The 72,089-nt window shown below is 38.0% G+C and overlaps 1 pseudogene; it reads left to right on the top strand.

Annotated features, from left to right (window-relative positions):
• Positions 1-14,955: 14,955 nt before the first annotated feature.
• On the top strand, positions 14,956-15,759 carry LOC149189936 (carbon catabolite repressor protein 4 homolog 2 pseudogene; annotated as a pseudogene).
• Positions 15,760-72,089: the final 56,330 nt, after the last annotated feature.

The following is a 72,089-nucleotide window of genomic DNA, read 5'->3' on the forward strand; positions in this document are numbered from 1 at the left end:
ATGTCAGGGTTGAGGGGTCAAATCCCTAACTCCTCATCGGGTTGTTGTGATACGAATAATATATAATCAAAAAAATTAAAAATAATGTCAACGAGTCCAACCTTCCCGCCGCTCATTGGTTCCACATCTATCCACATTACAATATATATAATATATCGCTTGTGGTCCATTCCCAAAGCCTTATCCTTGCGTTAGTTATAATATGGGGGCCTCCAGACTTAGCGAGGCGCGGAAAGCATTGGTAGAGCTGCTAGATATGGAGGGCTCTACCACACCCACCACCTTTTTTTAATATATAACAACCATTACAAAATAATTGAAGCTAGTTCCAAGATTTATAACGTGAACCAAACAATGGTGTAATGGTGAATGAGTGGATTTGGTGTTGAGAGGTCTTCGCCTCGAATCCATCCGAGGATGGTCAGATCCATAACAATAATTTTGATGAATAAAAATAAGTTGTGTGTCGCCCATTGATAGGGATGCATGATGGCCTCTTAATGGGTCCATTCTTGGAACCACAAGTTGGAACTTTTACTGTTCAAACCCTTCTTGCTGGAACCATGATTTGAGCACTCTGACTTTGACTTTTGACCCACTTAGACCAAAACTTTGACTTTGAATAACTTCTGCATACACACTCAGTTTTCGCGTGTTCAAGTTGTGTTGGATTCATTTTTTCGAGCTCTATGCAGTGGACCCTTTTTTTTTCGAATTTGAAGAATTTGAATTTTTGGCCTTTTTAGATCCCATTTGGATCAATTGTCTTTCAATATTATTCTCGTATTTTAATGTATACGAAGAAAATCTCTACAATGTTTGAAGTGTAAATGAATTGTATTATTGTGTGTGAAACATAGGTTGATTCTGCAACATGAATGGAAAGGTTTCTTGTATATATCCCAGCTCAAATGACACTGTTTGACATTAGAAAACCAAAAAATGAAAACCCTACATAACCAAAAATTGATATTGAAAAGAAGAAAATCATTAGTACAATCCATTGTTTATGTAAGAACAGATGGGAAAGTGTTGTTAGTTCGGTGGATTGAGATTGTAAGAGAGGACTCAGTTCGATGATTCTCTTCATATTCTTGTAAGGAAGTGGAACAATTCATATCGCCCGCCCCCATGACACTAGCGCCCGTGTGCCAGAAGAATAGAGAGATATGCCTTTTCTTTGATTTATGTGAAAGTTTTGAAGGTTATACCCATTAATTTAGATATTTTTCCATAGAGTGAACAAATTTATAGTCATGGAGACACTCATGTTCCATTCCCAACCATATTGAAAAAATGTACTGAATTTTATAAATTAAGTTTCGTATGTGTATATCTATATACATCTTGTTAATGGAGCAAAGATGTTTTTTCAGACCTCATTTCAGTGATATGTAAAAATACTTGAGATTTTTAGCTAACATATTGGGAAAATCTTCCATACGACTTCATTTCATCATGACTTGATGATGTGCTTAACTTCTTTGGAATTTAATCATCTCTACACAATGATTCACCAAGAGACCAGTTGTCCTTCACCTTTATTAAACTAGCAATTGCCCCTAAAGGTGCAACGATACACTAAATAAATAGAAGATTTGGGAAGATCATCTTGAAAAACTAAATCACTAAATATGAAAACTATTATATAAAGATCATATCGATCTCCATATAGTTTAAAAAAAAAATGTTAAAAGTTTTTATTACATTTAAAAGTAAGATGACATGGTATACTTTGATAGTTGTCACCATTTTTTTCTATTCTTTAGTTTTATTTACATAGCTTGATAACATGATAGTTTGATTGGAAAAATGATTTTCAAGCATATACATTGAGTTTTCATCTAGAGCCATTCTTTTTTAGGGTTGATTTAATGCTTCGATGTTGCTTCCTCAACTTCAATCAGCCTAGGTAATTTCATCTCCATGACTTTCATTTTAGGAAAGGTTATGCTTATCATTTTGAATATGGATTTAAAATTGGTTGTTGTTGATTCATTAGATACCTTTATTTTGTGGTTCTTCTCTTAATAAGATTTTCAAATTATGTTTTAATAAGATTTTCGAATTTCCATAACAAAATTACTTTATATAATTAAATTTCAACTTTTCAAGCCAACAAATTTAATAATCATTTTCCTTATTAATGTAAAATTCAAACTTAGCATTTAATTTTCTCTAGTAACATATAAAAACACTCAAATAATTAAAATTAAAAAATTATACCCTATTATAATCAATCTAATTTAAATTAAACAATAACGTAACCTCCATAATGAAATCTAATGAAAACTTCAAATGATTTCCCTTACCCCTATTCCTTCTCCAAACAACTTTGTTATAATTGCAAAGAGCAAGATATACGTGGACTTCCAGCTTGTCTTTGTACTTTATGTTTGTTACTCAACTCTACTTAAAAATCTTGTGATTTAATTCTTCTCTTGAGATGACCGAGCAGTGGTCTCATTGGGATGTTATCCCTGCCACCCAGTTTCAAATTCCACAAGGGGACATTATGACTCGTCATAGTAAGACTGGAATGATAGATGTCTTCGATGGTATTCGTAGGTCTCAGTCCTTGGTTGGTCTATCATAGTTTCTAGTATGGCTAGTTTGTGGGTTGTTGGATATACGTTTGATCCTAAAGGTTGCCCAAATTAATCCAAAAAATTATTGATTCAACATGGTTAAAAAAGAAAATAAATTCAAAAACTTTACAATCTACTTCAACGACTTTATAATCTTCCATAAGAAATTCTTATTGGGATATCGTTGGTTTAAAAAGTTTAAATTTAATTATATATAGGAATCTTGTTATAGAAATTTAAAAATATTATTAATAAATTATGGTTTAAGAGAAGAACCACAAAGAAAAGGTATCTAATGAATCAACAACAACCAATTTACATCCATATTTAAAATGATAGGAAAATCCTTTTCTAAAATGAATGTCATGGAGATGAAATTACCTAGGTTGATTGAAGTTGAGGAAGCAATGTCAAAGCATAAAAAAAACCCTTAAAATGAATGGCTCTAGCTAAAAACTCAATGTGTATGCTTGAAAATCAATTTTCTAAGTAAATTAGCATGTTCCCAAGCTATGTAAATAAAACTAAAGAATAGAGAAAATCAACGACAACTATCAAAGTATACCATATCATCTTACTTTTAAATGTACTAAAAGGCTTTCAACGTTTTTTTAAAATCAAGATGGCGATTGATATCAATCTTTATATATGAGTTTTCATATTTGGTGATTTAGTTTTTCATGATGATCTTCCAAAATCTTCTATTCCTTTGGTGTACCTTTGCACCTTTAGGGGAAATTTCTAGTTAATAATTTTTTTTATTAAAAGGTAATTGATTGATTGGAATTTTGCAGAAGTATTCATTTTCGAACTCTACCAACATGATGCCCATTAGTTTTTGAGAGTACCATTCAGACATCTTGTTTTCTAACTTGACTTAGGGAACCCACCGAATCTAACCTATTTGCACAAGATCATTGGCCCACTCGTTCCTATTGACAAATGTTTTCTAAATTACGTCGAATAAAGTTGACTAAAAGGTAGTTAAGCCTAATAAGGAGGTTACAAATTCACTAAATCTTGTGACTTATGCTTCTCAATTGCCAATCAAAATGTTTTTATTTTTATTGTTATGCTCTTGACCTATGAGAAATTCTAGAATACCAAATATGCGAAGAAATACAACCCAGAACACAGAATAAAACGACAAAAACAACAAGTATTTTATTATTCAGAGATAAAAGCAATGTTCACTTGCCTCTTCGAGGGGGAAACCTCCAGCAGAGTAGAGATCGATTACAAAATAATACTCGATGATATTTCCCTTCTAACTATGACTATTTATAGCTAAAGTACCTTCAAGAACCTAACAAATAGTGGTCCCTTGCATAACATGGGTTAACCACTTTATTTATTAATTATGGCCCATTGGCAGCTAATTGTGATCCCTTTCTTAAATGCGGGTCAACCACTTACAATTATTAATACAGGCTTTATTGACTCTTTAACTAACTATGACTATGACTCGACCCTATTGGGCTTATTACATAAATAAAGGGGTTAGGGTTGGACCCTAACATGCCCTCCCCCATCAAAAGCGGCCTTGTCTTGAACGCAGGAGCTGTGGAAACTACTAAAGAATAGTGGTTGATTCCTAGGTTGCATCTTATAGAGAGGTGTCTTTCCACTTGACAAGGACTTCCTTGATCGTATGGTCGCGTAGATGTCTTTCACGAGTATCGAGGACCTATTTAGGATGGAGCTAGAGTGAACCTTCCTCATCCAATTCGGGTAGACAGGTTTGAATTATGCAATTGTTCCCCACCACTTTCTTGAGGCATGATAGATGGAAGACTGGATGGATTTTTGAAGTTGATGGCAAGGCCAGCTTGTAGGCTACTGCTCCAATGCGGTGAATTATTTGTTAAGGTTCGTAGATTTTGGGAGCTAATTTCTGGAAACCGTTTTCTTTGAGAGATGTTTTCTTCTATGGTTGCAGCCACAATAATACCTTATCCCCTTCTTGAAATGTGTGCTTTGAATGATGTTGGTCTGCTTGTTGCTTCATTCGATTTTGAGCTTGATGGAGATTATCTTTGAGATAAGCTAGCATGGCAGCATAATTTTGTAGGATTTGATCAATTGCTTGCACCTTAGAGCATCCAGGGATATAAGAAATAGGTGAAGTTGGGAGTTGGCCATACACTGCATTGTATGGATTCATCTTGGTGGCTTCATGATAGTTAGTATTATATCACCATTCAACTAAAGGTAGCCATTCTACCCATTGATGCTGCTTTTTTGAAGTGAAGCACCTTAGGTATGTCTCCAAACATTTGTTGACTACTTCAGTTTGACCATTAGTTTGGGGATGATAGGCATTACTCAGTTGGAGTTGGGTGCTTTGTAACTTGAAATGTTCTTACCAAAATTTTCTTGTGAAAGTTGGGTCACGGTCAGACACAATGGAAGTTGGCATGCCATGCAGTTTGAAGATCTGGTCCATCAAAGCTTGAGCCACCAAAGTGGGGGTAAATGGGTGGGGTAGAGCACAAAAATGACCATATTTAGAAAGTGTGTACACAACCACCATGATGACTGATTTGTTTCTCGACTTTGGGAGACCATTAATGAAATTTATAGAAACATCTGTCCAGACAGAGGCAGGGATTAGCAATGGTTGTAAGGTTCCTCGTAACTTGATTGTTTCTCCTTTGAGTGTGTTGACACACATTGCATTCAGCTACAAAGGTAAGAATGCCATTTTTCATTCCCGTCCAAAAGAAATATCTACGAGTGTGAGCATAAGTCTTCTGAAAGCATGCATGCTCGACAGTGGGAGATGAGTGCAACTATGCCAAAATGCGAGTTTTGAGGGTGGATGTCAGAGATATCACTACTCGATCCTTGTAGCGAAGAATCTCATCCTTCCAAGAGTAGCCAACTGAGGAATTAGGATCTGCTCTCAAGTTATTATTGAGTTGGGAGAGAGAGGGGTGTGAAAACCATTCCTTGCGGGCTTCTTCAATCCAATCTGGTGCAGGAAGGGAGATTGATAGCAAGGTGATTTCATCCTAACATTGGCCCGATAAAGCATCCACTACTACATTGTCACACCCTTTCTTGTAAATTATCTCATAATCATATCCCAACATTTTGGCTAGCCATTTATTTTGCTATGGTGATGACAAACGTTGCTCCAAAAAATATTTGAGGCTTTGATGGTCTGTGCGGATTTGGAAATGTTGTCCCAAGAAGTATGGTCAACACGTATCCTGCATGTAAGATGGCCATCAACTCTTTCTCATAGGTATATTTTCACAGATGTTTCCCACTCATTCATTGGCTGGTGAAAGCCAAGGGTCGACCTTCCGACATTAAGACAACACCAATACAAGTACCCGAAGCATCACATTCAATCACAAAAGATTTGGTGAAGTCGGGTAGTGCCAATACTAGAGTGGAACAAATGGCCTATTTGAGAGCCACAAACGCCTGTTGTGCTGCATCAGTCTAGAGGAATGATATTTTCTTGAGAAGGTTAGTGAGGGATCTAGCAACATGGCCATAATTGTAGAGAAATTTGTGATAGTAGACAGTGAGACCCAAGAATCCCCTCAAACTCTTCAAGGTTTTTGGTTGGGGCCAATATTACATTACCTGTATATTTTTGGGATCAACCCTAACCCCTTCATGATCCACAAGAACACTTGGACAATTTGACAAATAATTTGTGATTCCAGAGCAGTTGCAAGATCAAGTCTACATGATGAAGATGCTTTTCCCAGGTTAGGCTGTAGATGAGAATTTCATCAAAGGAAATGAGGGAAATTTTTTGAAGATATGGTTTCAGCAGCTGATTCATGAGGCTTTGAAAGGTGGATGGAGCATTACAGAGACCAAATGGCATGACCAAGGATTCATAATGGCCTTCATGAGTGCAGAAAACAGTCTTGGGAATGTCTAGTTCTTTCATGAATATTTGGTGATAGCCAGAGCGAAGATCTAACTTGGTAAAGAATTGAGCACCATGTAGTTCATCAAGAAGATTATCAACAATTGGGATACAGAATTTGTCTTTGACAGTGAGCTTGTTGAGGGCCCAAAAGTCTAGACACATGCGCCATTCACCGTATTTCTTTAGCACCATGACCACTCGTGATGAATAAGGATTGATGCTAGGAGGAACAATACCTGCTTTAAGGAGTTCCTTGATTATTTTTTCAATTTCATTCTTTTGGGCGAAAGGATATTGATATGGGTGCACAATAGGCTGTTGGGGCCTTGGGACCAAAGTGATGCTATGATCATGTTCCCCTCTAGAGGTTGGAAGCTCTTTAGGTTTGTCAAGTACCTACTGGTGGTAGTTTAAGACCTATTGCATCTCAGGATGAATATGAAGAGGAGTGGATTCTATGGCCTGGATGGCACTAAACTGGGCGATGACTCCATGATAGCCTTTTTTCAACAACTTTTCCATTCGAAACGAGCTGATGATAGAAGGCGCACCTACCTATATTCCATGGAGTGTATGAATGTGGTCATTCTACTTGAAGCTCATATATAACTCCTGGAAATCCATTGTGATTGGGGCTAGTGTGTGAAGCCATTCAGCACCCAAGACAATGTCACAACCACCCATGTTAATTGAAAACATGTGGGTCTTTAGGTGGTAGACTCCCATCTGAAGTTTAATATTTTCGCATTGGCCTTCACATTCCATTGTACCCGCATCACCAATAAGGACCTAGAAATTAGAGCCTGCCCTTACAAAACAATGAACAGCTTTGGTGACTCGCTTATAGATAAATTTATGAGTGCTACCACTATCAATCAGTACTACTACAAGGCAATGCTTAAGAAAGCCTCTGATTTTGAGAGTTAGGGGCGAAGAAACACCTGCCAAAGCATGTAGTGAGATAACTGGTTCATCTGGAGTAGCTGTGAGATAATTTTCCTACTGCATCTCCTCAACTTCATCGTCTGGCCCCCCAAGGGGTGGGGCTTCCCCAGATGAGTTGTGACCAGTAGCATTAATTTGAAATATTTTTGGCTCCTTGCACTTATGCCTCTGTGAGTATTTTTCATCAATGTAGTACCACAATCCTTGTTTTCTTCTTTCCACCATTTCTGCTGGATACACCTTTTGAACCTTAAGTGTTTGCGTAGGGCCCTAAGCCTGGGTGGAACTCCCCTTGGCTATGAAATTTAGATGAGTAGACTGGGCAGCTAAGGCAATTTCTACCTCGACAACCTTTTTGCAATTGTCTAACCATGTAGGAGGGTGGTGCATTCAGACATGTGCTTGGATGGCTTCTTAGAGACCATTAATGAAACATTCCAAGTAGAATTAATCTCCTAGACCTTCCGTTTTAAAGGCCAATGTCTGAAAGTCTGCAATGTAGTCTTTTATTGTGCTGGTCTGTCAAAGCTTAGTGAGACAACCCAAAAAATTAGATTCTCTATCAAAGTGGTCACAAAGGGCTTTTGAGAACACGTGCCACATTCTGTTCCCGGGATAACATTTCCGATGCGACTGCCACCATTGCTAAATTTCTTGGTCCAAGTAAAGGGCTCCCACACGTAGTTTAGTTTGATCATCATAGATATCATTCAAGGTGAAATATTGTTCCATTTGTGCTACCCATACTTCTGGATTAGAGCCATCAAATATATACATGTCCATCTTGGTTAGCTGAGGGTTAGAATGTTGGTGATTTCCATGGAAGTGAATATGATGGCTAGATTCTCCTTCGAGGTGTTCATCAATACTAGGCACCTCCGAATGATACCTGTCATTCTCTTTGGTGAATTGTTCAAGCATTTTTGAAATACTATTCAGTTGTTCCTTGAACGAATCCAATGTTGTTTCAATTTTCTCGATATTCTCATTGGCCATGACTTGAGCTCTAGTTTCTACCATGCATAGATTATGGCTACTAAAATTCACTCCAAAAAAAATTGGGACCGCCAGAAAATTGAGGTTGACCAGTAAATGGTACCACTGTGATCAACTCGTTGTCCTAAATATTATGGGCTAAGTCTCTTGTAAGCGTCCCAGGGAGGACCCAAAAGAAGGCCATGATGAAGACCATTGTTGGAAACTACATCCAGAAATGAGACCAAAGAACTTGAACAACAAGGGGAAATAAAAGACTGCTACAACAACTCAACAAGATTTAGAATCTAATGTAGGTGATGAGACCAAAATCACAATCATTGGAATGAAAGGTAAAGCTTCTATTGCAAGCGAAATTTCTTTTAGTAAGCCTATTGAGTCTCAAAATGATAAAAAAAAGAATTGATATTTTCCATATTAGAATCATTCCAAAACATACCAAAGTTGATACCTTGTTTGATAGTGGATCTCAAGTTAACCTTATTTCTAAAGCTATTGTCAAGAAACTAAACTTAGAAACTATACCTCATCCTAAACCTTACCCTTTGGGTTGGGTATGTGACAATGCCAAATTGCAAGTGACAAGAAAATGTAAACTTAAATTTTCCATCACTGCAAACTTTATTGATGAGGTAGAGCTTGATGTTGTACCATTATACATATGTGGAATTGTTTTAGGGAGTCCATCCTTGTATGACCGAAAATCCATATTCTATCGTCATGAGAACAAATATCATCTTTTTAAATATGGAATTGAGTATATCATTAGAGCACATCGAAATAAGATGAACTTGTCTCTTGTAAGTGTTGGTCAAATGAAATGGCTTGTAAATGCTAGTAAGAATTTTGTATTATTGATGCTCAAATCCAAAGATACTATTGAATCTTAAGCTTTCCAAGGATCTGATGCAAAACTCAAGTATGATTTGGCTGAAATTGTTAACACATATGATAAGATGTTTTAGGAACCTGAAGGGTTGCTTCTTATAAGAGGAATCCAACATGAGATTCAATTGAAGTAGGATGCACCTTTTCTAAACATTGGCACGTACAAAATGTTAGTTTTGGAGAATGCAGAAATCAAGAAGCAAATTCAAGAGCTACTTGAAAAAAGGGTCATTATACCAAGTACATATCCTTGTGGGTCTCCTATTGTCTTGGTTCCAAAGAAGGATGGTACATGGTGCATGTATGTGAATTTTAGAGCTTCGAAGAAAATCACATTAAAGAATTGCTATCCTCTTCCTCATATTTATGATTTTCTAGACCAATTAAAGGGGTTGCTTATTTCACTAAGTTATATTTGAGAAGCGATTATCATCAGATCAGGATTGTTGAAGGTGATATTTGGAAGACTGCTTTCAAGAAAAGGCAAAGTTTGTTTGAATGGTTAGTTATGCCATTTGGGCATTGTAATTCACATAGCACATTCATGAGAGTTATGAATGATGTGTTGAGACCATTCCTTGATGATTTTGTCATAGTCTACTTAGATGATATTCTGATTTTCAGTAAGACTCGTGAAGAGTATGTTAAGAAAGTTTTAAATGCCTTAAAGAAAGAGAAATTATATTAGAATATATCTAAGTGTGAATTTGGGAAAACCCCTTTAGTTTATTTGGGTCATATTGTTGGAGGGAGTGAATTGAAGATTTATCCCTCAAAAGCTGAGGTCATTGTGAATTGGCCTAAACCCAATAATGTGACAGAGGTTAGGAGTGTTTTCGGAGCAGCCCAATATTGGAGAAAGTTTATTGCTAATTTCTCATCTATTGCAGCTCCATTACATGCTTTGATAAGTGTGAAACATGTCTTTTAGTGGGGAGGAAAGTAGTAGAATGCCTTCAATACATTGAAAGAGAAAATCAACACAACACTGATTCTTGCACTTCTAGATCTTAAGCAGCCATTTGAGATTCAAACTGACGCAAGTGATTATGCCATTGGAGGAGTTTTGATGCAACATGGTAAGCTTATTTGTTATATTTCTGAAACATTTACTGATGCAGTAATTAACTATCCAACTTATGATAAAGGGTTGTATGCTTTGGTACAAAGAGTGAAGAAATGGAAGCATTATTTTATGGGTAAAGAAATGATTATTCATAGTGACCATCAACCTTTGAAATATTTACAATCGAAAACCAAGCTACAACAAGATAGACATTCCAGGTGGATGGGATTTATACAACAATTCCATTTGGTAATCAGGCACAAGAAAGGTATGTACAACAAAGTTGTTGATATGTTTTCAAGGCCTATTGTCAATGCATCTATCTTTATTAAGAATAACTCAATCATGCATGAAAGTTATATTGAACAATAAGCTCAAGATGATGATTTTAAAAATGTTTATGCAACTTTAATTGAAGGCCATCTCATTGAAGAGTTGGATTATCATGTTCATAGCAAGTTGTTGTATCATCTTTGCAAGTTGTGTATTCCATAGGGTGAACGATTCAACATCATAAGGGAAGCTCATAATTCTCTTATTGTTGGCCACTTTGGTGTGGGAAAAACAGTCTCACAATTACAGAGGTATTGTTATTAGTCTCGTAATCCTAGTAATAGAAAGTTGGGTTTGTATACTCTACTTATTATTCCTTCTCATCCTTGGGAAAGTATTTCTATGGATTTTGTAGGAGGACTACTAATGTCAAAGAAAGGTCATGATTATATTTATGTTGTTGTGGATAGTCTCAACAAAATGTGTGTGGTTATTCCATGTAAGAAATAGGTTTCAGTTGAATAAACCACAAATATATTCTTCCAAAATGTATGGGTACACTTTGGGCTGCCTAATTCTATTATTTATGATCAAGATTCTCGATTTGTCAGGAAATTTTGGTCAAGTTTATGGGAACTCATCGACACCAAGTTGAACAAGAGCATAACATTTCATCCACAAACTGATGGCCAGACACAAGTGGTGAATAAAACAATAGTACATCTGCTCTATGGATATTGTAGCAAGCATCCTAAGCTTTGGGATGAACACTTACATTAATTCCAACATGCCTACAACATAGCCTAGCATTCATGAACTTGAACATCTCCATTCGAAGCATGTTTGGGATATTTACCAAAATCTCCCATAGATTTTATCTTTGGTAAAGATGTTGTGGTGGATGGACACAATGATATAGATAAGGCCAAGCACTTCATTGAATAGATTTAGTTGGTGCATTAGATGACACGAGAAAAGTTGGAGAAGAGTCAAGCCAAGTACAAGGCGAGACATGATAAGCATCGTGTTGACCACAACTTCCAGGTGGGAGATCAATTTTGGCTTTAATTAATTAAATTATTTGTTTATTTAATCAATTATTATTTGTTATTAATTATGGAGAGGGTTATGTTCAAAATTGGTGTCCAATCACCTTTGTGGTCAGCCAATGCCTATATAGGCACACTGCCACGAAGGATTGTAATCATGATTCAAATATTTTATTCATTAATACCAAAATTATTACACATTTATTTTTCTTATGCCTCAAGTCTGCTGCTATAGTATCCATGTGGCTTTCCCAACAAGTGAAGGCGTGACCCTCTAATTTCAACCACACAAATGAAATGTTTTATTCTTCATAAGCATGATGGACACTGAAATAAACTTCTTATTACTTCTTATTACTACAACCAATGATTTAGTTTCATAGAATCGATCTTGCATTGGTATAACTTGATATCGACCTTTGTTTCCATTTTGAATATGGGCTATGAATTATTCACAATATTTGAATTAGACTGATCTTTTTTGGGTCCTTTCTTTGGCTTGTTCTCTGTTTCTTCCCAGTCTCTTGATCTCCCCTTTGATTTGTCCTCTACATTAGAACCCTCGTAATCTCCAAATATCCCGAGCTTATTGCTCAAGGTTGACATGAGGAGATTCATATTACAACTTATATATGTAACTAGTACTTCGAGCTGCAAAAACCTTTCCTTTGTAGGATAACAAGGGTCATTTATAGATTCATCAACTATGATTATGTTTTTATGACTTTTGGCCTAGCTAATATAGATCCCCTACAAATATCCATAATATACCGACATGATTTGTAAATTTTCGTTTACATTCCATTGGATAGTTCATCACAATAGATTTGATAAAACTATAAAAATCTGAAATTTACACTCTTAGGGTTTTATTTGTGTTACAAATTTGGATTTGTACAGTATTGTTAATTGCATATGCATAAAAAATTAAAATTAAGTAGAAAATAGAGAATAATGAAATAAAACTCACAAACCATGGTTTGACAGAAGATATGACCTAGGAAACCCTTTAGGGAGAAAACCCAACTAGAAGGTGAGGTTGCTTTGCTCTCTTCCTCTGAATAGAAAATGGCTACCAGTACAAGGAAATATAGTTTGTGGCCCATGGGATACTATAGTACATATATCATCTTTGTGTGTTTTATATCATATCCATCTCATTTGTTTTTTTCTCTTATATGGAGATAATACACTCGAAAGAATGGAACCCCTTTTCGTCGTAGTGGCTCGATTATAACACAACCCAAGAGCCTACTAGTGGTTAGGTTTGGCTACCTCAAATGTTAACCAGAGTTACAATATGGATTCTTCTAGAGCCTTCTTCACCATAATCATGTGGCTTGCCCATTTTCCATGAATAATGGGGGCTAATGTGGCATCCTCTCAAGTTATGGTGGTGAAAACAAGAAGGTCAACTTCTAATCGACATAACTTTTGCATACAGACTCTGGTTGATGAGGTTCTTGCACTGTTGGAAAGGTATTTGTATGTACAATATGAAAATATTGTTTCATGCTAAAGCAACAAAGTTTTACCCCCAAAAAACATTGTTTGATGCCTCTAAATTCTCCTGAGAGGTTTAAGACCCTAATTTTCCAAATTGGGCCTCACCACTATAAATGGTCCCATGAGCTTATTCCTCTATTTCTTCCACTTTGAAAGCATTGAGATGGATGAAAAAAAATATAGTGATCCAATCTAGATCATGGACGAAGAAGTGTCATGGAGTTGGAGGCCTAAGGTACTCGCACCGCCTTGCAGGGCAACCAATGCATGTTGAAGGTGAAAATTCAAATCCCACACACATCCCTAAAACAAAATAGTGGCATCTTCCTCGTTGTGGAGGAGGTTACCTAGGATATTGCAGATAGCCCATGCATTGTCTCCAGTGACGTGCATTGTCTGGGATTCTAGGTATGCTACTATGCACAATAACAATGGGGGATACTCTTGTTGAATTGCTCTATTCCCTAACTATATGAGGGGGGAAGAGGCAACCTACCTCTGCTTCTATTACCCCTGAGAGTTCTACCATGTTCCTTTACCTGGTAGCTACAAAGGAGTACTGTGACAAATTATTTTGATTTTTATTACCTCTCATTGTTAACAACCATCGCTTTTGCCAGTTGATACCCCTATTTGTGGTGCCCTTAACATTCTTTGTGCGTGAGCCATAATTTCCAACAAGATAACGAGTGTACAATGGCGTGAACGACCATAAATTCTTGTTTGAGAGGAGGGTGCCATTGTAGCATATGTTGGAGTGATAGACAGGCGAGGGGGCAATCCCAAGGCAATGTCATTCCCTTGGATTAAATACATCAAGTGGGTCAACCATTGAGGTTATAAATGTTTTCCTCTGCCACGTGACACCCAAATCAAGGGTTATTTTTTTAATGGTTAATATCGAAAAATAAAATGAATTTACATTAATATATTTCATTTTAATGCATTTTTATTTGATTTATTATGTCGATAGGTATGTGTGTTTTGCAATAGGACTTCCAAAATTTTAATTTAATTACTAATAATTATTAGGTGGATAGTAGGGATTTAACTTCCATAAAATGTTCTAGAACATTCATATATCGAAGGTCAAAATTTATTTCAATATATCATTTCAATTAAATTGATTAATTAAAAGAAAATAGTCATATAAAATATGTGTCATATGAACATGAAACATGTTTTTTTGAGAATGTGGTATTAGTATACCATGCTATTGGCCATGATATTTTAACAAATCCTATTTACAAGCTAAGAATCTCCATGATAAACTCGATTGTTGAAAATCCATTTAATTTAAATAGATAATAAGAATTTAACGTGTATAGAATATTCTAAAATATTTAGTAATAATTACAAATAAAAAATTGTTAGATTCTTTTCACTTTTTTTAATTAAATTTATTAATCATATGGGAATTATGGGAATTTTGAGAAGAAATAAGGATTCTAAACCCGTCGACCTCAAAACTCCCATGTGATTGGTTTAAAAAACCCTATATTCCGAAATTAAAATAAATGTCATATAAATAAATGTTATATGAAAGGTGAGGTCGCAATGCTGGCTTGGCTTGGCTTGTCCAGGACGTCTCAGGACGTCTGATCCTGATCCGCAGGCAAAGGCACTAGAAAAGTGATTCGCAAACACCAAGAGACCAGGATTCGGCCAGGAGAAGAGTAGTAACAGGTTCAGGGTTCGAGTCTTCGAGTCTTGTGATTGGAAGAAGAAGAAGCGGGGTCAGGAAGAATGTTGAGCGTGCGCCGACTACACCTGCACCTTCCCTACGAGATTCCCATCGTGGGTTGCGAGCTTACGCCTTCTGTCCTCTCTCGTCGTCCAGATAACGCCATTACAAGCGATGATGTTTCTGAATCTGAATCGGCACCTGTAGATGGCTACTACCTCAGATTCAGATGGTATCGTATTATTCAGAGTGACAAAAAGGTTGCAGTATGCAGTGTCCATCCATCAGAGCTAGCCACTATACAGTGCCTGGAATGTGTGAAGGCTAAGATACCTGTTTCAAGAAGCTTTCATTGTTCACCAAAGTGCTATTCAGATTCATGGGGTCATCACCGTGCATTGCATGCACGAGCGGCCAGTGCAGTGCATGAGAATGGAACTGAGGACGATGAATTATTTGGGGGATTAGGCAGCACAAGGGGTCTGGTTGGTTCAACTTCAAGTTCAGGAATTCACAATGCATCTCTAAGCAATGGTTCTGCCTTGTTAAACCCCCCTAATGTTTCTGAAAGGGGTGGCGATGAGACATGGTATGAAGTTGGACGTTCAAAAACATATACACCAACAGCTGATGATGTGGGCTATGCTCTGAAGCTGGAATGTGTGGCAGTTGATGCAGCCACGGGAATACCAGTAGGTCCAGCCAGCACACTCTGCACTTCCCTAGTTATCCCAGCCCCTTCCCCCACTCCTCGACGCATGATTCCAGTCAATGCAGTTAATGGAATTGCAAATCTTGAGCTGGAAGGACGCGCTGCAGCTTCTGGCAGAATTCCGATGCAGGCCCAGGGCTCGCCGCTAGCATAACAATGCGAGCGATGATGGTCCATTGCCTTGCCAAGTCTTCATGAACACGGTCAATGCTATCTAAGGTTAGCATTGGATACCCAGTTACCTAGTTTATTTTTAATATTCTTTCTGAATTGTTTAGGGAATATTTCTATGCTCTTCTTGTTTATGTTTATGTTAGGTCTGTGCTGGACATCCACATTGTGTAGGGTTTGATGATATAAGAAGTTTATTTTTAGTGTTCAACGTTTCGGGCATTGAATTTGATCGCCATGAGTTCGTACAATTGTATTTATAATGGGTTTCAATTAATGGTTTGGTCTTATATTCGATGAAGCTTTTACCAAGCCAAATCATACCAATTTCCATGGCTAATTCATGCTAAAATTACTGTGTTTTGGTTGCTACTTCCCTAGCGAAATCGTGCCTTTGTCAACGACATTTAGTGGCCCTTCGGCCCTTCAATACAACGATTTGATGGTTGCCTTACCAACTAAAATTGTGCTCCCTTTTGTTGTGACTTGGTTGGTAAATTCCTAGCAAAATCATGGATCCAATCCTAGTGAATTAGTCCTCTTTTAATACTGCATTTTGGTGACCAAAACACCAAAAAAAAATAGCCAATGATGAGGAGAAATAGGGATTTAAAGATACAAATTAGCATGCTTGCTAGTTCCTAAAGAATATCCCAATAACTCCAGTGGATATAAAGAGGAAATTCTCAGTAGGAAAAGAAGATGAAAATCTATTAAAATTAAATGATCATATATGTTGCATATCTTTGCCACCAAGGAAGTTGACACAATAAATTTATATTTGTCTCACGAAGAAGCATGAACCTGCAAAGTTGCAAGACTAAAATATTTTTTAAAACGTATATATGGAAATTTGTTCATCTCTTTATTGGATGCGTTGTACATTTGATATTCATATGTTTTCTTCGTGGGCGCACTTCTTCTCTCTTGGCACGCACTTAGTGTTTGATTTTTTGGTGACATGTTTGGTTTTTTCAACACCTGGATATTTTCTTGTTGGCACTCTCTTTCTGCTGGCTGAGATTAGAAAAGTGGAATGAAGAAAAGCAAAAGTGGAATTGGGTGGGGGTGGTTCCGTGGTGGTGATATTCACCCATTCATAATATACACTTAGTTGACTTGAAACCCAAATAAACCATAGGACAATTTCATATTTCTGGCACATTTCTGATCCTCTTAGATTAGCCATTTTCTTTGCTATTTTCGAACTTAGTTTTTACTTGTGTCTCTTCTAGCTATCTACAAATCATTGCAAAAAATACTACCATTCAATGGCCCCTCAAACAACAGATTTGATGAACCTTGCAATGTAACTAAGTTGGCAGTCAGAATCATGATTGGCCTCTAGAAAATTCGCTTTCAACCAGTGAATTCAATACCAAAACTAAGGATTGTAAGAAGATCCATTCTTAAGGTCTCTCCACTAGTGAATGACTAATTAATTAGAAATATAGAATACCTGCTTCTATTTGGCAATAAAACATATTCGTAGGGGACCTTTGATATGACCAATGAGGAAGTTTAATCTAGTTCCCATCGACAATATCACAATCATAAAACGAAGTGCAAATAGAACATTGCTTGCCCATCCATTCACTCTTCCATCTAATTTCTATGAACATATATGCCTCACATTCATTACAGAACCCTCTCATTGTTACTACTACATTTGAATGACTTTTGTTGGTGCAATTAAAAACATTGTGCGATAGATGTAGCAAAAGTTGATAATGCTCCTATTATACTACTAACACTAAGGTATGCCATGGATAATCTTTGAGTAATACAACCCTATAATATCTTGAATACAACTAGACTATGATGCCAAGGATACAGTGAAAAAACCTTTGGGCCATATACCAATTGTTATGTAAATAAGAACACCCAATAAATCTGGTGGATTTTTGGAAAAGCTCACAAATTTTAACTGTGTCATTTTTCCAAGAAAATGTTACAACATCCCCAATCGAATAAATCATTTATGGGAGTTTAAACACCCTAAGTAGCTAGAAGCTTCCATCTTTGATCTGCTTCTCCAATCCACGAATGCCTTGATAAGAATTTTTTCTAGGGCTTCATCTTCCTCAACTTCTTTGGGGAAACTCTATGTCCCACTCCTTATTTCTCACACAATGAATATATATTGCATCACCAATTCCCTACATGTAGAAGCTTCTTTCAATGGTGCATGTAGAATTGCTGCCAAAGGACACGCTAGATATGTGTTCAACAAAATAGCAGAAAATTATTCATTGGAATGTATGTAGAGGATATTTAGTAGAGATAATGAGGAAGATGAACACTTCATTATGGCCGTCTCCTTAAGAATGTGGAGGTCGAAGTTGCATTGTCTTTTGATTTGGAAACGTTTTCAAGCCATTACATTCTCATAATAAATACCATCCAGAGGAATACTACACATTCAAAATCGTTATATCCATCCACTCATCCTCCATAGCTTATATCTTTATGGGGAAAAGAAAAGATGATACCTCCCAGAAACGAAATCAAGAGCTGTTCCAGCCTTGTACATTAAGGGAAACTACTCGATCTTCAACATTGTTGCCAAATACAACAAAATTATTACACTCACCATCATCGACAACAACTTCATGACTTCCCACAATCGCATTCAATTTGAAGAAACATAGTTGAATATCTAGAAGAGGTGCATTAAATCATCAAAGTGGGTGTAAAAATGGTTCCATTATGACATAAATTAAATTGTGTAATTTGTAGGGATTCAAAACTAATTTCCAATTAGCATGAGGCCTTATTATGAATGTAAGACTAGAACTTTTCAAGTATAAATTTCTATGAGAAAGCAGTGATTGCCATTGAGGGTACAAATAGATCTACCAGGAAACTTGACTAGAAATCACTATTAGAACATTGCACACATGAGTGTTGTGCATAAGAAAATTGTTAAGTATCTTAACAACACGGTTACAGATAACATAGACAGGTAATGAATAGATCATCCAAATAAGATATTTCCCTTGATATCATGCAAACTGCATATCCATATTCTACCATTGTAGAAACAAGTGTTCAAATTTTCTTTCTTTTCTAAAAATGTAGAGAATGTTACCTCATTTTTAAGAGTTGAGTCATATTTTGTAAATGCCAGACCTGGGATTGATAACACTGCAGAGAACTCTGTTGAAAGTAATAGTCACAAATGTATCAATGACATTCCTTTCTTCTGCCTACAAAGATGAGCACCCCAAAGGCGCATCTTTGTTGGGTTGAAGGTCCCTCACCAATTCGAAGAATATACGGCTCTCTAATGTTATTTCTAAAATGAAACCCGAGAAAACAATGTTCTGAAACCACGGGGCATTTATTATTAGCTCCATATTTGCCAAAATTTTAATTTTCCGTCTTACAAATGATCTGAAGCTAAGTTGTCTTCTCTGAGCATAGATGCAATTGAAAAATTTGCAAATGATGAGGAGAATTAGGGATTTAAAAATATAAATTTGCATGCCCCCTAGTTCCTAAGGAATATCCCAATAACTCCAGCACATATAAAGAGAATTATCTCGAGGAAAAGAAAAGGAAAAGAAAAGGAAAATCTGTTAAATTAAATGATCAAATATGTTGCATAAATCTGCCACCAACAACGTTGAAACAATACATTTAAATTGGTCTCACGAAGAAGCATGGACCTACCAAGTTCTAACACTAAAATAATTTTTAAAACGTATATATGGAAATGTGTTCATCTCTTTATTGGATGCATTTTGCATTTGATATTCATAAGTTCTCTTCGTGGGCGCACTTCTTCTTTCTTGGCACATACTTAGTGTTTGATTCTTGGTGACATGCTTGGTTTTTTCAACACCTGTATATTTGCTTGTTGGCACTCTCGGTTTGCTCGCCAATATTCGAAAAGTGGAATGACAAAAACCGAAAGTGGAATTATTGGAGGTGGTTCCTTGGCAGTGAGCTTCACCAATGCACAATATACACCTAGTTGACTTGAAACCCAAATAAACCATGCACCAAATTGACTTGAAAAAAATTTCATATTTGTGGGAAATTTCTGATCCTCTTAAATTAGCCATTTTCTTGGCTATTTTCAAACATAGTTTTTACTTGTGTCTCTTCTAGTTTTCTCTACAAATCACCACTACCATTTAATGGTCCCTCAAAAAACAGATTCAATGGACCCTTTACCAAGTGAAATCATACCAATTTCCACTAGTAATTTGTGCTAAAATTTACTGTGTTTTGGTTGCTACTTCCCGAGCAAAATCATGCCTCTATCAATGACATTTCGTGGCCCTTCAATGCAATGATTTGATGGTTGCCTTACCAACTAAAAATGTGCTCCCTTTTGTTGCGACTTGGTTGGTAAATTCTCACCAAAATCATGAATCCAATCCTAGTGAATTCATCCATGGGTTATGGTGCAGATCTAGATGTGAATGAAGGAGGAACCTTAGCGCAAAGAGAAGGATAAGTTCTATTGATGGATCATAATCTTTAAGTTTGAATGATAGTATCTTTGTATGATTTTGATCTGTTATATGTGGCACTTGCTTGATCTATAAAACTGATAATCTGGGTTAATTAGAATATTTGAAAGAGCGAATTATCCTTTATAGATCTGTACGTAGGTCCAGTGAAGCGAAGGCGCGTACATACGCCGGTTCAGTGAAGGAAAATAGCGTATACGCAGGTTGTTCCATACGCAGAAGCATATGCACGCAGGTTTCAGGCTATTAAAATAGCGTATATATTTTGAGTTGTGATCTTGCTACTTCTGTTTATTGCTGCAGTGTTTTGGGTTCAGTTTTGGTGTGTGGTTACCGTGATCTGGGTATAGTTGTCAGAGAAGTGTTTATTTTGATTCAGTTTTGATTGGTGAAAAGGTGATTGGTTGATGCAAAAACTCTTGATGTTTGATTGATGCTAATTGTGGATCCAGTCTGAAAATTCATGAAACGTGGTCCTTGAAAGAAAGAGAAGGTTGTAGCCTTCTGTAGGCCAGCACCTATGTACTAGTATCTTGGCTAGTACAAGAGCTAAGGGGGTTGTAGCTCCCTTCCAGGAGAAGTTGGAAAACGAGAGAGGGTTGTAGCTCTCTGCAGGTTGCAACCTGCGTACTGGTAAAGGACTGCACCAGTACAATTGTAAAAATAAGTTTCTAATTAAAGAGAAGATAGAGACGAATTGCAGTAGGTGGTTTTCACCCACTTTGGGTTTCCACCTTATATCTTGTGTTCTTGTGTGCGATTGTCTTTCTGCTCTGTTTTACTGTTTCTGGTTACTGGTTATTTGATTCTCAAACACAAATTAATAATCATCAGAAAGATAAAGTCATTTAAAAGTTTGCATTGTATATGCGGGTTTCCTTCTGCATAGTTGCGTATATACGCGGGTTTAATTAACTGGAGTAGCGTATATCATTTGTTTTTGAAAAAAGGAATATTTGACTTGATAATACTGATTCACCCCCCCTCTCAGTATTATTTCCAACATTTCCTGTGTCTTCCCTCCTTGAATCCCATTTAAGAACTTTGTCACTAATGTAGAAATATTCAGCCTTGGTTCTCTTATCAAAAATATTTTTAATCTCTTCCTACACAGCTTGAGACCTGACATAGACCTCTTCTCTAGTTTGTTGTAGATGAATAGTTTGGTTGATTCTTCTTTGGATACTATTTGGTTCAACCTGTAATTCTTGAAGTATCTTCATTACTGGTACTCCCAAAGAGGATGGAAAGACAAGTACCAATTGATTTCTTAGTAGTCAATCTGTCTACCCATATGGCATTGACTAGCTTTTTATTCCAAGTTTTCTTATTGTCATCTAGTAACTTCCTGATGATGTTTACTAGGCTTTTGTTTGAGGATTCTGCTAGTCCATTACCTCGAGGGTAATAGGTTGTGGAATGGCCAAGGGTGATATGGAATTTATTGCAAAAATCTATCATTCTTTTGGATTTAAAGGTTGCTGCATTATCAGTAATGAGCGTAGTTGGACATCCAAATCTTGATAAAATATTGGTTTCAAGGAAGGTTATGATAACAGTATCTGTGGCTTGCCTTGAAGGTATGGCCTCTGTCCATTTTGTGAAGTAGTCTGTGGCTGTGAGGATCCATTTGTGATGGGCAGAGGAGGGTGGGTGAATTTCACCAATGAAGTCTAAACCCCATTGTTGAAAAGGTATTTATGCAATGATTGGCTTGAGGGGTGAAGATAAGAGTTTTTTCTTCCCCTAAAAAATTTGACATTTGTGACAGGAGGTCACATATTTTTTGACATCAACAAACAAGGTAGGCTAGTAGAAACCAGCTCTAAGGATTTTGTCTATAGTGGTCTTCCAGTAAAGGTGTCCTCCATAGTCACCTACATGAAATACTTCCAAAACATTGTCAGACTCTTCTTTTAATAAGCAATTGAGAAGAATACCTTCATGATCTCTCCAAAACAGAGCATTGTCTAATATACAAAATTTCAAGGATTTCATCTTCAAAAACCTCCTTTTAGTCCTAGATAATTCAGGAGGAGCTTGTAAATTTAGTAAAACATAAATAATATCAGCATACCAAGGTGATTCAATAAAATCTTGGCTGATTAGTAGAGTCGCCATCTCCTCTTCATTATCTATTGCTGCAATAAAGTTTATATCCAAGGCCTGACAATTTGATTCAGCCATGAGTTTGGCTAAACCTTGGCCCTTGATTAAGTTAGTAGGTTTAATTTCTATATCATACTCTAAATAGTAGCAATCCACTTTCCTCTCTTTCCATAAGGACCATCCCAAGTTAGGATGTCTTTAACTACTGAATTAGGAACGTAGGCTACTATATGAGAATATAAGATGTATACCATAAAATCCTTAATGGGTTTGACTAAAGCCAAGGCTTGTTTTTCCATTATGTTATATTTCAAAGGAGGCACCTCTCAGGGCTTTGCTGAAGAAACAAATGGGATGTTCATAGCCCTGGTCATTTTTCTGCAATAGAACTGCAGCAATTGTATGCTCAAAAGCAAAGGAAAACAAGATGAAATCTTTGTCAAATTTAGGACTGATTAACACAGGTGTTTTAGTCAAGGCTAGTTTAATGTCTTCAAAGGATTTTTTAGCCTCGACAGTCCATTTTATGGTGGAGTCCTTTTTCAACATGTTGTTTAGTGATCTAATTAACTCTGCCAAATTACATATAAATCTTCTAAGAAAATTAATTTTTCCTAAGAAAGCTTGTAATCGTCTAATGTTCCTGGGGTGCTTTATTTGCAGGATGGCTTCTATTATCGTAGGGTTTGTTCTTATACCATCTTTTGAAATTATGTGACCTAACAACTTTCCTTCTTCTAACCCAAACAAGGACTTTTTTGGGTTTAAGGAGATTCAAAATTTCCTACATTTAATAAAAACTTGCCCTAGATGATCCAAATGTTGATTGTCAGATTTTGAAAATACAGTAATATCATCTAAATATATCACAAAGAAATCATGAATTTCTTTTGCAAAGGCTATATCCATAGCCCTCTGGAAGATAGCTTCTGCATTCATTAGCCCAAAAGGCATTTTCACATACATAAATGTGCCCCAAGGAGTAGTAAAGGTAGTTTTTGGTTGGTCATCTAGATGAACCAAGATTTGACTGTAACTAGAAAACCCATCCAACAATGAGATTCTGGTTGATCCAACTACTCTCTGTAAAATGTGGTCCATTTTGGGGAGAGGGTAATTGTCTTTTAGTGACACTTTGTTGAGATTTCTAAGATCCACATAGAGTCTGATCTCACCAGTTTTATTTCTAGTTGGCACCAAGTTTGAGACCCAATCAGAAAATCTGATTGGTGCAATTATTTTAGCATCATACATCCTCTAAATTTCTTTTTCAATTGCAGGTAATAAGATAGGGTTAATACTTCTAAGTTTTTGTTTGAAAGGCTTTTGATTTTCTTTAATAGGAATTGTGTGATGGATGATGTTGGTGTCATAGGATTTAAGGTCCTCATAACTCCAAGCAAAGACATCTTGAAATTCTTTCAACAACTCAATGTATTTTACTTTTTCAGTTGGGGGTAATGATTTTGAAAGTTTGATCAGTTTAGGATTTTCATCGGTGCCTATATTACATTCAGGTTCCATTTTAGGTTTCCTAGGAATATCATTTGAATCAAATAAATCTTCCAGAGGGGTTAATCCCTTTGGTAAGAAGTTATCTTTGAGATTAATTACTTCGGTTTCTTCACTAGTTATTTCATCAATCTCCATTTTCTCTAAGTTATCTACGTCTGATTTTGTAAATCTAGTTGGGTTGAGTCTATCTATTCCATCACCTTCTATCTCATTTATTTCTATCTCACCCTTAGTGTCAGGATCTATTGATTTATCAATATCTATATTGTTATTTATAAACACTTAACAATGTAAACTTTGAAACGGGAACTATAAACTCAAAACGGGAAATCTGGCCCAAAAACCCCAAAAAAACATCAAAAACAGTGCTAAAAACGAAAAGTGTGTATACTGGAACGATGTTTTTTTTTTAGGTGCCAATTTTGAACGTGTTTTAAAAATGGCGGTGACTACGAAATTTACTATGAAATTTTCGTGCAAAATATAGCCTGAAAACGAAAGTGATGCTACTGGAAAAATTTTTTTTTAGGGTCAATTTTCAAACTTTTTAAAAAATGCTAATAAAACCAATTTTTTATGTCTCAAACAAAGTTAATTTTTAAGGAAAAAACACATTAATGTTTCTGGTAGAATATCATTTTTCTTTCCTAAGTATAAATTTAACATGTTTTCAAGCACACCATGGTAGATACAAAAGAAATTGAAATTTTTTCAACTATAAAATTAAAAAACCATGACATTATGAACAAAGTATATCAGTCAATGAAATGAAAAGTCTTTATTTGTATACTGAATAAAACAGACATTATATCTCTAATTTGATATTGCATTGTAGATATTTAAACAATAAAATTTATCATACTTAAGACATAATCCAACAACATAAAAATGCTTCATAACTTCTCATTTAACAACATATGGAAAACATTAATTTTATTTGAATATATGATGCATATATTAGTTATATAATCTGTCTTAAACAATTATTCAAAATCACTCATATTTTCTTGCACACCATCACAATTCACATCTTCAGATGAGTGACTGGATGCTGACGAAGACGTTCCATATTCTTCTCTTTCATCAACTAGTGCCCCATCTGAGTCCACATGCATGCCCAACATTCCAGGGTTCAAAAGTCTTCTAGATCTACGATTGGTTTCAGCAGATTCCCATGTCAACACTATTCCTTCTGGTAACAACCTTTTCAGAATCTCTATCGTCTTGAAGCGAAGAGTTCCTCTCTTTGTTAAATTGAAGTCATAAACAAGTATGTCAACATTCTCCAATTGTAATATGTCTGTGCGGCGACGATTTATATTTGTACCCTTTCTTTTTCTTTTTCCACCATTTTTTTTGTCAACTACCATCTCTCGCTTATACACACCATTGAATGGGTGTGTATTTGTGGCATACCAATGTACTTCAACACTTGTAACATCCTCATTTTCTGTAAAGACCTTTATAACTTTAGCAACCCAAAATGGATAGCCTTTGGGATCTCCATCTGCTAGCATTGCAATCATGCAACCCTCCTTAATATGATGTACTAAACCCCTATAAACGTCTTCCATGGCTTCACGTTGTGCACGAGATCTTCTGGAACCAATATACATCTTTGTTTCCATTGCCTGTGAAGAATTAATAATACCTTGAGTTTGTTGCTGTTCAACAATGTTTACTTCCTCTTGTTCATTCGACACATTTTGTGGCCAAATAAATGGATTTTTCAAAGGTATATCTTCATTGGTTGTTGTTGAAATGATATCACTTTGATTATTGAAAAATGACTCCCACCAAACTGAATCAGAAATGTCAAAGTACTCATATGTATATCTAATACATTTTTTAATTTCTTCTAGGCAATCACAATAATTTATATGTCTATTATGTCTGCGTGCATTCTGAACTTCACCAATTGATTGTAATAACAATATTTTTGATGCAAATATTGGACGATTTGGAATGAACTTCAAAAATTGCAAACCTGATGATGGTGCCCATTCTGTAGTAGTTGAAAACATCTTGCCCCATATTAGTGTTTTCCCATCAATTTTTTTTATACGAAATTGATGTTGGAAGCTAATATCATTAAGTTGTTCAATGCATTTCCCCTCACCATATGATCCTAGAATAAACCTTCGCATGTCAAGAGTTTCTTCCAACACTTCAAAAGCAGGCTCTGGCATGTATGATTTCTTAATACATTTAATTAGTGATGGCAAGCTCCCAACTTCCTTCCTCCTCAATGTGACTGAAAAACGACTGAACATCTGATCAATATGGTCATGAGTGTGCCCAACAAGAAGGAAACCAACCTTTACCTTTTGAAAAACTCTCAATTCAACAAGCATGTTCAGATACCCGAAAACAACCTGATTTTTGTTTTCACGGCAAGTGTTGTCCAATTGTAGATACAAAACTTCAGGAAGATTACCAGACCAATGAGAAATCACATCATGAATTATGGTTATGGTCAGATTTGCATCATTATGAATATTTGGAGCTGTGAAGTACACCCTTGGCAACATTTTCCCATTGAAGACCATACAACCAACCAAGTGAAACTGAATAAAATTTTCCTCTTGTAGATTTTTGGGTGTGCGAACAAAATGTGGTAAAAGTGTTTTCTTCTGGTCCATACCGTCAATTATCAAACCCAAATATTTATTTGGATTATCATAACACTTCTTTCGATGCTTTTACAACTTCTTCCTTTCATTTGTTTGTTGTTCGCGATGCTCCTGAAGTTCTTTGACAATTAAATCTACACAACATAAAAGAAATTCATTAAGAAATATGTTTTCATAGTTGATGACTATACGATTTTGAAAGTAAAAGTTATGAACACTTACCTCTTTCTGAGCCTTCACATTTGTCCCTTTTTGATTTAAGAGAAGCACATGTACTGCAAATACCCATCCTTGTCTTCTTAGGAATACGAACATTATTGAATTCTTTCTTCCATATCTTCACAAAATATTGATATGTAATAAATTGGCCCTGTCCCTCAGCACTTTCTGCATATTCTTTGTATAAGTTGTAGATTTCTCGTCTTGAAAAATTATCTGAATATGTATTGTCTCTCTATTTGGAATACACTCTCCATGCTTTGAAAAGAAATCTTTCATCCATGACATTGCAGTATTTGATAATGGCCCAAACTGTCTTTTATAACGTACTTCTGAATAAAATGTGGGATCCTTTTCCAATTTTTCTTGAATTCTCGAGAGACGAAAATTCCCAATTGAATGAAACATTTTGAAAGCTTTTCTACACAATAATAAATTCCTAATATGATAATCATAACCTCACAATGTAGATTGCATGCAGCCAACTAAAAATGAGTTTTGCATGCTTTTATTCATTGACAAATACCTCTTCCTGCTTTCTAATGCAAATGTGAAATCCATACGTTTCAAGCAATTTTTTTGGCAACATTCACTTGAAATGAGAGCGCTGATAGAACTTCTTCTCGTCAGATATTCTGCTCTACCCCTTGTATAACTAGAATAGTTTGCATTGATACGAAAAGGTCTGCTCCTACTCCTCGATACAATATTTCTTGGCAACATCTCCATCATTGGATCATCACTGCTGCTCTCATCCTGTTCTTCATCACTGCTGCTCTCATAGTCCTTAGAATCAGGACTAAGAGGAGATTGTGATACTCCAATCTTTTGAAAATCATCATCTCGCGCTTCATCACTGTTGCTCTCATAGTCCTTAGAATCAGGACTAAGAGGAGATTGTGATACTCCAATCTTTTGAAAATCATCATCCTGCGCTTCACCACTGCTGCTCTCATAGTCCTTAGAATCGGGACTAAGAGGAAATTGTGATACTCCAATCTTTTGAAAATCGTCATCCCGCACTTCATCACTGTTGCTCTCATAGTCCTTAGAATCAGGACTAAGAGGACATTGTGATACTCCAATCTTTTGAAAATCATCATCCCGCGCTTCATCACTACTGCTCTCATAATCCTTAGAATCAGGACTAACTGGACACTTTGACACTCCAATCTTTCGAAAATCATCATCCTGTGCTTCATCACTGCTGCTCTCATAGTCCTTAGAATCAGGACTAACTGGACACCTTGACACTCCATTCTTTTGAAAATCATCATCCCGCGCTTCATCATCGCTGCTCTCATAGTCCATAGAACCAGGACTAACTGGACACTTTGACACTCCATTCTTTTGAAATTCATTATCACACTCATCATCATTGCTGCTCTCATAGTCCTTAGAATCAGGACTAACTGGACACTTTGACACTCCATTCTTTTGAAAATCATCATCCCGCGCTTCATCACCGCTGCTCTCATAGTCCTTAAAATTAGGACTAATTGGACACCGTGACACTCCATTATTTTGAAATTCACCATCATGCACATCAAAGTTGCTGCTCTCATAGTCTTTAGAATTAGGACTGAGTGGACACCATAACCCTCCATTCTTTTGAACTTGACCATCACGCTCTTCAAAACTGCTACTCTCATAGTCCTCAGAATTAGGACTAAGTGGACATCGTGACACTCCATTCTTTTGAACTTCACCATCATGCTCTAGATCACCGCTGCTTTCATAGTCCTTAGAATCGGGACTAAGTGGAAGAATTGACTTTCTATTCATAGTGGAAGAATTCCCGCTATATTCATCAATATGAATAGAGTTGTTACGCGATGAAGATGTTGATGGTGTATAAACCGAAACTTCACCATCATAATAATCCATCCCTTTCAAATAGAAGATGTTGAATGATACAAATGGAGTCTCCTAAGAATATTATATAGCTTAAAGAATGAAATATTCCCTCCAAAATTATTCCCTCCAAAAATTTTCGCGAAAATATTTCCCTCCAAAAATTTTCGCGAAAATATTTCCCTCCAAAAGTTTGTTAGATTTATTTACCTTTATTATTTTATTCTACAATTCATTGAAAAACATAAACTAATTTTTTTTATGAAATCAATCACTGAAATTCAAATTGTAAACAACAACTTCTATATTAATTATTGTAATAGTTAAAGTATATAAAATTTACTAAACAACTAATTTATTTTTTAATCCCACATTCAATCCATTGTAAAATAACTCTACAATATTCGCTCTATAATAATTTAAAACAAATTATAGTTAAAGTATATAATATTTACTAAACAACTAATTTTTTTTTTTAAATTTTTATAATATTCTAAAACAAATTAATCTCACATTCAATCCATTGTAAAATAACTCTACAATATTCGCTCTATAATAATTTAAAACAAATTATCCCACATTAATCGTACAGAAAAACATCTGCGTATTTTCACTTATATATTAAATTTCGTTATCACTATTACTTACCTCACATCCAGGTTTTCTGAAGTTCGTTGAAAGACGTGAATTTGTGGAGCAGCTATATTGCTATCAACAACATATTCAACGAAGAATTATCGCAATTGAAAGGTAAGTTCAATATTTTTTTCAAAATTTTCATATTAAATTTATTAAACGTCGCAAAAGATTTTTTTTTTTAAATTAATAATTTTTCCAAGCCCCTAATTCCCATTCCCCTCCAATCTCAACTCCTCCCCCCCTTCCTTAACATCGGCCCCATGTGCCCCACCCCCTAACTCCTTCCCCGTGCCCACTTACCCACCCCCCCTTCTGCCCCTAGGGTAGGGGGATGGGGAGGGTGGGGTAGGGTAGGGGGGGGGATAGGGGTAGGGCGCGGGTAGGGTGTAGGGGATGGGATAAGGGTTTTGGGGGGGGGGGGGGGGGGGGCTAGGGCGTAGGGATGTTGGGGGTGGGGTAGGGGGGCGGGTGGTGTGGGGAGTGGTGGGCGCAGTGGGGAGGGGCGGCCGCGGGGAGGTGTTGGAGGGTGTAGGGGGTTTGGGGGCGGGGGTGTAGGGGGTTTGGGGGTGGGGGTGTAGGGGGTTTGGGGGTGGGGTGAGGGGCGAGGAGGGAGGAAGCTTAGGGGGTTGTGGGGGGTGCGTGGGTAGGGGCTCACCCATACTTGCCTAAATGTCTACTTAGCCTCATTATCCCTCACCTGACCTCCCGCTCGCCCATCGACCCGCCTGCCCGTTAGAGGTGGCTGGGAAATTCTGATTATACAAATAAAAAATTTATGGTATATTTTTGTTATTAATTTATGTTAATATGTTTTTTTATTTACTAATTTATGTGTTTTTTTTTAGGAAAATGGCATCAAGGAAAATTTCTATGAATCTTTCTAGACCAAAGAGTCTTAAAGGTGTATCTTCAAAAAACATTGGTGAACGAACTCCATCTGAGCTCATGCGTACAAATATTTCAAGTGCTTCAAGTGATAAGAAGCTAATCTTAGATTGGAAAAGTTCAAAAGAGGTGAAATTTCCATCAAGAGTCTGGTATGTGAAAGAAAGAGAGAGCACAACTGTGAATATATATCTATACATTGATATATCCCAAAATAATGAAAATTTGGAGGTGATGGGAAGAGTCATAGATATGTGTTCGGTAACAAACACTGAAGTTGTTTACGTACTTACAAAAGCTCCCAAGTCACATGAAAGGATTAAATACCGACTATCATATTCATTATATGACACGAGAGAGGTATCTACAAAGTTGTGTAAACAAATCGTAAATGAGATGACACGAAACATCGTAAGTATTGTTATTTGTATTTTTATTTTGCATTTTGAAAGTTTCTCGCTATATTTTTTTAACTTTGTTTATATTAACATATGATATTTTGTTTGGCAGAATTTTGTTGAAAGCTGTTCAATTAGGTTGGGAGGAATTCATTACATAGAGAATGATATCATGAAAGTTGTCAGCCATTTTTACTCAGTGTCAGAAGAAGATATGGAAAACATGGAAAATGTAGTAATTGATGATGCTACAAAACTACATCCAAAGAATCAGAAAAAAAGGCCTCTGGTGGATAAATCTAGCAAGGGTAAACAAGTCACTTTTGAGGACGATGAAGTTGAAATTGACAATGAAGCATATGTTGCCATTACTGAAGATGACATTGGAACTGAAGAAGGTCGTAAAAGACCAAAAGTAACAATGCCCAAGAATAGATCTCTTGAGAATGTTATGACGAAAAAAAGTAGAGTTGAAGATCTTGAAGTAGTCATTACCAGCAGTCAAGAACCTAGTGAAACTTCAAAAGAAAGCAGAGAAATCATTACACCAGGAGCTGATTTAGATGATGGCATAATCAAAACAAAACAAAATGCCATTCGACAGAATTTGACAAAGAGAAACTTAATTGATGGTGGTCGTACATTTCAGTTAAATGTCAGGCAAACCTATAAGGCAAGTGAAGGACAATGCCAATATCAAATCAGAAAGCCACATCATCTGCATGTTCACAACTTGAAGACATTGATGAGGTACAATCCATATGCTCATGTGGTTAGTTATATTCTTCTTGTTGATCCACTTCAAGTTCCCAACAAAGAAGCATTTGATAAGTCAAAATGTTTTGAATACAATTATTATGTGCTTGGGGGGAACCATTCTGTTGAAGCTCAAAGACAATTGATGGAGGAATATCCTAATAACCCACGTTTTGAAACAATGAAATGTGTCATTTATGCTGGTTTAAATGAAACAGAAGCAAAGTTAGTGGCATTGGATGATAATTCAGATAATGAATATAGGATGTCTATGACTTTGATCCAAAAGGTTAGATTTATTCATAATCAATTCCTAGAAAAATGTGGTGGGGATAAGATAAATATTACTGCAGATTTCTGAAAGGAATGTTGTATGGAAATAGGCTATCAAATTAAAGAGAAAACCAATTCAAAAGGTGGAAAAGACAGCAGATATAGCGATTTATTCAGAGGTATTGATAACATTTTCCAATTGGCATTTAGAACTGGAGATATTTGGAATTTGATTGATGACATTTTTAGCATGTGGGAAGACATTGGCATTAAAAACCACAGGGTCAAAAAGTCTAAGCCATTGATATGTAGCAACAATAAATCAGCTCCTGAACTGAATCAACTTCGAGACGATGTGACCATCACGCCTTGGAGGGCGATGCAAGGAGTGAAAGATGGAAAAATTGTCAAAACAATATTATCTCGTGTGAGGTCAGGGGAATTATCATTGGAAGAAATGTCTGAAGAATTTCAAAAGTAAGTTTGCTGAATTATTTTTACTTATTTCCAGGATTATAGTTATCTTTTAAATAAAACATGTTGTTATTGGTAGTATTTGTTATACATATCATTATATTAACTTTTTCTTACTTTATCTATGCAGTCACAAAGTTTACATGAAAATTCAGGAACAAATGGTTAAACTGTTGAATGAAGATAGTTGGGATGATGTTGTACGTAACTATCTAGATTCAAGTTCTACATCAACATTAAAAGCTTTTTATCTTGCATTTAAAAAGGTAACTTGATTTATACATTTAGTTTTAATCATTTGTGTACTATTTTTAATTTAAAACTTACGCATACATTTGTTTGTTTGGTAAAAGATGAAGAAAGAAGATAATGGAGCACCAGACAGTTTCAAGACTTTTATTGAAAAAATAAAGATTGAAAGACTGAGAAAGCAACGTATTAAGAATGTTTTACTTGATCCAACTCTTAATCATTTCATTTGGAATGGGCTAGACACTATTCAATATCAAGTAATACAAGGCGACTGTGAAGACATTGCTAAACTCGTACCAAAAAGGGATTATGCCTTGGTTATTGCAGATATTCCCCATGGTTTCAATATTCCAAACATTTACTATGATAGTGACCCTTATACTTATCAAGCTTTTAATAAAGTGGTGGCGGGATTTATGGAAGTGACGTCATCACCATTATGGAGATTTGTGACATTTCATTCAGACACACAATTGGCAATGGTATTGTCAAGCTTCAACGGGAAATCAAATTCAAGGATGCAGCTTACATGGTAAGATGTTTAAAGGTATATTTGATTAATGTTGAAAAATTCATTTATGTACAAGACCAACAATTTATAAATGACTGTGAGTTCATTCATATTGATAGTTGGGCAAAAGATGATAGCCATATGTCTATGATTTTTAATTGGGTGGAGAGAAAGAGTCATAGCCAAATACTGAATTATGATGCTGTTGTGAGAAAACTAACATATGAAGACAAAGAAACGAAAGGAGAGATAGATAACATTTATTAGAAACCACAATTATTGATTAAGTATCTTATAGACATATGTTCAAATGAAGGAGATTGGGTTCTAGATTTATTTTCTGGCTCAGGTAGGTTTTGCCACATGGAATTGAATTTCAATATGTTCTTTTTTTTAATTAATATGTCATTATACTAATTTACTTCATTATTTTTTTGTGCTTGATAATTAGGTACAACACTAGCATGCTGCCTTCAAAAAGGAAGAAATTGCATTGCAATTGAGAAAGATCCATTACAATGCAGTTTCATTCAGCAAAGAATTAATGCTCTTCAATTTCTTCCAGATGAAATGCAAGAAATTGGATTGAGGAAAGGGGACTTTAATGAATCACGTGTGGCAAAAAAGGCAAAGGAACCCCAACCACCATTACATGGAATGTTTGGAAAGACATATATTGGGAGATTTGCAGACATCAAAGACCCATTAGAAGAGGAAATTGCGCAAGAGGAAGCAGAAAATATTGTGAAAGATGACAATGATGAAACTCTAGAGGACGAAGAGTTTGGATTACGTGACATTGTTGATTAAATTTGAGTTATACCTGGAAATCAAGCTTTGCAATGTTTTGACTCTAACATTTCATGAAAAGAATAATCAATGAATTAAAGTTGTTATGTGTTCAATATTTGTAATTTGTGATTTTCGCATTGATTTTTAAGTTAATTATTAATTTTTGAAAAAAAAGTTGTTATTATTATTTTTTTGACATGAAATTCATAAAAAAAACTATTATTTGACCATTTTTAGTTAATATTTTTGTATAAAAATTGTGATTTTGACATGTTAATTCTAGCAAAAAATTATCAAAACGTTTAGTTTTTTTGTTATATTTATGTTAAAAATGGTTTTTTTTATGTCCATTGTTAAAAAATGTTGTTTTTTAGAAACAATTATTTCATGTGGATTGAAAAATTAATTAAGGATGTATAAATATGTACATTATCTAAAATTCAAACTATCAACTTTCTAGTTTAAAAACGCAAAACATTAAAAACCCCCCCAAAAAAATAAAAAAATTAAAATAGAGAACAAGAAAATATGAATAAAATTACGACTTCAAAAACTATCAAATTTAGAAAATAATTTTTTACATTTCACGCACTAGAAAATTAAAAGTCAAAAAATAGGTCTTTTAAAAAAAGGGTGTGATGCAGAATACTCACTTTTTAAAATCAGCATGAAAATCACTACCATTCTAAAACTTGATTTCATCCTTGAACATGAAAAAAAATTAAAGTTCCAAAAACCATGTTCTAAAAAAACGTGTATTCTGCATCACCACTTTTGAAAATCGGGTCATTTTTTTGCTATCTCTACGAAACGGGTAACAATATCAGTTCCCGTTTCAAAGTTTACATTGTTACTTCTTCTGAAAGTAAAAAGTTATTTATCTGTTTATCATCAGAAAATATTTGCCAATTCTTCAAATTGTTTGGAATTGCAGGTCTATGCCTAACTTTAGCAGTGTACTGATGGTTGGGTTGGAAGGGAAATTTGCAGGTGCTGGCAAGCATTGCTAAACTATGGGCTTGCATGTTATGTTTTCTAGGGATTACTGCAAGCTTTGTTTCTAGGAAAGTGTCAAGTATTTCTAAGATAGTTCGCCTACAACGACTTAATCTAGGGTCTTTTGTCATATATACACCATCAATTTTACAATTAGTTCGAAGTCTCCCATGACATAAACTCTTTTAGCTCCTAGGTTCCTAACTAACTTAAGACCTAAAATTAATGCTTCATACTCAACCATATTATTGGTACATTTAAAATTCAATCTATATGCATGGCCTTCTGAGTAATCATTTTCCAAATTGTATATCCACACTACTGCTCGTGCTCCTAACCTATTTATTTATCCATCAAATTCTAAATTCCATAACATCTCATGATCTATATTTACACTATCTGGTGCAACAAAATTTTCATCATTTATGATAATTTGACCATCTTGTTCATTGAACAATTTTGTAGTCTAGTTAGTTTTTTTTTTTTTTCTAAAGCAAGAGTCGTGCCTTCATTATCATTAAATCATCAACTAATTTACATAGAATACAACCATCCACGTGGATCCATGGACCAAGTAAAAAATACTCTCTAAAAACCAAGGGCATTGAGTCAAGGGTAAAAACCTCGATCCCTACCAACAAAACAACAAAACCCTCAAATTCCAGATAGTACCAAGGTTAAACATTCGACCCACCAAAATCCGAATGGGGGACTAACCCTCGTACCAATGAAATACCTAACATCCTTGAAACGGAAATCAACCTTGAAACTTTTAATCTCCACCGGCAAAACTTCTTGTTCGATGCAACGGATGAGGAAGACATCGCAAAGCGAAAAAGCCCACCATTTAACTGTATGGTCCCACTGACATTCTCAAAGGTTCCTAACCGTAGATCCTCCAAACTTGATCTGACGGTTGAGGAAGATATCACACTACCTAAAAGCCCACCTCTTAACTGCATGGACCCACTAACATTCACGTTGATTCTTAACCGTAGATCCTCTGTGCTTGATCCGACAACTAAGAATCATATCGCACGGGTCTAAAGCACCGATAGTTAGCGTGCGATGAGGGCGGTATTCATCCCCACCCTTCAGCCATGTGGAGCATGTTGAGTGGAATCGCTCCCAATTCTTAAAAACTGCTTCTAGCTTGAAAGGCTCCCGATAAACAGAAAACCACTCTGGGAGCGGAATTGTGTCCTTGTGAAAAGAATCAAGGTTTTTCTGGCGGCCACAAAAGCCCAGATTCCAGCTTCTTGCTCCATTCCCTCTGCACCAATTTATGAACGCATGTAAAATAAAGCCCCATCCCTCCGGCCAACTACCCTAGCAGCAGAATCTGTCGAGCAACCCATGAAGGAGCACAAAGAGGAAAAAATAGCAACTCATGACAATACCAAATTATCTGGACACAGCCTCCATGGCTTTTTGACAATACACCATCATATCTTCATCTGCTTGGCAGCAACATTGTTCCTTAAGTCTGTTCTGAGGCAACCCTTGCCAACCCATCGCGACCCTTCTAATGGTACAATTCACTCCTTGATTAGCCAGAAAATCTGCCAGTTTGTTGGATTTCCTTCGCACATGGTTAATACTTATGGTGCGTGTTGGATAGGTAAATCCCCTCTGCAGACAGAGGCGATCCCACTAGCCTAAAACAGGACTAGCCACAATCAAACCATGCTGCTACGCAAGTTCCTAGTTATGCATCAAAGGTGAATTAAGAAGACCAACCTAGAGTCCAGCGCTATGATTGAAGCAGAGTTGATATCCCCGCTCCCTCGCTCCAGCAAATCATAAACGAACACTTGCACATGCAAAGGAAGAGACAGATACCAACATAAAAGCTACCAAGGCACAACTATATTTCAGTCAGAAAGGAAATAAATCAACACATCACAATAATAGACAATGAGATTGGAACTATAATAGTAGTCGCTCATCAATTAATAATAAACAGGAAAAGTTACAACCATTGTTCTGACGTTGAACCTCTCCTGGCTGGAAGAGTAACTATATGTGTCTTGCAATGCATCTCCTCTCCGGCAGCATAACCTCTCTAGCACTCACTAGCATTCCTCCAAGAACTCAAGAACTCAACATCTAGCACTCCATGACTAGCCATTATCACTCTAATCACTAGCTTGTCAAATGCATAGGGACAAGCTTATATAGATGAAGAAGGGAGGAGGATACGATGAAACAGGACACCTATTGTGGATTAACATCATCCTCAAAAGCCATTAAAGATGGAGATAGGATAGAGCTCGACATGAGGCTGATTTTTTATCCTCAAAAAAGCTCCATGTAATGAAGGAAACAACAGTCGGACGTGCGTTAAGGCAAAAAGCATGACCAAACTTGGTTGGCGCGACTGCTCCTCTAAGATAGAGTGCCAATGGTCGCACCCTCTTTTGAGGATCTCCATCATTGGCGCAGGTAAGATACTGTGGACTTGCACCAATGGAAAAAGAGCACTTTTCAGGGATAATCTGTAGGAGGTGTCTTCAGGGAACATGAAGTACATACTCAGGGGAACATAATGCAAGTGTTTTTAGACTTTGTCACTTCTTATAACTCCCGGGATGAGTCCTCCAAGGTACGACAAGAGGAGTAACAAGGATGGTGACAAATTACTGTGTAACAGATGCCCCCTAAAGCATGAAGTCCGAGAGGTGGAGAGGGGTGAAATGCTTTACAAGAACACACATAAGAACACATATAGTTATTGCCACCGAGGATCTGTATTAAGAGACATGACTGATAGTTCAATTACATGATGTACGTGGTATGGTCACAGCCATCCATAAGAGAGTACATAAATAATCTAGATCCATAGTATGGACGCAGCCATCTAATTAGGATCAATGAATTGACTCAGGTATGGTCGCAGCCATCTAGTGAATGAGTCAAGTATCAAGAATCACGCCTGGATTACAACAGACACAATCCAGGGTCTTGCGCTCCATCTCGACCCGAACAAGAGTACAAGTTCAAGCATGTGAATATATGAGCTGAAGTCGAACATGCATGAACATCGTCTGATTACTAGTCAATAGTGGAAACTGTTAACAGACGCGAGAGGTACCACCAATAATGACAATGGTCCTCAAGGTACTATAGGTACAATCTACGGCGCGTGAATTAATGATCTGAAGTCGAACGCCCGTAGAATTATTCGATCGGAGGCCAATGATGAAAACCTAACGTCGAACACAAAGAACCTGCCATTGAGGCATGCAGGCTCCAAGGCACCGGAAGGGAGTCTCTAGACCAACTTCCTGGATAATGAGTTGAAGTCGACAGGGAGTGACCTTGATCGAAGGTGGGCCATAATGTTTCCCACATCATCGACACGAGACAGAGAGATAATGCTGTGAATCAAGACCGTACGAACTATCAGAGGGAGGTTGTTTCTTTGCAGGGGTCAACTTCTCTTGAACATATCGACGGCACATTAATGGAATTGGCAGTATTCAACATCAATGTATCAAAGGTCATGATGACGAGGCAATGAGTGGATGAGAGGTCAAATAAGGTACCCAAGTCCATGGAATCAAGTGAAAGATCTGAGATGAGATATTCCCACCCTGGACACGAAAGCAGAAAAGTGCCATGTTCAAGAGCGACATACTGCCGTCACGGTAATAATTATGGTTCAAAAATTTTATTTTCCCCCCGCCATTTCTGGCGAGTACCCCAGTTATTTTTAACAAGATTGATGGGGATAGCATATGCTTGTGTTGTGACAAAATCCGATGTCATTAAGTTTTAACGAGTCTGACAAAGGAATAACTCGGCGTCTTTTCATGTTTAGAGAGTTTGAAAAGACAGCAGAAAAGGAAACTCCAGGGGTGTCCATTTTCGTAAAGTTGTGTCTCTCGGGCCCGAAAAAGTATAAAATAATACCCGAAAGAACCGCCCGATCATTATGATCGAGGAGTACTTTTCATAATTAGTGATTTCGACCTGAAAAAGTAAAAAAGCGGTCAAAACCACGTCGTTTCATAACCATTAACGAGTTTGGAACGACAAAAACCCGGTAATCTTTTTATGTTTTAACGGTCGACAAAAAGAACTTAAAACGACCGCCCCTTATTACCATTTAACGAGTCAAGAGGAGTGACTCGGCAATCGTTTCCTCTTTAAATGGTCAGAAAAGAGCTGAAAGCGGACCTCCATTTTTATTTTCTTTAACGAGTCAAAAAAGGAAAAATACTCGGCAATCTTTTCATATTTTACAAGTCAGAAACGAGCGTAAAGGCGACTCGTCCTGAAGGAACGAGTGGTATAAAGGATAGCAACTGGTTCCGGTAATGGTGGAACTTACTCGAAACATGTAAAGGTTAAGAGGCTGGCTAATAAAACCACTCAACGCTGCGGTTCCTCAGGAAAGGAGAAACAACCAAGTGAAAGCATATGATTGGCCAAAGAGATGGTGGCGATGGAATGAAACAACCAAGGCTCATCTAGCAGAATTTAGCAGATAAAAGGCAATCACGAGATGTAAATCAGGTATGGGTTCATTTTTACACAAGCTTGAACCATGGAGAACTTTGCTTGTTAAATTTTTTTTGTTGCATGCCCCCAGCATGATAATGCAAAATCGAGATACATGCATGATAATGCAAAATCGAGATACATGCCCCCCAAGCTTCATAGCATTCACGGAGTGGATGGAATGAAGGTTTACGTGGAAAAACTCGATTTTGGAGGAGGATGCATGCCAGCTGCCGTCATCAGAATGACGGAGTGGAGGCTGGGGTATTTCCTGTGGAAATAAGACCATTTAGGAATGGTAGATGACTATATGTGAAGTGTGAACCGGGGAATGAAAGTTGGTCTACGACTTCGATCGTCCTTCCTTCATGCGGAAAACACATCACTCTGAAGAGTGAGTACACAATAGCACGTATGCGATAAATATAGTCTCGTCCAAGGAGTAAATTGTAATCTAACGGACCTTGGACTACCATGACACCCATTTGGATATTCTTCCCTTCTAACGTGATAGGTACATTGGGAAGAATTCCTAAAGGTCGAGTGATTTCTCGATGGAAACCTGTAAGGTTTCTCATCTCAGGCAGAAGCAGTGGGGAACCAAGTGCTTCCCAAGCTGTTGAAGAAAGGATACTCACAGGAGATCCCTCATCAATAATTGTACCAGCCATAACCATGCGATAGACTTGGACTATAATTCGAAATGGTATGGAGGCTGGTAACCGAGGATTGACTAGTTGATCCCAATTGAAGGAAACAACTAGGATGCTTGGAGGTGGGACTGGATAGACAGCCGGATATGATTCTGATGGACTTTCTTCCTGTTGTGAAGGAATGAGAGGGATGCTCACTTGATCATTAGCGTCTATGTTGATGAATAGAATTTGGATGGTGGGATCTTCATTCTTGGCAGTGATGACATCATCTGAAGAGGTAACTTCTGAAGGCAAAACTAGGTCACTTGTAATCCGGACCTTTTGACTTTTGTCTGGTTTGGATTCAGATGTAAGATCATCTAAGGCTGGAAGTTCTGAAGGCAAAACCGGGTCACTTGTAAGCCAGACCTTTTGACTTTTGTCTGGTTTGGATTCAGGTGTAAGATCATCTAAGGATGGAACTTCTGTAGGCAAAACCGGGTCACTTGTAAGCTGGACCTTTTGAAAGACCGGGTCAACTGTAATCTGGAACTGTGGACTTTCGTTTGGTTTGGACTCAGGTGGTTCATCTTTGATGATAGAGTGGTGCGTAGATGATGAATATAAATCAACACTCGTTCCGACCAGGGACTGGTCTGGAGCAGGCGGAGCACAAGTAGGTTCAGGAAGAGAAAGCTGGACCAAAGAGGAATCATGTTTGATCACTTGGTTAGTGGAGAGATGATCTACAGTTGTAAAAAGACGCTGATATCCAGCGGGTAGTTGGGGTAAGGGAGCCGACAGACTTGCCAAAAGACGGGAAGCTTCATCCATAAGTGGACAAAGGCGAAGGAGATGATTACCTTCACAAAGTCGACAAGGGAAACGAACCTTCCCTTTTCTCTTACCAACTAGTAAGGTATCGTCGATCTGCGACAACAAGGGGCGAGTCGGGTCACGGGACCATATATCTAGGATCCTGGGAATGCCAGGACAATCAGAAAGAAAATGGTCCCCCTTGCATAATCGACAAGGAGACTGAACCTTCAGCGGAGGAGCAGAAGGTGGTTCCACTTCAGATAGTCGCGTGGTAGATACGACCTTTCCCTTAGGAGACTTCTTCTTTTTGGTCTTCTTCTTCTTCTTCTTAGCCACCTGGTTACTGAAATCCAGGGTTTCACCAGGCGAAGTAGAAGATGAGGACGCAGCAATGGGCGAAGAAGGGAAGGGGTCCACCTTAGAGTCAACATGGTGTTGTTCGGGTGGAGGAGGTGGTGGCGGAACAGGAGTCATCACACTTGAGACCACCGAGTTTGAAAACAACCATACGGGTAAACCAATGGTCAACCCAGGCAAAGACAATGTTGCGATATACTGAACACCGACATTTCCAACAGAAGGAAATGGATGAGGGTTCCCATCAGGAGGAACACCTTGGCCGGTGGGCGCCGGGAAGGCTGCCATTGAACGAGAAATAACCCTACTCAAACTAACGCAAACAAAATCTAACTGGGTAAATGTTATCGTGGCCAATAAATTTTAAGACACTGAACTTAACCTTTTCATTTTTTAAGAGTCGAGAAAAGGATAAAAGATGACTCTAGTCTCCTTCGAATATTTAATGAGCACGAAGTGACAAGACGCTCACAGGCACCTTTTCGTTTAGGGAGTTCGAAAAGGATCAAAAGTGACTGCTCTGGAATTCTAGGTAGAGGGTGTGCCAAACTTTTCGCAAAACCATAGAATACTTTTTAGGGTACGGGTGGTCGATCTTCGTGAATGCTGTGTTCACTGCATTGCGAATCGTAGGGCGGCTGACACGACTTCCTATGGATAAAGGCTTTATTCCTATAGGGGTCTCCCAATATGTACGCGACGGTACGTGGGAGCACAGTCCGTACTGGCACCTATCGCTTCACCGTGGAGGAATCACCCAACCACTCGACGATAAACTACCAGGTTTAAAGACGCCGAAACACGTCTCTAACCTAGACCTCTAGAGTATTTGCGTTATGTTCCAATGCGTTGTTATGTTCATTGAGTTCATTTTAAAGTTTATCTTTGATTATGTTTCAGTTTTTTGGTCCTACCGTATGTGATACCTCAAAAACTTCTTAAATGCAAACTATATGCCAAAATTATATCATTTGATTCGATGAATTCTATCTACAAGAGGGTTGAGATATTTTTCACAAAGGAAATGATCACTCAACAAACAACAAAGATCCTAATGCAGCTAATAACAAGAAACAAATTTTTTTCTTTTTCTTTTTAATAGCAACAAATAACGATAAATGCTAACTACTATGATGCAAAAGATTTTTTTGTTTTTCTCTCCTTTAAGATGGCATGATGCATTTAAACAAATTTTAAGAGATATGCACAATCCAAGTTCAGCCTATGAAATAGAACCAATTCTGAAACACCAAAATGAACCATGCAAGCAAGGAAAAACACAAAGACTTTCACTGAACCATGTAATCTAAGTTCGAATGAAATCAAGTGAAATCCAAAGAGGCTAGAAGTGAAGCACTCAGAGTATAGAAGATCAAGCTTTAACAAATCACTGGATAGGTGCAGAACACAACAAACAAGCTGACTGGATAATCAAGAGACCGAAACTTCCCACAGAAGGCTAGACATGCAAAGTCACTAGATGTCCTAGGGCTGAGTCGAAAATCAATAGAAATAAGCAAACAACTGAAGGATAAAGGCTAAGACCAGTCAAGCAGAGGTTCGACACACTTCCAGAGGCTGTAAGAGATATAAAAAGAGACTGAAAGAGCTTTCCACCCACACACAGGCAAAATTTACAGGGCTAGCGCGACTGTCAGCCTGCAACTTGCGCTACCACAGGATTGGCGCGAGTTGCTTTAGAGCAACATGCGCCAACTGGCGCGACTGTCAGAGTAATAACCGCGCCAATTAAGCTTACCGGCTAAAAAAATAAATAATACGACCTCAGGTCGGGTTGACAGTGCTCATATGGGTCAAACAGTAAAGAATAACCTCAAAACTGACTCAGGAAGCTCATTCACTCAAGCAAGCAGAAGAAAATTAACATGCAAGACAAAAATCAAATAGCTCCTCCCCAGTGGAGTCGACAAATTGTTGGATAGGTAAATCCCCTCTACGGACAAAGGCGATCCCACTAGCCTAAAACAGAACTAGCCACAATCAAACCACACTGCTACGCAAGTTCCTAGTTATGCATCAAAGGTGAATTAAGAAGACCAACCTGGAGTCCAACGCTATGATTGAAGCAGAGTTGATATCCCCGCTCCCTCGCTCCAGCAGATCATAAACGAACACCTGCACATGCAAAGGAAGAGACAGATACCAAAATAAAAGCTACCAAGGCACAACTATATTTCAGTCAGAAAGGAAATAAATCAGCACATCACCATAATAGACAATGAGATTGGAACTATAATAGTAGTCGCTCATTAATTAATAATAAACAGGAAAAGTTACAACCATTGTTCTGACGTTGAACCTCTCCTGGCTGGGCGAGTAACTATATGTGTCTTGCAATGCATCTCCTCTCCGGCAGCATAACCTCTCTAGCACTCACTAGCATTCCTCCAAGAACTCAAGAACTCAACATCTAGCACTCCATGACTAACCATTATCACTCTAATCACTAGCTTGTCAAATGCATAGGGACAAGCTTATATAGATGAAGAAGGGAGGAGGATACGATGAACCAGGACACCTATTGTGGATTAACATTATCCTCAAAAGCCATTAAAGATGGAGATAGGATAGAGCTCGACATGAGGCTGATTTTTTATCCTCAAAAAAGCTCCATGTAATGAAGGAAACAACAGTCGGACGTGCGTTAAGGCAAAAAGCATGACCAAACTTGGTTGGCGCGACTGCTGCCCTAAGACAGAGCGCCAATGGTCGCACCCTCTTTTGAGGATCTCCATCATTAGCGCGGGTAAGATACTGTGGACTTGCGCCAATGGAAAAAGAGCACTTTTCAGGGATAATCTATAGGAGGTGTCTTTAGGGAACATGAAGTACATACTTAGGGGAACATAATGCAAGTTTTTTTAGACTTTGTCACTTCTTATAACTCCCGAGATGAGTCCTCCAAGGTACGACAAGAGGAGTAACAGGGATGGTGACAAATTACTGTGTAACAGTGCGTAGGCCCAGGAGGTGGAGCTAGATCCTTTGAAAGACCTGGATCAACCTCCAATGTTTTGAAACCTTCTCTGGCCCCGTGCCACAACTAATTCTTTTGACCAAGTTAATGTTTAACTCAGAGTCAGCTTCGATAATCACATTTTGCCTATTATCCTTCACCAGGAGTTCTAAGCACTGCTCCATAGCCATTAATTCTACCATGTTGTTAGTGGCCCTGCCTAAATGGCAATGGAAGATGGAAAGGATATTTCCACTTTCATCCCTTAATGCCCCTCCAAAGCTAGTAGTACCCGGGTTTCCTTTTGAGGTCCCATCAATGTTATATTTCAGAAAACCCTGAGGGGTTGGATACGAGTAGTCCTGCTCAATGTCCATTATCCTAACCTTTCTGTCCAGGCCTTGAGGAATAAACCCCTGTATGCACAACTCTCGGAGAGTCCTCATTTTAGCATCTGAAGGTGGATTATTAGGGGGATTTCACACAGTAGTACTAACCGTCTCCCTAAGTTGTGTCAAGATCTGCTCAAAAAAACATTGGGAGGGTCTCTTTTCATTTTTTAAGATTCTATTGTTCCTTTCTTTCCATACATTCCAAATAATGAAGCTAGGCGTGAAAGCCCAAGCCGAGCTAAGAATTTCATAATCAGAAAAATTTTGCCTCCAGTTGTTTAGAGTATTGATAATACTCCCTATATCCCTGTCGGTCTTTTGGAAGATGGTGGCAAAAGAATCCAACAACCTAGAGGTGAAGATGCAGTTGTTGAGGAGGTGTTCCATAGTTTCCTATTGGGCCTCACAGAGCTGGCATTTGGAAGGCCCCAGAACACCCCTTTTCCAAATGTTGTCCCAAGTCAGAATTTTCTTATGATAAACCAACCACATGAAGTGTTTAATCTTCATCTAGCCTTGATGCCTCCATAGATTCTTCCAAATTCTATCTGGAGCAAGAGAATCTAGCTCAAGGAGTATGCATTTTGCCTCCTTAAGATTAAAGGTACCCTCATTGTTATTGCCCCATCTTAACTAGTCATGCCCCTCTATAACTAGAATCTTCCTTTGTTCCAGCATTTTCATAAGAGCCTCTACTTTAGCTTTCAAGGGGTTGTCTTCCCTGTAAACAATGTTCCTCCAGTTTCTCTATTTTCCTGCATTATTGGTTTGGTCCCAAAAATCCTTGACCTTAGATAACCCTATGATGTCTGTCTCTCTCTTGAGGTCCACAAAATCCTCTTTTAACAATATCGGTTCTTGTTGCCATTTATCTTCCCAAAATAGTTCCAGATTTCCCTCTCTGATTTCCCAAAAGCTGTTCTTTTGTACTAAGCCTCTATTCTCCCAGGCCTTATTCTAGATGTATGAGCCCTTTATACTTCCATACATCCTTATATGATCATTAATTTGCTAAGTGCTGGCATATTTCTCTTTCTAGATACTCGCCCACTGAGCCTTTGGTTCTTTTACCCAACGCCACCATAATTTAGCCCCTAAAGCCTTGCTAAGAACCTCTAGATCGTCCAAACCAAGGCCCCCATGATTTTTAGGTTTACAAATCTCTTCCCAGGCTACCAAGGCCCATTTCTTACTTCCCCCCCTTACCCTAGAGGAAGTATCTTTGAATGGATCTGAATTGTTGTAAGACTCCTTTCGGTGTTGGGAGTGCTGATAGCATGAAAACTCAGATAGATTGAAGAATAGCCTTTGTAAGCACCAACCTACCAGCCAAGTTTAAAGATCTGATGGTCCAATTCCTGATTTTGTCTTACATATTATTAATCACAGGCTCCCAAATTCTCTTATGCAACGATTTAGCAGTTAGAGGAACTCCAAAATATTTTGAAGGTAGGAAATCCCTTTGAAAGCCTAGAATTCTGGAGATATTCCTTTGAATAGCAATATTGGTGTTAAATAAAAAAATCTTAGATTTGGCAATATTAACCTCCATACATGTGGCCATGGCAAAGTCACTTAGAAGTTGTTTGTATGCAAGAGCTTCTTTTACCGTAGGGATTCCCTGCAGCATGGTATCATCAACAAATTATTGATGAGTCAAGGACTTTCCATTCTCAGAAAGTTGGAGACCCTTGATTTTTCCATCTTTTTTTTCCTGCTTTATATACCGTACAAGTCCTTCCATCATGAGTATGAAGAGAAGGGGAGAGAGTGGATCACCCTGCCTGACGCCTCTTGAAGGAATAAATATCTTGGAGGGAGAACCATTTACCAAAATTGAAAATCTAGACGAAGTTACAAGGGCCATGACCCATCTAACCCAATTATGATCAAACCCAAAAGCAATAAGAACCCTCCCAATATAGGTCCACTTCAACTTATCATAAGCTTTGGCTAGGTCCAGTTGCATGATCATACCAGCCTTCCTGTTGCTAGTCAAAGAGTGCACCACCTCCTGTGCTTGGATGATATTATTGAGAATTTGCTTGCCTTCCACATAACCAGATTGTTCCCTAGACACAAGAGTGGGAAGAAGAGGCTTGAGTCTATTGGCTACAACCTTGGATATTATCTTATAAACCACATTGCACAATGTTATGGGTCTAAAATTTTCTGGAGTTAGGGCATTGTCCTATTTGTGGATCAGAGAGACGAAGGAGGTGTTGAGAGCCTTCAGAATAGTTTTATTCCTCCCGGAGTCTTCCACTACATTCAGAATGTCCTGTTTAACAATATTCTAGCATGCTTTAAAGAAATCCACATAGAAACCATCAGGCCCTAGTGCTTTTCCATTTTTCACTTCCTTGAGGACCTCACTGATTTCCTCCTCAGTCACTGGCCTATTGAGGTTGAAATTATCCTCTCTAGACACTACTCTTGGTATATGTCTTGTTAAATCCTTGATGAAATGTTCTCTGTCTGAAATGGTTTCCTTTGCTATCCCCCGAAAGTGCTGAACTAACACAGCTTCTATGTCTTCGTGGGAACTAAGAAGTTGCCCTCCCTCATCCTTGATAAAAGAGATTCTATTATGAGCTCTGTTTGCCAAAGTGGATCTGTGGAAAAATTTGGTGTTTCTCTCTCCTTCTTTTAGCCATTGCACTCTATATTTCTGTCTCCAAAATATTTCTTCTTGTTTACAAAATTTCTCCCAATATTGCTGGAATTTAGTGGCTTTATCATTCCTAACTTTATCAAAGCCATCCTTGATAAGGGTTTGGTTGAGTTCCTGCAATCTGTTTAAAACAACTTTTTTTCCTTCAAAAATATTTCCAAATTCATTCTTGTTCCAATCTTTTAGCTTGAGCTTGATGTGTTTTAGTCTTTTGTGAAGAAGAAACATATTTTTACCTTGAATATGCAAATCTTCGGACCACCAACTTGAAATGTTGCTGATGAAATCTGGATGGGTGAGCCAGATATTCTCAAATCTAAAAGGTCTAGTCCTAGGGGTGCCAATGCCCTTGACCTCCAGTTGAACTGGCCAGTGATTTGATCCTCCAAAGGGGAGTATTATTGCTACCAATTCCTTATCATTGAGCATTAGGTCCTCTGAGATGATGAATCTGTCTAACTTTGAGGCTACTTGAGACTCTCCTCCTCTTTTATTGTTCCAAGTAAAGAGACCGTTACTCGAAACAATGTCAACTAGCTTCTTAGTGTCCATAAAAGTTTGAAAAGCTAAGGAGACTTTGTTTAGAGTTCTGGTGCCCCCTTTTTTCTCTGATAGTGATTTGATCATGTTGAGGTCCCCGCCAAAAATCCATGTTATCCCTACATATCTCTCTAAGATCCACAAGAGATTCTAGAAACCTGAGTTTGTCATCCATTCTCTGAGGGCCATAAACATTCGTAACTAGGTAGGTCTCCCTATCCCCCACAGGCTGAATAACCATTGATAAATAATTTCTAGAAGCCTTAGCATCTATTATACCAATCTTTTGGGGGTTCCAAAGAGTAAGAATGCCTCCAGCTGTATTCTCTGCCTTGACTTCTAGAAACTCAAATCAATTGAGCCATTTGCTATATATTTCTTTAATTTTCTAAATGGAACATTTAGTTTCCTAGACGAAAATCATATCCGGAGCTTCTTGTTTCATTATGTTACTAAGTAATCTTTGCTTCCTTTTACTACCTAGACCCCTGATATTCCAAGAAGTGAAATTCATCATTAAAGATTTGTGAAGGAGTAACTGGTTAGGTCTTTCATCTTACCTGAATCTATCATTAGCTTTCCACATTCCATCAACAGCTCATTCTGATTTTTTCTGCCTCTTTTCTTTCCTTGGCATCTAGTTGCTAATCCTGATGTATTTTTCATAGTTTTCACACCTTCGTTACCCTGTCTTGCAGTGTTACTTTTCCTGTCCATCTCTTTTGCCTGGGTGTTCCATAAGTACAGCTGTTGTACTCTAGTGAACTCTTCTTGAGGTAACGAGTCTACCCCTCCCATGGTTCCCTGTTTCAAGAACCCTTCCAAATCTAGGTGTTCTCTATCAAGAATCTCCTGTAGTTCATGGTCCTCCATTTCCATCTCACTCTGGGTCATTTCCTGGTCCATATCCAGTTCTACATCACTCATCATAGTCTCTTTCTGTTTATTATTGTCCTTTGTTTGATCTTTGTCTTCCTCTTTCTCCTTCTCCTCTGGACTTCCCTCCATTCCCTGACCTACTTTTGTTATCTCTTCTTCTTCCTCGAGTACTTGGTACCTGTTTCAATTTTCCTGAGGCCCTTCTACTTGATGTTTCTTAAGTCCCCTTTTCCCCCTTTTCCTCTATGGCTCACTTTGTGAAAGCTTTCAGTATCTTTCATTGTGGTAGCTTTGCTCTTGTTCTCTATTTTACTGAGAGGGCAATCCTTGAAAAGGTGTCCATGCTCATGGCATCTGTGACATCTAAATGGAATATGTTCATAATCTACTATTTGTACCCATTATTCATCAAAACATTCCAAGATAAACTCATCCGGTAGAGCTTCGGAGAGGTCCATCTCCACACAAATTCGTGCAAAGGAAGTATATTTTCCCCTTCTGGTGGCTTCAGAAGCTTTGACAAAACGTCCTAATTTATTTCCTATGGCTGTTAACGACTCTGTTTGCCAGTAATCGATAGGAAGGGAGTAAAGTCTTACCCAAACTGGAACAGAAGTGAAAGTCTCCCACTCAGGGACAAAGTTCATCATCCATGGCCTCATATAGAGGCCTGCAGTTGTGTAGAAGTAGGGCCCTCCTTCAAACACTCTGTCTTTATCCTCAATATTTGTGAAGACCACAGTGAAGAATCCCTTTGACCCAAGATGTAGGTTAATGCTTCCTTTTGGTTTCCAATGGTATTTAATCCATGTATATTATTCCTTTTCAGTGGGGCATACTCCCATGAATTTACAAATGGTAGCATATGTCCGCATGTGGTCCCTGTGTGCCTGCAGAGCAGGATCATTCAGAACTACTATGGGTGTGACTTCCATTTTGGGTTTACATGGTCCCTTCTGTGCCTTGGTTTTTTCTCCCTGTTTCTTGTCATCTTCCTCCTTTTCTTTTGTACTATTATTCTACCTAGATTTGATTCCCTCTTGCTCTTCTTCCATGCTTTCTTTCCCTTCTTCAGCAAGACCTCTGACCTCTTCTATTGGCTTCTTACCTTGGCTGGATACAACCTGCTTGTAGGAGGGAGTGGAGCTCCCTCCTTTGTGCCCTTCCATGGAGTTCAACACCTACTAAAGACTGTAAACCCTAGCTATTCGTTCTCGCTCGAGAGGACCCAAAAAATCTTCACTAGATGCATCCAACCTGTGTGTTGTTTCTGTAGTCTGGTTAGTTTCATTTTGAGTAGAAACTATAATTTCTTTTGGTTCTGTATTAGTACTGTCTAAAATCTTTTCTTGTGTTTGATTAGCATTATACAAGATAAAAGAATCGATATCTGAGTGTATGGAGTAGATGGGAAAGTTTTGAGGCCGATCCTGGCTACTTACCATATATTTCATTAAGGTTTCTCGATATAGTTTCTTAGGTTGTCCAAAAAAAAGATTGTTGCATATGACATATCTAGTTGTAAGGATCCCTAAAGTTTGGCTCCCCATGATCTGGATAATAGCATGCCATACTTTGGTGGGATGCCAGCAACTACAATATCCATAAGGATGCTTTTGGCAGGATATTGGACTAAAGTGACACACAGGTCTTTAATCAATCCTAGACATTTTACTTGATTGGAGTCAAATGAGAATAAGTCTTTATAAGGCCTTGTAATGTCTAGGTTTAATTTCTCCATCACTGATTTGGGCATTAAATTGTGAGAAGCCCCATAATCCAACATTACATTATGTAGAATTTTGTCATAGATACTAAGGCTAATGTAAAAATGTGGAACTCCTCCTTCTAATGGTTTTCCATTAACATCTGGACCAAATATGAAATCTGGTTGGTCATCAAACAAGTTAGCTGAATCCTCATTTTTAGAAATGTTTAAGGTCTGGTTTATTTGTGATTTATAAGTTTCATTCTTGATTAGTTCTGTTAAAGGAACTGAAATATTTAATTTTGCTATCTCTGTTCCCAAATTGAATGGAAAAGAGACTTTTTCTGTTTGAAGTTTTTGAATTTTTGCAGCGGGGATTTGAGTAGGCTTGTCTTCTTTTACTTTATTGGGGACCTCCTTATGTGAATTTTTAAATCTGATGTTTTGAACTTTTTCCATTGGTTCCTTAGGTGGAATTGAAGTGGATGGTTGATTAGCATAAGGTTGATCAGAGGTTATGTCTACAATTGTGGGGCTAGAAGGATTCGGGTTCTGCCTAGGGAGTATTTGGAGGATCTTTGAAACAGGGGCTTCTTTTATTTTCTTGGGTTGATTTTGTGTTGTTCTCTTAGTTTGGTCAGGGACATCAACATTCTTTTTGCTTCTTAGGTTATACTATTTATGAACTTCGAAGATGGCAAAATCATATCCCTATTTGTAATCAAATGATTCCCTAGACTGTACCTGTAATTGCTGCAACATATACAATTCCTGCTCATCTTGGGTTAGAAAAAAAGTGTCCTCATAATTTATTCCCATTAGGCTAATTTTTGTATCCTGCTTTGGATCTTTTGGATGGGATGTATCTGCAAACTTTTCTTGAAAAGGGGGCCTTATGTTCTGATCTAGTCTGTTTTTCCCAATGTGTTGGTTTTTTTTCTAAAATTTGGGTTTCTAACTAGAGGTGCTTGTTGATTATCCCATTGGGGTTTCCTCTCCATGTTCTCTATTCTATCCATTAGTATTTCCATACTTTTAGTTAAACTATCTATTTTAATGTCAGATGGTGAAGTTTCATCCTTTGCATTTCCTCTCCTTTCATTTCTAACTCTATCCCTTTTAGCTAACAAATTAGCTTCAACACTAATAACTACACTTTGCATTTCTTCTAATGTTGGAGGGTTTCTTTCCCTAAGTTGGTGTTCCATATCTGTGTCAAAAACATCAGCGAACTTTATTAACTCTAAGTCAGGTGGGGGTCTAAGGTTAACTAGGATTGCATTATATATATTATTGAATCTAGTGTAGTAATCTTGAACAGTTTCATTAGGTCCTCTTCTAATATTCTCATATTCTGAAAAGATTTATAAGGGATTCTTTTTCTTTTCCCACTTATCAATAAAAAACCTTTGGAAATTTTCTAGGTCTGCAATGTGGTTGGCAAGAAAGGCTTTAAACCACTTTTTGACATCACCAGTTAAAGTTTGGGCAAAGAGTCTCATTTGGACATCAACTTCATCTATTTCATGTAGTTCAAAAGAGTCATACATCTTATTTACATGCTGCTGGGTAGTGTAATGACCAGTAGCATCAAACAAGAAAATCTTACTCTGATAATCTGCGGGCATAACATGAAGTTGGGCAGGTAAAACAAGAGGAGCATATCTATTTGCCATTGCTGTAAGTTGGGAGGGGCTGAGATGTGGGTTGAGGTACTTGGGGATGATGCAATAGTGGATGAAGAACTAGGACTAGTAGATGATGAATGAGAAATGATAGGTTGGTGAGGGAGTGAAGGTATTAATGGTGGTGAAGAATGGACTTCAGAAAGTATTATTGTTGAAGTTGAAGGGAACAATGGTGAACTCAAAGTAGTGGACAGTTGTTCAGAAAGCTCAGGGGTAGTGGTAGTATTAATGGATGATTGTGGAGATTTCAGAATGTAATCATCAATTGATTTGTTGGCCTTTTGGACTTCAAGGTCTGCAATAAAATCAGGATCTAGAACAGTTTCATTGATTGCACTTTCAGATTTTGTTCTAAATAATGAAGGATCAAATAACACATCAAAGGGAAGTTCTTCTAAAAATAACCACTCATTAGGATGTGAATTAGCTTTAACTGATGGTATTTGGCTAACTGAACTTTCTTCTTTTTTAGATTTTGTTGAAATTAGGTTGGGATTATCAACTACTGGGGTAGGGTTTGGATTTGGATTAGCCCTAGTAAAATGAGTCTTCCTAAAAGCTAGAATTTCAAAAATTTTAATTGTTTTTGTGATTTTTTTCAAAATAACTTCTAACAAATGACTTTAAGAGGCTCAAAATATAAATTTAGAATTTTCTTAAAGCTTTATTAGGATCGAGGATTCGTTGCTTCCCCAGTGGGGTCGCTACTATTTTATTACTTAGAATTTTTTCTAGAAGTTATTAGAAGAAAGAAAATGACCGAGGTAACCACAAACATTGGGCATAGGCTCTAGCCAACCTAGGCTTAGAGAGGGCTCTCCCTATGTGATTTAGCTTTGTTTGCTAGGATTTCAGGCTAGTTATGAATGTTCAGGGGGTTTCTGATTTGTATTCAGGATTGGGTGGTGGGATCCTTAAAATAGATGGGTAGAATGATGTCTTCAGACCATTGGGCTATGGAGTCAACAGAAGGGCAACTGAACTAGATCAAATCACTAAAGGGAATGTTCAAAGGGTAGGCTAGTAGAGTAAAGTGCAGGTATTTGGGACAGGGGGGTGAAATGGTTTCATTCAAGGTGAGAGAGAAATTAAGGGTTCTTAGACCGGGATATGAACGAGGAATAGAGGGGTAATCGAAATCAAAGGGAAATTAAGAATCCTTTAACCTGGATGTGTAAGAAACAACCTAAACTAAGGAGAAACTAAGAATTCCTTAACTTAGATATCAGTTGACAACATTTATAAGCATAACTATTAAAACAGAGTGTAATTAAACAAATTCTGAGATATTGTTCCTGTTATAGCATTCAGATTCAGAAATAAATTAAAGATTGTGGAAAAACTTTAAGAAAGATAACAACAACATGAGAAAATACTTGTTTTCACTTTTCTTAACACATGAATCCTGTGAAATATCTTGTCTTTATTCATCAATCCAGCATGCTGGCTCAGTCAATGATACAATAGCTTTACAGTCTCTTGATCAAACTTCTATAGAAATGTCTAAGAATCACACTACATGCTTCGAATTGTGAAGTATTTATACAAAAATTATTACAAAATATCTCAAACTAACTTGATATTTAATCTAGGAAATAAAAATATCTTCTTGCAAGAAGATAGAGATAGCTATTTAACTGCTTTCATGTTGTCCCATTTATTGTGGTACTACTGGCCTTTATGGTTTGGTTTTAGCCCTTTATGCTCTTTGCTATTTGAACTTCCACACTGGAAGCTTCATTCAATTTTGGCTTTCATCTGATACACTTTGACACTGATACTCTTTGACTTTGATGACCTGTCAATATCCTTTACTGTATTTTTACTTTTACTGTACATTTTAACTTTTTACTGTGTATTTCAATAGTGAATTATTTAGCTTTTCATATGTATCAGCATATGGTAATGGATATTGATCAACTTTCTGTATGTTTTATTTGTTTGTCTTTTGATTGTATGCTCGGTTCGGTTCCATTGTTTTAATAGTCGATGTCTTTGTGTGAATGATTTCTCTCTCTGTTTTATGTATATCTGTTTTCTTCTTCTGAATGAAGGTTTTTAAATAGATTTTCTTTCGAGCCTTGGAGTAAAAAGTTTGTGGCGAGTATCAAAACTGTTTATCCAAGCTCTGGTCTTCTGCTAATTACCTACAAAATACAACAATTTGTTAATAAAACACAAGTTTGCGAGGAGGTTACCAGGGGCTGTACTGAAACTGGGAAGAACTGTGAACAGAGTCTGGAAAGAGTTTGGGAGGGAATCCATGGTGAAATCATGTCTCAAAGGCTCAGGGTGGCGCTAGAAGGGTTTGATAGGTTTCGCTATGTAACTGAGTAAAAGGCATGAAAATGAGGGTTTTCGGGGTTTTAACGGGTAATGGATAAATTGGCGCGGAATTTTTATATTATGAATAGTGAGTGGCTTCTCGGATTAAGCGGGGAGGTAGTTTCCCAGGCCGTCACACTGCTTATGAGGGTCGGGTAGTATTTGGGAGGGGTCACCTGATCTACCTCCGCACCTGGCATGTAGCATTTGGGGTTCAGGGGAAAACTACTTTATCGGGCGGGTAATGATCGGCCATTGGGCGCGACTGATATAGCTGTGGACCATCGGATGAGGGGGATGGTGATCAAATGGCAGTCGGGTGAGGGAGGTGCGCGAATGATAATAGCATGGGCTTTGGGGGGCCCTAGGACTTTAATCCTAGACAATTTGTGATTAATTAAGATTTAATCATGGGTTTAATTGATCGGGCGGGTAAAGATCAGGCATCGGGTGAGCCCGATATGGCTGTGCACCATTTGATTTGGGTGCAGATGATCAGATAGTACTCAGGTGGAAGACTAGGGTGGAGGAAATGGACGAAGGTTTGGGGTGGCCCAAGAGCTTCAATTACGGCGAATTGTGATTATTGCGGGGTTAATCATGGGGTTAGGGGATTAGACGGGTTTCAATGAAGGTTTAACTTAACTTCGCGAAGAATTGGTGGGTTAAGTGGGTTTCATCGAGGGGAATAGAATAAAACTATAGTTTATAGTTAAACTATGGGTGAGGATAATACATAGGGATTTATTTATATAGGAGAAACAGGGGATTATGGGAGCTATATAATTAAATTAGAAATTAATATGAAATGAAATGAGCAGAGATGAAAATAGTATTAAGTGTAATGTAATACTTGTACATTTCCTTTACATACACTTAACTTAGGATAAAATCTTTTGTGGGTTTTTGAATGAAATGGGATTTAACATGGTATTTCTCACTTTTCATAGGCTAATGGAGTTTAACCTTAGGAAAAAGAGTTTTATTAGGGAAATGAAGGGGGATGACTTTTATGAAGGGGATTATAACACTTGATGTCCATAAGTCATTAAGCCGAGGGTCTGGTCCCACCAAAAGTCAGAGAAATGCTCTGAGCCTCTTTGACTTGAAGGATTAAAAGTACTAGAACATGCTTGTGGATGGGGAAACTAGTAAGTATAGGGATGAAATGAATGAGGGGAAGTCAATTAAATCAACTTGTAAACCTCTACTTTTTCTTCCATAGTTGATCATATGTATTGAAATATGTGTCTAAGCATAATGCATTTGTTTTGATGCAATCAACTTTGTAGTTCAACAACCTTTAGGCTAGCAAACCTTTATCCTATCTTTTCTTTTATAAAACAAACTATCTATTTCTAACCTTATATCATCCAAGGGCTTAGATTAAGCTTAAGATCTCCTTTTATTTCTCTACCTATCTATTGATCTACCAAGATTAAACTGTTTGGTCAGATTTTATTCTCTAACTATAAACATAAAACTCAAAGCATGAAATAATCAAGATTAAACGGTTTGATTACCATGGATTGTGGCACGAATAACAAGCTACACACAATCATTATTATGCATAAAAGTAAATAGTAGTGGCATTTAGACTTGGACACTTTCATAGTCCATTTTTGTTTTTTGGGGTTCACATATTTTCATTTTTTGACCTTCTCTTATTCTTTTTGTCCTTTGATTTTATTTTAGGACATACCCTCTTTACCTTTTTTAATTTTTTAATATGGAAAACATTTTTAGAAAGCAAAGGTATGTACAATATTACAAGGCTTAACCTTAGTCATTCAAAATTATGACTCCTATTGGTATAGGAACCTAACACCCTCCATTCCCTTTTGGAGGCTTGTCTCCTTTTCCTCCATCTCCTTTTGGAGGCTTTGAGCTCTTTTCATACAATTTGGAATTCCTATCATCATACAAAACCTTAATCATCTCAGACATCTCAAAGAATTATTTTCTGAAATTTTTCTCTTCTTCAAACACCTCTTCAGGACCTTCTTCATGTGCCACGACTATTGAAGCTTGAGGTGTGTTTGTTATCCTTGAAACATTTTGAGATATTGTCTCCACAAGTTCTCCTTCTCCTCTTTTGAGCTTCAACCTTGTAAGCATAATAAAAACAATTGCAAACAAATCAAATCTTCATAATAACCTGTAGCCTTTGGTATCAAAATGATCTGTATGTGTAAACTTGAAGACTTTTAACAATTTTCAAGTTAAAACTATATGTGTCTTGGGTAGAGGATCAATTTACTAAACCCATAAACAATTAAATTTTAACCAAATTTTACATAGAGAAAAGTAAGCATATTTGAAACACATAACAAAAATCATGATAAATGAGTTCACCCCTCTCTTGGGCTACATCTGCTGGTCTAGCTTCCAATCTACGACCTCTTTCCTTAAAATGATCAAAAGTTTGTTTTACATGTTTTAAAAAGCTCAAACAGTAGAACTAATGTCTCCAGTGGATCCATCACCGTAAAAAACCCCCATTTTGGTTATTTCGGCACCTCATTTGGCCAAAACTTGAGTAAGTTATGATTTTTACACGTTTTTCCCAAGTTCCCGAGCTAATCATCCTCCAATTTGGCCTAAACTAGGCTTGAGAGCCCCAAACCCGAAACTAACACGCAAACCTAACCTACATTCACACTCAGTGGGAAAATATGTAGGTGACTTGGATTTAAACAGGAATGCAACAAATTACAGATATAACCATAAATACAAAGATGTAGTAGAAATAAAACTTCATTTCATTAATATCAAATACTGAAATATGTTTGCAAACATAAAGGAAATAAGACTAGCTCGGGCGATGTGGCGGCTACATGCCTCTAAACTGTATTACAATGAGGGTCAAGGCATATTTATTATTTGAGAAACAATGAAAAACCCTAAACATCCAAAAACCTAACCCTAGGAGATGAAGCACCAAACTATGGGCCCCATTTGGGTAAATTCGTACATCAACTTCCCGGGGTCGTGGCTTTGGCATACGATCTCCATTTGATGCACAAAATACCTTGTTAGAAATATATATCCAAGGACTACAACTTTTGAATGACCAACATTAGTCAATGACCCATTTTCGTCTTGGTTGTCCCAATAAAATGTCATTTAGGGTCTCAAAACGACTCCGGAAGTTCACGACCCGAAAAACTGCCAAAAATATTAAATTATGCTAAAATTAAGGAAATTGAAAAACTGAAAGAAACAATGGTGGGGGTCCAAGTAGAATTGGCAGGTGGCCACCAATATCGACATGGATCAATAGGATGGTTAACTTCTCCTTTAAGCCCCCAGTTCCGAATTTTGTAGTCATGTGGTGGCCATAAGACTACATAGGGGGTCGATATTATGGGGCTATTGTCTAGCACCCAACTAGGCATGCTCTCTTGGTTTTATGGGTTACCTATGACCATGGGATAGTCCTTGCCACTTCTTCATGCCAATGGTTACATGTGAGGGTCATACAATCCAGGGTTGGCCCCGATGGGCTACCCTCCTCTCCTTTTGTCAAACCCATGGTTATATGGCACCATGTTCCTTGGGGCTGACCCCTTTCCGCTAGCCTTCACTTTTTTGTGTTGTTTCCATCAGTTTGGTATGGGTCGTGGGCTGTGGCCATGGGTTTCCCTACCTGCGGTCCCATGGTGCCAGGGGCTAGGGAAGCCATGGACTAGGGCTTAGCCCAACCCTCCCCCAATGGTGTGTGTATTCAAATTTAAATATAATGTTGGCACATTTCTTTACAAGAAACACCAATGGCACAGTGGTGGAGCACTGCGCTACCACCACGGAGGTCTCAAGTTCGATCCTCGTGGAGGAATTTTGGACCTAAACCAAAATTTTTCCAAGTAAGAGGAGGCCACATGGCAGGCACTGATTGGCCCACATGGCTATCCCTCATTAGTCCAACATTACATAGTTAGCAGATCAATAAAATATTCGAACCAATAACAACGAGGCAAATGGATAAAACCCATTAGCTAATAAATTTTAAATATTGGGGCGAATCAGGAGAGGCCACGTGGCAGCCTTCCACTGGCCCAAAATGTCTAGTTATTTGTCCTTTTTGCCAAAATTTACCTGTTTAGCAATTCGATCAGAACACGATATTGAGAGCATACTCTATTGATTTTGAGTGAAACGAATTGCATTGGATTCAAATCACCTAGGTTTTTCCATTCATTTGGGTTTTGAGCTTTGTTACACACTTTGAATTTTGAGCACTATTTTTATCCACCGGATCAGGATCCCACTCATGTAGTTTCAATATATCACTGTTGTATCCACTAAATGCTAAATCAAATCTTCAAAGAGCTTCATCAACCATACTGCCTTATATCTAGCCATGTTAGCAACAATATACTTATCCCCATTCATGTTAAGGGCAATGGACTTCTGCTTCCTACTCATCCAAGATATCATGGCATACCCCAGACTAAAACAACACCCTAATGTGCTCTTCCTATCAATAAAATTTCTAGCCCAATCAGCATCAGTGTATCCATATAGCCTCACATCTCTGATAGAATATCTCAGACCAAGATTAACATTCCCATTTAGGTATCTCAGCACATGCTTAGAAACAACCCAATGTGCATGTAGATGATTGGTTCATAAATCGACTTAGATTATTAACTTCAAAACATATGTTTGGTCGAGTTTTCACTAGGAATAATAGTGCCCCAATCAACTATTAGTACTTAGTGGGATTTTCTAGATCGGGTCCCACAACTTCTCCACATTATATCTTTAAGTTCATCTCCATCAGTGTGCCTATGGAATTACATTATACCATTCCAAATAGTTCCAACAACCTGACAACATATTTCCATTGAGAAAGAAAAATATCACCAGGAATTTACCACACCTCTAATCCTAGGAAGTAATGCATCAAACCAAGGTCTTTCATATCAAATTTAGAGGCCACCTACCTTTTATGTTTGATAATAAGAGGATCTCCACCTGTCAATAATAAATCGTCAACATATAATATCAAAATCAATAACATACCTTGGGCTACTTTGAAGTAGATATTCAGGTTAGTATTGCTCCTTATGAATCCAAGCTTCATCAGGTAGCTATTAATGTATGCACACTAAGCCCTAGGGGCTTGTTTCAGTCCATAAAGTTCTTTGTTCAACCTGCATACACGAGTCTTCATGTCATTCCCCTCAAATCTTTGTGGTTGCTCAACATATACTTCTTCCTTGAGTATGCCATGTAGAAACACAGTCTTCACATCGATCTGGTGAAGTGTCCATCCATGGCTAGCAACGAGAGTAATGATATATCTAATGGTAGTGTAGTGGGAAACTGGTGCAAAAATTTCATCATAGTCCTCTCCCTCTTTTTGGGACAAATGTCTAGTCACAAATCTTGCCTTGTATTTCTCAATACTTCCATTTTCACTATGCTTAATCTTGTACAACCATTTTGAATTCACAATGGACTTTCCTTCGAGTCTCAGAACCACTTCCCACACATCGTTCTTCATGATACATTCTTATTCTTTTGCCATAACATCATTCCATATCTATTGTTTCACTGCTTCTTCAAAGGTGTGTAGTTCAACCTATTTCATGTTGCTCATAGCTACAAAATATAACTGGTATCAACATGGATTCTAATTTATTTCTTTCCCTCAAAGTTCCTCTTACATAAGCATGTCTGTCAACATCCTGTAAGGTGTCATGAAGCCATAGTGGTCTCTTCCTGGTGGGAGAATCACACAGAGGGGGATCCAAGGGGTCTATAGGTTCCAAGGGATCATCAACAAGTTCAATTTATGGTTCATTCATAGGAGGGCCTTCTTAAACATCCATGACATCATCCTTCTTCTCCACATTGGTAGGGAGAGGAGTATCCCTTTCTTTCTCAAGGAAAACATCTTCATCAAATGTCACATCCCTTCTAAAATCTATATTACTTTGACCAGACACATATATTATATAAGATTTATAATTTTCATAGTAACCAACAAACATGCCTTTCTTTCCAAAAGCTTCGAGCTTGTTACTCTTGTCCTTCAACACATGAAAATAGATAGGGTAGCCAAAAATCCTCAAATGTCCAACATTAAGCTTTACACATGTGAAAACTTCTCCGAGTGTCTTGTCACCCAAGGCTTAATGAGGAGTTCTATTTTGAACATAGAAAACAATATTTGCAGCTTCTCCCCATAGAAGCTTCAACAGATTTTTATCATGCAACATAGCTCAGGAAACTTTCCATAATGGTCCTATTCTTTGTATCAACTACTCCATTTTTCTTGGGGTTGTAAGGTACGATGGTCTCCTTCTTGATTCTTGCTTTCTTGCAAAATTCAATGAGCTTATTTGAAATGAATTCTCCTCCATTTTCAGACATGAAGACTTTGATTCTCTTTCCTATATGATTTTCTATTAGCACCTTGAATTCCTTCAACATATCAAATGCCTAGTTTGTGCTTCAAGAATAATATCTATGCCTTCAGAAAGAAGTCATCCAGGGAGGTTATGGAGTATAGTTATCCACCAAGAGATGTCACTGGCATGGATCCACATAGATCAGAATGAATGAGTTATAGAATTCCATTGGTCCTGCTCCTGCTTGAAGCGAATGGTCCCTTTGTCTTCTTTTCACTTGCACATCCTGTACAAACCCCACGATGATTTTCTTGAACCCCAGACATCCTAGAAACCATCTTCCTCACCTTAGGCAAGGCATCATAATGAAGGTGAAGAAATATTCGGTGCCATAGATCACACTGATGATTACTATCATGAACCAATTCTCATAGATTCGATCTTCCATTAACTTTGTAAAGGTCTTCAATTCTTGACCCAAAGTGAAGGCATCCCTCAAGAGATATTCCAAAGGTCGAGTAAGAACCATTCCATTTATAAAAGAAACCTTCATTCCTTTATCCTCCAAGGAATATATAGACAAAATATTCCCTTTCAGTCCCAACACATGTAGAACATCATGTAGATGTATAATTTGACCATAATATAAATGAAATGAAACAGAACTAGACCCCTTTATAGGATAAGTAGAATTTTCCCCAAGAATGATCTTCAAGTTTCTCTCCCTCTCAACCAAGTTTGAGAAGGCAGTGTATAGATGCCCCATTATTCACTAACCAATTATCAAATGAATCTCAAGGAGAGGAACTAGAAATAATATAAATAAGAAAATATTTAGATTGAGTAGAAATTGCATTATTTTCATACCTTGATTTCCTTGATCTCTTTGGAGGATGATGACCTTCTTCTCGATCAACAGGAGCTTATATTCTTCTTCTAACGTTGAAATTATTGTTTTTGTAGCCATGAATGTTGTTGTAGTTGGACTTTGGAGCACTTCTGTTTTCTAGACAATCTCAGGCATAATGACCATGCTTGTGGCAATTGTAGCATTCAACTCTTTTTAATATCCTATTGGAATCCTTGAATTTTGGAGTATGATTTCTTGAATTAGATGGACCTCCTCTTCCTTTCTTCTTCTTAGCTTTAGAAACAAATGAAGAGGGTTCTCCTTCTTCATTCTTTTGAATCCTTCCTCTAGAAATCATCTTGGTCTCTTCTTGAGTGCACTTACCAATGAGCTCATAAAATGAAGGAATTAACTTGTCATTGTTTCTAATAATTGTAATAATTGTCTCCCAAATCAAGGAAGACCTCCAAGTGCAATTAGGACCATCTCTCTACCAAAATTAACTTCTCCAAAATAAAACAATTGATCCTTAGGTTGGGATATCCTCACGAAGCATGACTACACAATCTCTCTCTTGTTCATCTTAATGTCCACTAGTACAAAATGAGAGATTAGTGAAAACATTTAATCACCACAATTATTTCAAGTGAATTACTACTAAATTTGAGCAATTTTAAGTGACCCAACTAAAAATTACTAACTTAAATGACTAATTGAGTCTAGGGATAAAAATTATGACTAGCTAATAAGTTACCCAACTAAAAGCGACTATCTTAAATTACTAATTTAATCTAGGACTAAAATATATGACTAGATAATAAGTGACAAAATAAAAAATGATTAACATAAATGAATACTATAATCCAAGAATAAAAATATGACCAAATAACAAGTAAAAAGTATGAAGTGTAGATCAGTTGGTTTGCGTGGGGTTTAGTGCCCGCTTGATCACAGGGTCAAACCTCATGGGGAGGGGCTGAGGAGTGAAAGCCACTTTGGGGGTATTAAACTTCCTAGGGCACATCCAAGATTGACCAAAGCCTTGCAAAATACTAGTGATAAGCATCCCATTGTGGGTGTATTAGTATTCTTCCAACCAATAAGCAAGTTGGCCCCATCCCAGGCTTCGCCTAGTTACAAAAAAATCAATACAAATAAATGCTTGATTACTTCAAGAACTAGAATATCATCATGCCAAAAAGCATAAGAGGACTTTATGAGAAATGTGGGTTGGCTACATGGAGGTTCATCTATGCTAACAGACCTCGACATGTGAGCATAGGACGAGAGGACAAGGACTTATCAACAATGAAATTCAAAAATTAGTCTAGTACCTGAATGTAAATTTTCTTTTTGTTAACATGTTACTAGAAACTTTATACATTACTAGATAATTCTGAATTATTGCACCAAGAAGGGGCTCTCCAGCCTAGTATGGAAGAGATATGCTGATTTTAATTTATGGTTTCAAAAACCGCCTCTCGGGGTACGCAGGCGCCACACTAGGGACCCGCGGACCCCGACATTTTCTCAGTTGGAAAAATGTCAGGGGTCCGCACCTTGCCTTCAGGGACCCTGCGTACCTACGCTCTGTTCCTAAAGGAGGGGTGCGTACCCCGCGCAACGAATTTTTAAAACCTAAACTCTCCAAAATGGACCAAATTTTTTTGATTTTATGGAATCTAATGGATGTTTTATGGTATGTAGATTGTTCACCATGCTCGATTGGCGCGAGAGAGAGCACGAAGATGTTGATTTGGCCGCCATTAATCATCAACCGTCAATTGATGCTTTGAAGGCATGCTGCCTTTATAAATATTGGGCCATACCTAGCATGAGGGCCCAAGTGAGCTTTCTAGAGTGGCTGGTAGAAAGATGGAACGTTCAGGACCAATGTTTTTATATTGGAGGGCACCAGCTTGAGATGGAGCCGGCAGATATCTACTTTATCACTGGTTTGCCCAAGAGAGGCGAAGACTTGACTCTGTTCGGGACTAGGCCAGGTGGCCAGTCTATCGCTAGTCTCCGACTAGAGTGGTGTAACACTCAGTCTCAGGAGAAGGGGATAGAGATCAAAACTATATCCCGTCCTAAACTTATGGTGATTGCCTTTACAGTTACCAGACTTTGCGGGGCTGCCGCTTTACACATTGCCACTGGATCCCAGATGCGGATGGCAGTTGATTGCTATCGAGGTACCATTTTCAACTGGTGTGATGCTGTGTTGGCCAATGTAAAAGGCCAACTGACTAGAGCCAAAAATGGACAGCTAAAGACCTTTGGTTATGGGGCTTTAGTTGTGAGTTTTGGCCTAGAGAGGGTTCTGATGCTGATCCCACAGCAGCTCACTGTTGAGGTTGGGCTTCCTCGAGAGCCCAAATTGATGCGATGGATTGCGGTTATGGCCCGTCATCCTGATGAGGGGACGGAGGTCGTCCGATTTACTCTGGAGTACTTTCGCTGGTTAGAAAACCAAGTCTTTGCTATACAGGATTTTCCTTATGCCGGAGTTGATTTTCGTGGAGATCCGGACATGGTTCTTCCACCGGGAGAACAATGGGATGATACAGGTAACTTCATTTTCACAAGTTTTTTAAACTATCTATTATTTTTGTTTGTTTTATATCGTCTCAAAACTGATAGTAATAATTTTCAAAATGCAGATGTAGGCCCACGACGTCCAGCCAATCTCCGGCCTTACGAGAGGAGACTACCAGCTGCAGCGGCACTGGCCCCATAGGACGAGGCCACAGAGACTTTGGCTGAGTTGGAAAGTCACCTAGAGCGTCTTACAGCAGATATATCGGAGACTACCATAGATGATATTCCAATCAGGCTTCAGCGCTATGTAGTCGAGGTCCCAGGACCTTTTAGGAGGTTCTTGTGTAGGGTGGCCTGTATAGTGGTGTCATATAGAGATCATCACCAGTGATTGGATGGTCGTTTTGTAGACACATGTGACATTTTGGTTTTTTGTACTTATCATTTTTGCCGATCATAAGGTGTTTTTCAACCTATGATCGAAGACGATGTATTTTTTGACACACTCCTATATATATATATATATATATATATATATATATATATATATATATATATATATATATATATATATATATATATATATATATATATATATATATATATATCATTATTACCGGCTTATCCTGTAAATCATGTTATGGAATGGTTTTAAATTTACATGTATGATTATTGCAAATGTCTATTTAACATTCGAGAAGCAATTGCATCTGCTAATGCATTTAAAGACCTTGGAATATGCTGATATTCAATGTAGTCAAACTCACGTTCCAAGAGACGCACTCTCAAAAATAATCTTAATAACACTGGATTTCTAATGGCATACACTCTATTAAGCTATAATACAACGAGTTCAGAATCTAACCTCACTATCAAACTCCGAATCCCAAATGAAATAGATTCAGATAATAACTCAATCACTACACTATACTCGGCAATGTTGTTTGTTGTTTGACCGAGGCTTACCCCATGCATAGAAACTAACTCGTCAAAGGGCGAATAGATAACCCAAGCTGCGGAAGAAATGTTCTGTGTACTACGACAAGCACCATCAGCAAATCCAATGTATGTTTCAAGAGGCATCGATATCTCCAATATCAAGAGTAAAACCAAGATAAGCCAGAATAATGACGAAAAACACTCTCTAAGCTAAGCACACTTTTTAAACCAAAACACACTTGCTAGAAAGAAAAACTAACCTAACTAAAAATCTCCATACCCATTCTTTCAAGCATAATACCTCTTCAAGTAAAGACCATTTCTGGGTTTACCTAAAGAGTCCCCATCAAAGTCTACCAACTCATAGGCCCCTTTTGCTAGCTTTCGCTTGACAATATAGGGCCCATGCCACATAGGAACGAATTTTCCAGCACCTAATTTATCATTAGCTTGATCATATAATAACACTAGGTCTCCTTCCGAAAAATTTCAAGGGGTCACATTTCGATCATACTGAGCTTTCATAAGTTTTGCGCGAGTCTCGATTGCCAATGCAGCATCACGTCGATTCTCATCTAATTGAGCTAAGTATAATAAACGCTTTTCCTCTTCGGAAGTAGCTGGAAGTAACTCGATGGCCATTTGCAGTGACGGGATTTCGCATTCAATGGGTAGCACAACTTCCAAACCATAAACTAGTTGGAAAGGAGTGAACCCTGTTGATGTTTTCACTGAGGTTCGGTACGCCCAAAGCACTGAAAATAACATGTTGTGCCAATTTGACCGATGAATACCAATGATTCATCGGATCATGATAACTAAAACTTTGTTGATGGACTCAACCAGACCATTTGCTTGTGGATAATAAGGAGTTGAACAATCGTGATGCAAACCAAGCTGGCCTGTAAGTTCTGTCATCATAAAGTTTCGAAAATGGTGCCCATGGTCAGCGATTATTGCTTGTGGGACACCAAACCTAGCAATTATATGATTGAACACGAAAATTGCAGCTGTCTTGCCGTCTGCCTCGAATTTAGGCATCGCCTCGGCCCACTTAGTAAAATAATCTACCGCAAGGATGATATATGCATGCCCCCCGGCTGAGTGAGGGTTACATGTAATAAAATCGATACCCCATTTGGAAAAAGGACCAACGGAAATTATAGGGTGGAGAGGAGCAGGTGGAGCACGCATCTTTCGATCAAACACTTGACAGTTGTGGCATTTTCGGACCGCAGTAATACAATCTTTAAACAAGGACGGCCAGAAGTAGCCAGCGCGCAATATCTTTTGGGTTGTGGCATACCCAGACATATGACCGCCATGCTGAATACTCTTTGAAGAGGTTGTGTCGGATGAAAAGTAAGCCAGTTGGTCTATTGTTACGATCTTTCCATTATGTGTAAACTTTATTACTCGGAAGACCGATGAAACGACTGCTGTCATAGCGTAAGACCAACTTCGACCCAAGAGAAGGTTGTAGTCTAGAGGGGCATCAACCACCTCCACATGTAGACTAACGGTTTTTCCTTCAACCCCTATAGTAAAATCCTGTAGAATGCCAAAAGGATGAAAACCATGGCCATCAAAGGCCTTAAGAATTGTCGGGGATTGATTTAGTGAAGGAGAACCAAGCGATCTCCAACACTGTATCGACATAATACACGTTGAAGCTCCCTCATCAATTACAGTCTGATGAATAGGTCTGTTTTTTACTATCACTGGGATCAGGAAAGCCATTTGATGAGGCAAACGCGGTGTACAATTTTCTAGATCAAAGATTATTAGGTTCGGGTCCTGAACATGAACAACTCCGATAGCCGACAAAAGTAATTTACGTTGTGATGGGCATGATTGCAACACTTCCAAAACCGACATTGCTGAGGGTGAAACAGCTAAGTCCTCAACAATGTTATAATTCTGGGCCGCTCTCGCATGTGGATTGAAAGAAGACTTTCGAAGTATACCCTTGGCGGGCGGTTTGATTACTAAGTCTGGATTAGGCTTCTCGATCTGTAGTGGATCGGAACCGGGAGCTGAGGTTGATGGATTAGAATGAGAAGATTCTGCTTCTTTGCCATCAACAGGACTTTTACTACCATAATCTTGCGATCGAGTCGCAATCCTTACATGGGACATCATAAATATGGGTTCTTCATTGGCACTCGAGGAAGAACTTATCATCTTGCTATCTTGATTTGGAAATGGATCCTTCAAAATAGCAGGAGTTTGGGAACCTTTGATGATTTTCGCAACCTCTGCTCGATGAGGGCAGTCTCTTGTAAAATGTTCTTCGTCACAAATGAGACATGGATAACGAGGTTTGCACTTTTCATCATTGGATTCCGCCTTTTCGGATTTCTCTTTTGAACTTTTTTCCGTTTTATTCTTCTTCTTTCCTTTCTTCTTTCCACCGGATTTTGATTTAGTCGTAGATGATTCTACAACATGAACATCGGTGGAAACCTCTGCAGAAGAATCTCTTGTCGGGGAATCAGGCAAGGTTATGATAGGAGAAGAATTCTTGGAAGACTTCTTCTTACTTTTAGTGTTAACTGTACCAATCATACCATCAGCGGCAAGAGATCCCGAAGGAGTTGCAGCGATTTGATTTGACTTGGGAAGATCGGGGATCTTTTCGTGTAACGTACCTAACTTAGCATAGACCAAGTCAAGGTACTGTGCTTGAGAAATCACTTGCTCCTCAGTAACAACTCCGCCTTTAGCAACATCTTCAGTGATCCTTGGCAACAAAGATTTTACAAACCACTCAGCCAAGATTTGATCCAGAATAAATACCTTCACTAAATGTCGTCGATGTCTCCACTCATGAATATGATTGGAAATATAAGTGGATGCCGATTGTTTTAGCGAAGTTAATAATTCCGTGCCATTGTCATATCGGACTGGCAACTAGAAATGAGTTAAAAACGAGGTAGCTAACTGACTAAAATTATAAAAAGTGCCTCGCAGTAACTCAATGTACCACTTGGCCGCGAGACCAATTAAAGTGTGCTGGAAAATTCTAAGACGGATTGAATCATCTGTAATGGAGTTAGATGCACACCAGAGGTGGTAAGTCATCACATGGTTCAACGGGTCCTCTCCAGATTTACCTTCGAACTTGGGAATGTCACTGGGCAACTTATTCGGCATTGGCAGCCAAAACGGAAGATAATTAATTGGATCGTTCATTAGGCGCGACAAGTCTGGTAAGTCCAAAGTTGCGATAAACGGTAGCTGCCGATTAGGATCCCTAAAACTCTGGGTCATGAGACCAACCCCAGGAGGGGGATATCCAGGATAACTAGGAATAGGAATCGCGTTCGGGATATTGTATCCTCCTAGAAAACCAGGATTAACCGGACCGTACTGGGGTTGTTGTGATTGTTGATAAGTGTACCCAGGATACGGTTGATACTGATAAACTGGCTGCTGGACAGCATGACCGAATTGGTACTATACCTAGTATGGTTGATAAGTGAATTGTGGTTGACTTGTGACAACCGTACTTAAACCAGGTTGACCTACAGGCATCTGAACCGTAGTTTGAATCATGGATCCAGACGATGGTAAAGATGTTTGAGGAGTAGATACAGGAATAGTAGAAACCAGAGCTGTCGATACTCCAGAAGTAGGTGGGGTAGATTGAACAGATGTTGCGGCAGTTGCAGCAGTCGTTTGAGATGGAGTACGAGGCGCAGTAGGTCCAGACTGAGAAACTACCGAAGGCACATAAGTTTGAATATTAGACTGGATTGGTTGCTGGGGTGAACCAGAAACTAAGGGTTGTCCAGTTTGAGATGACAACTATACATTTGGCTGCAACACCTGTTGAGTTTGCGATGGATCCCACACTATGTTCATTCCGGGGTACTGACCCATAACAGGTTGAGAATATGGAGATCCAAAACCGGGTTGAGGGTAGGATTGATAATTGAAAGGTACATTTCCCGTTCCTTGAACATAATATTGACCTTGGGGTGGTTGGAAACCTTGGTTCGAGTACTGACCTTGGGGTAGATACCCTTGAGGCATGTACTGATACTGGGGTTGACCTTGAAGTATAAATTGATATTGGGGTTGACCTTGGGGTACATATTGAGTCTGGGGTTGAACTTGAGGAACGTAATACACCGTAGGCACGTACTGTCCTTGAGGTTGCCCCCCAGATGCAAATTGTGTACCTTGAGGTTGCCCCCCAGGCGTTAATTGAGGCTGCCCCCCAGGCGGTAACTGGCCACCTTGAGGTTGAGAATTGGGAATAGAACCTGACATCATAAGAATGTCTTCTACGCTCAACGGCTTTGCACCATTGCTTCCAGTGAATAACCCTTGTTCAATGGGTTGAGGAGATGCTCCCGAAAAAGTACCAGAAAGTGACTGATACCCAGAGGGAACAGAAGGACTGTTGTACAAAAAAGATTCAGGCGATTGAGTAAACATGGACGACTGACCTGACATATTTACGGGAGTATAAAAACCCCTAGGTTGATAAGGAGCACGAGGTGGTGAAAAACTTAACACCGAGTTTTCCAAATAATTAGTTAAAGAAAGATACCAAGTAGTACTTCTAGGTGGACTGTAAAAAATTGATTCACGCTCCCTTAGATCAATAACAGGTTGATTTTCAGGGATAGGGATGCCTACTTCTTCTTCCGGAGCAAGTTATTCAATAGCTATCAAACCAAAAGGAAGATTTTCGGTGATTACTCTTTCTACCCTAGGTGAATTAGGAGCACTAGAAGTTGGAGAGAAAAACCCCGATGTTGGAGTAATAGGTTCGGATATCTCAGGTTCTTCGCCTATATCACTAGTAGATGAAAAGCTACCATCAAGTTCAGAAACCGAAATAGCTTCATGATTATAACCTGTTTCTAGAGTTTGGTAATCAGGATGAACAACCAACGAAGACTCTCCTTCTTCAGGTGACCCAACTTTACTGCCACTAGGAGTTACGAGTACTTTCAAACCTTCGTAATGGCTCGGGACTTCTTCAGGAGGTTGGCCCCGAAGTCTACCTGACTTCCTCAACAAATCAGCCACGGTTACAACCTCAGGAGACTGGCCCCGAAGTCTACGGGACTGTCTTGGTAATTCAGCCACAGCTAAAAACTTTTAACTACTGCACATGCAAACAAAGTAAAATCTCAAAGCAAACCGCCTAAAGTCTCTAAAGAACCAAACAAATTCGAATCACACGCCTAAAGAATCTAGGGCGTCAAACCACACACAAACAGTAACTTTCCGTACTGAAAACGCTAGTTGGTGATGAAATCCAACATCGCAGAGTTCAATACAGAAATGGCGGGTGGAACAATTACCCCGACAACCTGCTTAATGAATAGACTGGACCAAGTTCCTCCACTTTAACTGTCTCGAGTGAAGTGAACCCCCCAGAAAATCCAAGTGAGTCTAGCCGACGTCTGCTCCAGGTACAGTGGGATCTTCCCACCACTGTCACCTTAGGAAGAAACCTAAAGAATATGGTCACTAAGGCTACCAACTGAGACAAATACACTTGGGGGAACAATCTACGATCCGATACGCATGCAAGGGCAGAGTAGCAAGCTCAATCCCCTTGAAGGCTCCTTGACATAATCCAAGGTTTACCAACAAGTGACCCCAGACTCCTCGACAATGGTTAATCCGAGGTTTACCGTTTTTAATACGTGAATATCTGGCGTCGTTGCCAATGAGGAAGGATTGATTCCCACACTGGTTCAGACAAGATCTCGTGCTTCTCCTTTAAGAGGAGCTTTCCCAGAGCATAAATGCAACAATTGGATTTCTTCCTACCACAAGATACAGCTACTTATTTGTTTTTACTGTCTTGGAGAGTTAATTACTCTCCTACTCCAAGACACTAGCCTAAGCTAAGTTGGTGTATCAGAGCCCTAGAAATAAAATGTTACTAGGTGAATTTTACTTTAAGCGTTAATTTTAGTGGTTGTTGTTTAAGTCAAGAGGTGGCGGAGATGAAACTCGTGGTGTAAAGACTCGACTCGAAATCACTAAAAAGATGCACCTAAGATGATTTAAACAATCTTTTCTCTTCGATGAACTTCTAAACTAAGAAAGAGTTTGAGAATGCAAATACTTTGTAAACACAAATCTTTCTCAATCAAACAAATTAAAAGAAGAACTTTTCCTTTTCCAAAGCACTCAAAAACGAGACAACTAGCTATTTCACACAAATTTCCCTTTTCTTTTCAAAGCACTCAATCACTACAAAAACAAACTTTCTTCAAAAGAGATTTTGTATTTTTCCTATTTTAACAAAGCATGTAAAACTACTTAACAAAAATCAATTTTAAGATCTATGAAAATCTAAGAGAAATTTACCTAAAAGCAAATCCAATGAGGTAAAAGCCTACAAAATATAATTCCAGGTTGTTTTACTCAGTTACAATTCAACCAAGGACTAATTCATGCAGAATCATAAATCAGTCAAAAACAAAAATAAAAAACTCTTGTTCTTTTTCTTAAGAATGAAATTCACAGCTTAACAAACAAGCCTTCTCGAAATTCCGCAAAGAGACAACACAACGGTAGGTTTCTCAAACAAAGGTGGATTTTATGAATGGTCTAACTCCTAAGAAGACTGAAAAGACCAAGGATATCCAAGGATTCTACAACTTCTAAATCCAGAGTCACTACAAGACCAATACAAAAATCAAACCTAGGAAGAGAATTTCTATGAACTTCACTAAAACCCTTGATGCTAATGAAACAAGTCTAGATGAAAACTTCTGACAGGTAACCAGTGGATCTGGGCAGCAATAAATAAGCTATAAACAAGATCTAATAGGTAAAAAAGGAAAAAAATTGAAATTTTCTAAACTTTTGACAGGGTACGCAGGCAGCCCGTTTGCACAGGTGCGGCCCCACTCTGTGTGCAAAGCAGAAGTGCGTACAGGTACGCACTGTGCTTAACTCAGAGGGTGCGTACTTCTCTCAAAAACAAGAAAAATAAAAAACTAACTCAATCCTAAGCTATTCTACCCAAATTCACAGTCAATCAGTCAAAGAAATCAACGTTTCTCAAATCAAAGTATCAATCAAAAGAGAAATCAATCAAATCCATGGATTCCCCAGTATGGTCGCCATTTTGTCATGCGGAAAGAGTCAATTTTGTGGACAAAACCGACCTCCCTAGAAACTAAGGCGTTTCTAGTGACAAACAAAACAATCAAGCACTATCTTTCCCTAAATATGCATTTAAAATAAAAGCAACCAGGTGTTTAAGGCTTACCTTTAGTCCAACGCTGTTTGTAGCGGCCAAGCCTCTTCGATCCAGATGAGCTCCTCTCCTTGAAGCCTGCATACAC

Source organism: Pinus tabuliformis, chromosome 3_1, assembly GCF_031772625.1.
Source record: "Pinus tabuliformis cultivar Carrire ecotype Pingquan chromosome 3_1, CPIR1, whole genome shotgun sequence".
NCBI lineage: Eukaryota > Viridiplantae > Streptophyta > Pinopsida > Pinales > Pinaceae > Pinus > Pinus tabuliformis.